The sequence below is a fragment of the Callospermophilus lateralis genome, chromosome 4 (assembly GCF_048772815.1).
Source record: "Callospermophilus lateralis isolate mCalLat2 chromosome 4, mCalLat2.hap1, whole genome shotgun sequence".
Lineage (NCBI taxonomy): Eukaryota > Metazoa > Chordata > Mammalia > Rodentia > Sciuridae > Callospermophilus > Callospermophilus lateralis.
In genome coordinates this window covers 97553591-97625679 of record NC_135308.1, presented here as the reverse complement: position 1 = coordinate 97625679, position 72089 = coordinate 97553591, and the positions used below count along the sequence as shown (strand labels likewise).

The 72089-nt window shown below is 41.1% G+C and overlaps 1 protein-coding gene across 12 annotated transcripts; it reads right to left on the bottom strand.

Annotated features, from left to right (window-relative positions):
* Positions 1–38175: 38175 nt before the first annotated feature.
* Positions 38176–63483, bottom strand: Resf1 (retroelement silencing factor 1). Of its 12 annotated transcripts, none has more exons than XM_076854279.1 (8): positions 63408–63472; positions 63016–63081; positions 62384–62414; positions 61798–61869; positions 60731–60821; positions 43281–47968; positions 41771–41854; positions 38176–38796 (listed from the first exon to the last, which is right to left on the bottom strand). In XM_076854279.1, exons 6-8 carry the CDS (start codon positions 47911–47913, stop codon positions 38645–38647), a joined length of 4869 nt encoding a protein of 1622 aa, XP_076710394.1. In that variant the 5' UTR covers positions 47914–47968; positions 60731–60821; positions 61798–61869; positions 62384–62414; positions 63016–63081; positions 63408–63472; the 3' UTR covers positions 38176–38644. The 12 variants fall into 12 exon arrangements, with proteins under 12 accessions (XP_076710394.1, XP_076710383.1, XP_076710393.1 ...); XM_076854268.1 differs by having other exon boundaries at positions 38708–41222; XM_076854278.1 differs by having other exon boundaries at positions 38708–41186.
* Positions 63484–72089: the final 8606 nt, after the last annotated feature.

Below are 72089 nucleotides of genomic sequence, written 5' to 3'. Positions count from 1 at the left end.
AATCATCATGTGAGCTGCTTCCCTTTACTACACTCTTCCGCCATGATGTTCAGCCTCACCTGGAGCCCCTAGGAATGGAGCATGAAGTCTATGGTTTGAGACTTCTGAAACCATGAGCCCACAAATAAAATTTTCCTTCTCTACCATTGTGTTCTGATCAGGATCTTTTAGTCACAGCAAAAAAAAAAAAAAAAAAAAAAAAAAAATCCTGACTAAAAATATTCATGGTAGAGCACATACATAGAAGATGCCCTGAGTTCAACCCCCAGCACCACAAAAAAACAAACAAAAACTGGTTCATTAACACTTCCTAATAATAAATATATTCTATCACTCTGAGGTAGAATAGAAGAAATAAAAAGACAGGTAGAAAGGAAGCAGGCTACAGGACAAGGAGACTACAATCTAAAAACCTTTGGCTGGGGCTGGGGTTGTGGCTCAGCGGTAGAGCTCTCGCCTAGCATGCGCAGGGCCCTGGGTTCGATCCTCAGCACCACATAAAACTAAATGTTTGGAATAAATGTATTGTGTTCAACTACAACAACAAAACAATAAATATCTTAATAAAATAAAAACCTTAGGCTAAAGCTTCTCACACCTTCACTCCCAAAGCAAAGACCCTTCCCAAGGCAGAGCTGTCTCCGGAATGGTCTCTCCCAAATTTCTGGGAAATCAGCAAATCTTCACTCACAATCTTAATGTTGGAAATTCACTCACCTATGAAAACTGCCCTGTGCCCTGTTACATAGCCCACAAATATATGTATGTTTAAAATAGATTGAGCAAAAGCACATACAAAACCAATAAGTGTTTTTCCAATGTTATCTCACCATCAAATAACAAGTGAAGACCTCAGCCTAAAGATTCTGAGAGCTGTGAGAAATAGAAGGTCCATTTTCAGAATACAGTATTTAGCTTTAAATGTAAAGTGATGGGGGAATACAAGAAAGGCAGCTGGCAGGGAGAGCAGAGTAAAAGTTAGACGCAGATAAATTGACAGCCCCTTGACACAGGAGGTGAGACTCAAGGGGCTCCACCTGACCAACAGGAACAAATGTTGTGTGTGCCAAAAGGCACTTGATCCAAGGGGACGGTCCCATCACAAGAGCAATGTTAGAGTCTGTAAACAAGTCAGGATGGCACCTGGCATTTTGCCAGAGAAATGTTAGAGTCTGTAAACAAGTCTGGATGGCGCCTGGCAAAATGCCAGAGGGAGTGGTTTGTGAAGTAACATCAGCGAGCCATTAAGTGTGGAGATTCCTTATTGGTTGACTGCTGTATGTATTTTATGCTAATTAAGATAAGCTGTGTAAAATGTATAAATATCCCTCAGATCCTACAATAAATGGCTTCCATTCCTGCTGCATCAACGTACACAAGTTATTCGTCACCCCCCGGCTATTTTGCTGCAGCCAGCCGGGCTGCGGCAGAGCACAAAGGGAAGTATAGGGTGGTGAGGACAACTAAAGGAATATTTCTTTAAATAATCCAATAGGAGACAGTAAAACCTAGGTGGCATTCCAAAAACTGTACCCCCCATAATACTCAACCAATGAGGAACTGAAGGAGGGACCTATACACTAGGGCATAAAACACTGGTTGAGCCCAATCCTTTGGTCCCTGATCACTAGGCATCCGACCTTGCAAGACCATCATTAAACTAAAGCCTTGTTTTTGCTGTATTTTGTATCTCTCAGTCCATTCTTTGGGCTTGGACAGGTGCCAGACCACCATAGTCTATTGAAGACTGATATCATTTGCCACATGCCTTCCCATACCCAACCCTCAACCAAATTTCCTTTAAAAGAAGAGCCCACGGAGCCAGATGTGCAGACCTTAGACCCAGCAACTTGGGAGGTTAAGGAAGGAGGATCATGAGTTCAAGGCCAGACTGGGCAAATTAGGGAGGCCTTGCCTCAAAACTTAAAAAAAAAAAAAAAAAAAAAAAAAAAGAGCTGGAAATGTAGCTCATGGTAGAGTGCCTGGGTCAATACCCAGTACCTACCCTCACCCCCACCCCCAAAAAGCCCAAGACCCCCAAGATGCATCTTAGAGATAGCCACATTCTCCCCTGATTCTGTACTCCTTTTTTCTAAATAAATCTCTGTTTCCAATGTCTGACACATCTAGAAATTTAATAGTATTTGTCAAGGACACTGTCATTCTGAGTTCAGTTCCCCCTCTCCTGGACCTCTTCAGACTCTATGCAATTATTTAACACTTTTCAATTAACACAAAACTAGAGGTAAATGACTACGATACAAATACTTAAAGGCAGAAGAAAAAGTCAAATAATGTGATGGAAGAATCTAACCTCTTTACATGGAGTGGAAGAAACTCAACAGGAAATCTACCATTATGGTAGACCAGAAGTGCTCACCAATAATGGAAAGAAAGCTGTTTTAGGAGCAGTTCTCAAATGTTTCATGCTCAGGACATAATTCTTACTCATCTTTGAGGACTCTACTTGTTCTTTACTTTTGGTATTGAAGCTTAAACCCAGAAGCACTTAACCACTGAATCACATCACCAGTCATTTTTATTTTTACTTTGTGACAGGGTCTTGCTAAATTGCTCATGGCCTTGATAAATTGCTCATGGCCTTGCTAAATTGCTGAGGCTGGCTTTGAATTTACAATCCTCTTGCCTCAGCCTCCCAAGCAGCTGGCATTACAAGTGTGTGCCACCTCGCCTGGCTGAACTTTTTCTAATAGTGCATATTTATGTACACTTACTATATTACATTAATATTAAAAAGTCTAAAATATTCCACATGGTAGCACATGCTTGTAATCCAGCTACTTGGGAAGCTGAGGCAGGAGGATCACTCCTAGCAGGCCAGCCTTAGCAACTTAGTACAATCTATCTCAAAGTGAAAGTTAGAGGGAGATGTACCTCCCTTGTAGAGTACCCAGAGTTCAACCCCCAATACAGGGGGGATGGAGAGGAGGGTGCTAAAATATTTGCAACTTCATTTTAAAAATAATGACAAGAGGGCTAGGGATGTGGCTTGGTGGTCTAATGCCCCTGAGTTCAATCCCCAGTACCAAAAACAAAAAAATTCATCTTCATTATTCGATTGGCATCCAGGACAAGGACTGAGCTTTTGACAACACAGGGAATTATAGCAGATAGGAATGAAGACGGGGAGAGATAGACTAATGAAGGGGAGGAATATTCACATACTTTCTGGGAATAGGGAGAGATCTTCCAGGAACTCTGGTGCCACCTCTTTTTGCTCCTTGTATGGTCTGGTGTTCCTGGTCACGGTGGCTGGCAGGTGTTCTAGCCCAGAGGTTAAGGCCACAGAGGAGACAGACATAATAAGAAGACAGCTGCCAAGTCTTTCCAGCCCACTTTTGTCAACATGGGACATCTGTAGGCCCAAGTGAAGACTCACTGTTTTCAGCAAAAGTGGCCTTCAAGTCCCTGAAAAGTAATCTAGACAACTGTTATCATTATAACTCATGTGGCCGGGGTGTTGTCACAGTGGTTCACTCCTTGCTTTGAATACAGTCCTATTTTTAAAGTAGACTTTTTTTTTTTTTTTTTTTTTTTTTTTTTGTCTTCTCCCTCTCTCCCTCCCACTCCTTGGCCTTACTCTCTTTCTCTAACCTGAGGGATGGTGGGGAAACAGGCAATCCCTGAGAAGGAGATATCCATCAATCCTAAAATGGTAGTCCCTGGGAAAAGGGCAATCATTGATCCTTTCCCAATAAGTCCTTTCCAGTGACAGTAGGATAGACTCTGGAGGGAAAGAGAGAAGTACCGAATGCTGAACTCTGGATCCTTCATCCTTGCCCAGTGAAAACATGTTTCAAATTCTCACAACCTGTTTCCTGATGCCCAAACTGACGCTTTCTATTAAAGAGATTAAATGATCTCTCAGTGTAGTGGAATAAAAATTCAGATCTTTTCTGCAACCCGGGGCCATTTTCTATCCAGAAAGCGAGCTCCTTTGATGCCTGTCTCCACTGTTGAATAAAAGGTACTACTGCCGACCTCAGTGCCCACGCCTGGAATCCCAGTGGCTTAGGAGGCTGAGGCAGGAGGATCTTGAGTTCAAAGCCAGCATCAGCAATGGAGAGGCGCTAGGCAACTCAGTGAGACCCTGTCTCTAAATAAAATAGAAAATAGGACTGGGGATGTTGATCAGTGGTTAGTGCCCCTGAGTTCAATCCCTGGTACCAAAAAAAAGAAAAAATGCACTGCTGACCCGTGAAGTCTGCTCCCATCCCAGTTATTTGTGCTTTTAGTATAACACCAGAGAAGCACCCAAGGCAAGTGTAGAATGGAAAGTGGAAGGCTTTATTAAAGGACAGCCGAATAGACTTCTCCCTGGAGGAAGAAGGAGACTCAAAAGGCAGAATCCGTAGAAGGGTGAGGTCTTCCCTTTTTTATCGCTAAGGTCTTCTTCTAGTCTTCCCACATTCCTGTCCTTTGTTTCCCTCTATCCTGGAGTGATAGAATGCAGCTGGGAGACAAAAGGTGGGAGACAGGTGCACTGGAGGAGTAATCTAGGCAGGAAGGACCTGGGGTGGTTTGATTAGCACCTCCCTGCTTGCTGGGAGCTGTTCATTAACAATTCCTTAGGATGGGCTCCAGGCCTTGGGGACATTAACATTTCAATTTACCCAAGTGCTGCTCTGGTTTCCGGGACTCCATTCTCCACAATGGCCTCCATTTTATTTACCTTACTTGATATTAGACCCGATTTACCTAACTACACTAACTACCTATCTTTAAATCTGGCTTCACTTTTATTATGGTGGCGAAAGTGTTTTGGTTATTTTTGCTTACACTAAGAAATCTCCCAAATTAACAAGTGAATTAAAACTCCCCCCACCCCATCTGCATAGTCAGGGCTCACATGGTATTATGGGGCCACCACTCAGAAAACACTCTAAGTCTGAATTTGAAACAAATTAGGGAGTCTTTATTATGTGGCCAGAGACTGTTCCCTACAGGGTCCAAGTGACCCTCTGGGAGAACAGCCCCAAACTGTCTGTGGCCAGAGTATTTAAGGAAGAAAACCACATCCTATGGAATCTGCAAGTTGCAAGCACACAGGATAGAAGGGCTGAGAAAGGAGTTAGCAGAAGAGAAACAGACAACCACATCCTGGGTTCGAGCACATGTGTGGGTCTACATCCTGGGTTCAAGTACTTTTGTGGGCATATGAAGCACAGAAAAACAATTTATTTTTCAACATCTTAAAAACAGCTTATATAACAAGTTTACATGGGAGTCATAAAAATGGAGTCACAGTGGGATAGGGAGGAGGAGCATGGGAGGAATAGAGGAACTCTAGATGGGGCAGGAGGTCAGCAAGGATGGTGGAATGTGATGACATCATTATCCAAAGTACATGTATGAAGACACAAATTGGTGTCAACATACAACCAGAGATATGAAAAAATGTGATGTATATGTGTAATAAGAATTGGAATGCATTCTGCTGTCATTGATTTCTTAAAAATCAATTTTAAAAAAGATGGGGACATTTAAAAAATAAAATAAAGGGGCTGGGGATGTGGCTCAAGCGGTAGCGCGCTCGCCTGGCATGCATGCGGCCAGGGTTCGATCCTCAGCACCACATACAAAGATGTTGTGTCCGCCGAGAACTAAAAAATAAATATTGAAAAATTCTCTCTCTCTCTCTTTCTCCCTCCCCCACTATCTCTCTCTCCCACTCTCTCTTTAAAAAAATAAAAAATAAAATAAAAATGGAGTCACTATGGCTATACTTACTTATACTGGTCTACGGCTATGCCTTGTACTTATATCTATTGTTCCATTAACCTATACTTATCTATAATGATATTAACTTATTGGCTTATACTTATCACCTTACGTTGTTCTATATCTTATTTCTAACAACTTAAATCTCATGCCTTACAATTACATGATTATGCTGTCTTACTATTACCTATGTTTACTTCTTCTGGCTTGTAACTAGGGCAGCTGTACTGATACAGTTAAAACAAAGTCCCATAAATTGACTTCCAGACCACTCATGTATAATCGAATCAAGCCTTTATTGAAGCACACCAGCTATGACTGACCGGGAACATAAAGTCTGTTCCGGATCAGCCCCGAACCATAGTAAGAGCTTTCCTTTTAAGCTTGAAAACCACAAAACGGACATTTGGGGGTTTAGCCAATGCAAACAAGCCAAGTTACAGAAGCTGGAGATTGCAGTCAGGTGGCGGGAAGCTTAGCCAATCACAATTAGCACGGTAATCACCCCAATTACAGAAACAGAACCCCCCCCCCTTAGATAGTTCTGTGTTCTTGAGGGTTTCTACAACAAAAGGAAAAACAACTTGCCCCAGTCATGACCTTTCTATTTGGCATGGCTGTTTTACAAAGTGGAGTTACTAAACAAAATGGAGTCACTTTGGCTTGACTATCACATAACATTATTTATTCTATAATAACTATAACATAATTGTATTGTCCTACTTATTAATATTTCACAACCTATAATCTATTGATTAACTATTGATTAAATTCAGACCATAAATTCAGACATAACAGTGTAATGTAGACTTTGGTTCACCTTTTTTTTTTTTTTTTTTTTGGGTGGGGGAGTATTGGGGATTGAACTCAGGGGCACTCAACCACTGAGCCATATACCCAGACCTATCTTGTATTTTATTTAGAGACAGGGTCTTACCAAGTTCCTTAGCACCCCTTTTTTTTTTTTTTTTTTTTTTTTTTTTTTTTGCTGAAGCTGGCTTTGAACGAACTCATGATCCTCCTGCCTCAGTCTCCCAAGCCACTGAGATTATAGGCGGGTGCCACTGTACCTAATTTAAATCACCTCTTTTTGGTTTTTTGGGTACTGGGGATTGAACTCAGGGGCACTCGACAACTGAGCCACATCCCCAGCCCTATTTTGTATTTTTTTTATTTAGAAACAGGGTCTCACTTCATTGCTTAGTGCTTTGCCATTGCTGAGACTGGCTTTGAACTTGTGATCCTCCTGTCTTAGTCTCCTGAGCTGCTGGGATTACAGGCATGAGCCACCGCACCTGGTCTTAAATCACCTCTTTAAAAGCCCCCTCTCCTCTCTGATGGGAGAATCACAGCCTCTAGGACAGGAGTTCCCTGTGTCTCCTTTACTAGCGAAAAAATTAAACTTCTTTTTCCATTTCCTCAAAATCATGTCCTCATTGGAATGAGGACAAGCACAGAGCTTTTGGTAACTATTTTCTACAGCAAAGCTAATGGGAGAATAAGAATGTATTGCATCGTAATGTGACCTCCAAAATGATTAACTTTTAAGTCAACTGAGCAAGTGAAGCTAGAGGATTCATTTAGGTTTTTCCTTGGTGACAAAAGGATCTTGGGTATCCCCAGGACCTCTAGCCTATACTGGAAGAATTGTCATATTAAAGAATATACATTGCTGGGCCTAGTAGGGCATACCTGTAACCCCAGAGACTTAGGATACTGAGGCAGGGGCAAGTTCAAGTCCAGCCACAACAACTTAGGGAGACCTTCAATAACATAGAGAGACCCAGTCTCCAAATAAAAAATAAAACGAACCAGGGATGTAGCTCAGTGGTAAAGACCCTGAGTTCAATCTCCAGTTCCAAAAATAAAATAAAAAATAAAAGATACATGTTCATGCTCCTCCCAGTTCTTGGCCTCTCATATCCTCCTAACCTAGGGAGCCATGCCATCATACCCTTGTATGGCAGTAACACTCTCCTGTTAATTGACAGGCCACCAGCACCTGTTGTTCATATTCTTCCCGTTGCTATTTATTGCCAGTGCTCATGCACACTGTAACCAAGAGTAGGAAATTTCCAGCTTCTGAGGCACAGAGGCCTGGGGTAAGATGGTAGGAGAGATGTCCCAGTAACCAGTAGGGAGCTTCTCAGAGGCCTGAGCGAGGTTTGGGGTCTCTGTATGTTGCCCGGGTGGCCCTGAAACTCCTGAGCTGAAGCGATCTTTCTTCCTCAGTGTCCCAAGTAGCTGGGACCACAAGTGTGTACCACCATGCCCAGCCAGAGCATGACAGAGTTTCACATGACTTAGGATTTCCCCTGAACCTTGATCATACAGTTGATTGCATTTCTTTGTTGGGATCATGGAGGGAGAGTCAAGCTTCTTATCAGGTCAAAGGTAAGACCTTGAGCTCAGCATTCATACAAAGCAATCATTTTAGATCCAGGGAGATTTTGTCTTCTCTACAAGGCATTCAATCTATTGTTCCCTCCTCTTTTTTCTGTTTGTGGTGCTGGGAATTAAACTCAGGTGCATAGTGCATGGAAGGGGAGCACTCTACCGCCAAGCTACATCCCCCCACTATTTTTTTTTTTTTTTTTCAGTTTTACTTTGAGATGGGATCTTACTAAATTGCTGAGGTTGGCCTCTGTTAGCATGAAAGGACTGGGCCGGACTCAAACTTCACAGTTTCATGCAGGAATAGTATGTGCACGAACAGGGTGACGCCTCTGGTGGACCCACTTTCCTGGTAGAAAATGAGCCACTGGCCAAAAGAGGAGTATGAGCTTATATAGGTTATACTGGGAGGTAACCTAATTATTGTCAGAGCGGGTCTAATGGAGGTTCCAGGTTCAGCGGTCAGTGGGCCAGTGGGGGATCCAGGGTCAGTGGTCAGTAATTATCTTTTTCCCTCTGAGGTCTCATTGTACTGTCACTGTGAAAGGACTTATTTTAAGAAGGGTCAATACTTTAGCTTCTTCCCAGAGACTGACAGTCTAGATTTGGACGGATACTTTCTCCCCAGGGCTTGTCTTGTCACTGGAAAAGGATCAATGTTATCAATGTATGACTTTCTTTTTTACTCCCTTTTCCCAGGCTGCACTATTGGGGGTTTTTTGTTTTGTTTTGTTTTGTTTTGTTTTTCATATCCAACAGCCTCAAACTGAAAAACCAGCCTCTACCTCAGAGCAAAGCCTGTCCAAGGAAGGGACATGACCTTTGTCCTTGAAAGACCAACAGAGCACTCCTAGGCACATTCCCACCCTGCTAAGTGGTTTATCTACAAATAACAGGAGAGATCTGCTGCCCCAGGTGTCCCTGACTCAGCCAGGCTAGGTGAGGATCCATAGCAGCCCCCTAGCAGCCACCAATCAGCATGAGACAGGGAAATACTGGGATGCCAGATGACCCTCCCAGTAGTTTATGGTGTTGGGAAACCATGTAGTTCAGCATGTACACCCCTCTTGACTTAAACCAATCAGTTCAAATGAATACCCCTTTTGTACTGACCAATCACCCCTACCCAATTTGTTCCCTCCAGTGAATGTGCTAATTATGTTTTAGAGTTGTTATTTGATTTTCCCCTGGTGTGTGAGATTTGCTAAGAGATGCTATGATGTATGTGGGGGTCCCTGCCTTCTCCAAAGAATGTATATAACTGCTGCAAACCCTGGGCTCGGGGCCTCTCAGCGTCACCAGTTGTTGTGTGTGTGCGGAGGATGGTGCTGAGTGTGTGTGGAGGACCGAGCTAGCTCTCAATAAACACCTCTTTGCTGTTTACATTGATCTTGGTCTCTGGTGGTCTTTTGGGGGTTCCCGAATTCGAGCATAACAAAACTTTGATTCTCCTATCTGAGCTTCCCTAGCAGCTGGGATTAAAGGTTTGCCCCAAGATGCTGGGTTTATTGTTCGCTTTTTAAACCAGCTTGGGGAAATAGGAAGTTATACTGTTTGTATTCTAAATTTTTCATTACAGAAAAGAGATATTTTCCTTTTTGTTTTTGCAGGGAATTGAACCCAGTGCTTTGTGCTTGCAAGGCAAGCACTCTATCAACTGAGCTGTATCCCCAGCCAAAGGGAGACATTTTCTTTCCTTTTTTTTTTTTTTTGTTTTTGTTTTTGTTTTTTGTTTTTAATGGTACCAGGGATTGAACTCAGGGACACTGGACCAGTGAACCACATCCCCAGCCCTATTTTCTTTTTTATTTAGAGACAGGGTCTTGCCGAGTTGCTTAGCACCTCGACATAGTGAACTCGTGATTCTCCTGTCTCAGTCTCCCAAGCTGTCTTGTTCACTGCTATTCTCCCTGCGCCATTATCATGATGGGTCTATAAAAGATGTCCTATAACTTTTTATTCCCTTTCTTTCCTTTTTGTTTTTTCCTCGCAATTCTGGGATTGAACCCTGGGCCTCACACATGATAGGCAAGTATTCTACCACTGAGCTACATTCCCAACCCGTGTTAAAATTTTATTTTGAGACAGGATCTTGCTAAATTACCTAGGCTGGCCTATAACTTGTAATCCTCCTGACTCAGCTATGTAGCTATGATTATAGGTGTGGGCCAGCTCCAATAATTGTCTTCATTGAATAAGTAAGGTACATGCGTAACCTCTGACACCACATCCAGAACATCAGCTATGACTTAGGATATAAGTGGGACTTGAGTAGGTGACATTGCAGGTCCTGCCTCTAGCCTTCTTTGCAAATGTACAGTTTATGCCTCTGAGCTGCAGCCTAAGTTTGGGAATGTGTATGTGGGATTCCCCTTTATCTCTGTTCCTTCTGATTGGTCCTTGATTCCTTCTTCAATGTTTCTGCTACTTATAATTGCTTTCTCCTTGGGCTGTATTTTTCTTCTATTTGCTTATTGAGAAAAATTATTACTTAATCCCAGGGTTGCAAAAGCCCTAGCAGATTGTTGACTGATTCCAAAAAAAAGAATTTGGAGGACTCAACAGAGAGGTTTCAGGCACCTTACTACTCAGGCGCTCCTTGGGTGGCAGCAGGAGGAAGAATATGTATGGAGGGCCACCCTGTACCTGAGCAGGAAGTCTATGGGCTGCCAGATGGGTCTTTTCAGATGTCTTAGGAACTGATGTCTTAGGTCCTCCTGCTTTAATTTCCACCTAAAGAGTACAGATAAGGTGGGGGGAGGGATATAGCTCTGTTGGTAGAGTGCTTGCCTCACAAGCAGGAGGCCCTGGGTTCAATCCCCAGCACCCAAAAAAAAAAAAAAAGGTACAGTCAAAAATCTTTTCCAAAGTTCATGTATGAAGACACAAATTGGTGTGAATATACAGAGATATGAAAAATTGTGCTCTATATGTCTAATATGAATAGTAATGCATTCCACTGTCATTTATTTTTAAATTAATTTTAAAAATTAAAAAAAAAAATGATTGGAGATAAGAGAAGTGGTCAGTTTTCCCTGCTTCTTACCCATGATTAACACATTCTTTGAAGTTCTTATTAGCTACCATTAGGAACAACAAGCCTTCCTAGGCACTGGTTGGTGTATAACCCCAACAACTAAATACTCCTTATTTCTATCTTAAAAGCAGGCAAATTGAGTATGATGAGGCACACCTGTAATCTCAGCTATTTGGGAGTCTGAGGCAGGAGGATCGAAAGTCCAAGGCCAGCCTCAGCAATTTAGCAAGGTTCTAAGCAATGTAGCAAGACCCTATGTCAAAATTAAAAATAAAAAGCGCTGGGGACATAGCTCAGTGGTAGAATACCAAAACAACAACAACAACAAAAGCCCCTGAAATTCAAAATACAAAAAACACTCATCTCTACTAAGTTGGTATTCTGTCTTACTTCAGGAAATCTATTAGACATAGGCCTACTTCATCAATTGGTCTTTCTGATAGGGGTGTGTGTGTGTGTGTGCACAAATGTGTTTTCAACAGTGTCTTTTTCATTCTTACTAATAATTGTCTAAATTTCACACATATATACATATATATATATATATATATATATATATATATATATTTTTTTTTTTTTTTTTTTTTTTTTTTTTCCAGCTACTGGAGATCAAACACAGGGCCTTGTTCATATTAGGCAAGAACTCTATCACTGAGTCACACCCCAGCCTTTTTTATTTTTTGAAACAGGATCTCACTAAATTGTCATGGCTGGACTTGAACTTTTGATCCTCCTGTCTCAGCCTCCCTAGTCACTCGAATTATAGGTGTGCACCACCATACCTGGCTCCTGTATGATCTTTTAAAAATGGCTTTATTAAGATATAACTCACATTGGGCCGGGGTTGTGGCTCAGCAGTAGAGCGCTCACCTCGCATGTACAAGATCCTGGGTTCGATCCTCAGCACCACATAAAAATAAATGAATAAAATAAAGGTATTGTGTCCAACTACAACTAAAAAATAAAATTTAAAAAAAGATATAACTCACATATTATTGAATTCACCATCTTAAAGTACATAACTCAGTGGTTTTAGTATATTCATAATGTCATACATTTCATAATGTCATACATTACAGTAAATTTTAGAACATCTTCATCACCACCAAAAGAAATCATGTACTCTTTAGCTGTCACCCCTCAATCCATCCTCCACCAGACACCAAGGTCTAGGAAACCACTAATTTAATTTCTACATATAAGGGTTGCCAATTCTGGAGATTTTATATAAATGGAATCAGTGCTCTGCTACTACTCCTTTCACTTCCCATAATGTTTACAAGGTTCCTCTAGCTGTATCAATACCGCATTTCTATTTCTTGCTGCTAATTTTCTATTGTGTGGATAGACCACATTTTGCTTATTTATTTACCAGTATATAAACTGGTATATGTACGTATATATACCTGTGGACTGTTCCTGTCTTCTGTAGCAAGACCTTTCAAGGCCTGGTCCTCTGCCTGCCATTTCTTTTCTTTTCTTTTTAAAGAGAGAGAGAGAATTTTTTAATATTTATTTTTTAGTTTTCGGCGGACACACATCTTTGTTTGTATGTGGTGCTGAGAATCGAACCCAGGCCTCACGCATGCCAGGCCAGCCAGCATGCTATTGCTTGAGCCACATCCCCAGCCCCTGACATTTATTTTCAATTCCCAGCGGTTTTTTGAAGTGGAGAGATGGAGACACTTTTTATCTTTTCAGAGCTGGTAATTGAACCCAGGGCCCCACACATACCAGACAAGTTCTCTTTTATTTTATTGTGAGACAGAGTTTCACTAAGTTGCCCAGGCTGGCCTTGAACTTACAATCCTCCTGTCTCTGCTTCCTGATTACAGTCTGTGCTGCCAAACACTTCCATAATTTTTATCACAGCTCCAAATTATTTCTTGGTTTTGTTGCCAAAAACTCAGTCCTTGTCCTTGATGCCAATCCAATAATAAGGTGACGGTTTTGAGAAAAAGGGAAAAGAAGGTTTATTGCTTTGCTAGCAAAGGAGAAACACAGGGGACTCCTGTCCCAAAGCCTGTGATTCTTCCCATTAGCAGGAATAGGGGGTTTTTATAGAGGTGCTTCAGAGAAAAAGAGATTAGGGAGCAGAGATCAAGAAGAAGATCAGGGAGGAGAGGATCAGGGAGGGGAAGGTTGGGGAAAAGGAAAAAACATGTAAGTTTTAAAGCCACAAGCGATATAGTCAATGCATACAAAACTGTAACCCCTGTTACAGTTTGTTCATGAGCAGTCCCTACTAAAATATTATGTTCTGGGCTGGGGATGTGGCTCAAGCGGTAGCGCGCTTGCCAGGCACGCGTGCGGCCTGGGTTTGATCCTCAGCACCACATACAAACAAAGATGTTGTGTCCGCCGAGAACTAAAAAATAAATATTAAAAAATTGTCTCTCTCACTCTCTCTTTAAAAAAAAAATAATAAGGACAATAATCATCATCATCATTTAAAATAAAATATTATGTTCTAAAAACTCATAGTAATATTAAAGAATTTTTGTTTGTTTGCAACTAGTTTATAATACCTCTTAGAAGTACTGAATCTTAGGTTCAGTTTCTCTCGCTCTCTTTTTTTTTTTCTTGGTTTTGAATTGAACCCAGGGGCACTTAACCACTGAACCACATCCCCAGCCCTTTTTTATAACTTATTTAGAGATAGGGTCTTACTGAGTTGCTTAGTGCCTCTCAGTTGCTGAGGCTGGCTTTGAACTCTCGATCCTCCTGCTGAAACCAGATCTACAGATAGGTAGTTAGTGTAGTTAGGTAAATCGGGTCTAATATCGAGTAAAATAAAGAAAATGGAGGCCATTTTTGAGAATGGAGTCCAGGAAAGCAGAGCAGCACTTGGGGAAATTGAAATGTTAATGTCCCCAAAGCCAGGAGCCCATCCTAAGGAAATGTTAATGAAGCAGTTTGAAGCAAACAGGGAGGTGCTAATCCAAAACCTCCCCAAGCCCTTCCTGCCCAGATTACCCCTCCAGTGCACCAGTCTCCCACCTTTCGGCCTTCCCACCTGCATTCTATCACTGCAAGATAAAGGAAAACTAAAAACAGAAATGTGGGAAAGCTGAAAGAAGATTTTAGCTATAAAAGAGGGAAGACCTCCCCCTTCCACGGATTCCGCCTTTTGGGTCCCCTTCTTCCTCGGGAGAAGTCTTTCCTGCTGTCCTTTAATAAGACTTCTACCTTCCACTCTACACTTGCCTCCGGTGCTTCTCTGGTGTTATACTTCAGCATTGGGGAAAAAAGGACTCATCACCGGTAAACAGCCGGAATACTGCCTCAGGCTCCCAAACCGCTGGGATTACAGGCATGGGCCACCAGGCCCAGCCAGTTTCTTTATCTTTTGTGAAGTTACTTTGTAGGGGATAAGAATATACAACCCTAACTCAGATGTGGTGGCTCAAGCCTGTAATCCCTGCTAATCAAAAAGCTGAGGCAGGAGGATCACAAGTTCTAGGGCCAGGCCCTAAGCAATTTAGTGAGACCCTGTCTCAAAATAAATAAAGGGCTGGGGATGTGGCCCTGTGGTTAAGCCCCCATGCATGTAATCCCTGGTACCAAGAGAGAGAGAGAGAGAGAGAGAGAGAGAGAGAGAGAGGGGGGGGGGGAGAACTTCTTCACAAGAAGGGAAAAAAATGTAATAATGGTTATAGTCAAAGGAAAAGAAACTTTCCTGAGAGACTTTTCAGGATAAGAGTGTGTGGAATTAGAATCTTATTATCCCTCTTTTGAGTTTGCTCCATTAAGGAAGTAAAGTGGGTAAAATGCCAGGTTTTTACATGTAAGTGAAGTCCTAGGCTACATATACTAATCAGCCTGGCTGATTTCACTTACATACTATCCTCTAGGTCCATTCTTGTTGCAAATGTTTTTATGGCTAAAAATATTCTATTCTCTCTCTCTCTCTCTCTCTCTCTCTCTCTCTCTCTCTCTCTCTCTCCTGTGTGTGTGTGTGTGTGTGTGTGTGTGTGTGTGTGTCTAGTATTTTCTTTATGCATTCATGGGCTGACAGACACTTGAAATACTGGAAGTTGCTTCTGTATCTTGGCTGTTGTGAATAGTGCTACAGTAAACACGGGGATGCAGGTGTCTCTTCAAGCTACTGGTTATATTTATTTTCTTTCCTTCTTTTTTTTTTTTTTTTTTTTTGGCTAGTGGGTTACATTTCTTTTACATATACAATCAATAGTGGAATTGCTGGATCCTATGATAGTTTCTGTTGTCGTTTGCAGTACTGGGGACTGAACCCCGAGGTTTGTGCATGCTAGGAAAGTGCTCTACCAGAGAACTGCATTCAGGGTCCTTTTTATTTTTTATTTGGAGACAAGTTCAAAAGTTGTTGAGGTTGACCTCAAACTTACAAATCTCTGGCCTCAGTGTACCAAACGGCTGGGATCACAGACATTTACCACCAATTCATATGGTAGTTTTAAATTTTAATTCTTTGAGGAACTTCCATATTGTCTTGCTGCACAAATCTATATTCCCACCAAAAATATTCCATTTTCTGTACATCCTTGCCAGCACATCTCTTGTCTTTGAGTGATACCCATTTACTAACAGGTGTGAAGATTATATCTCACTATAGGTTTTTTTTTTTTTTTTTTATACTAGTCCACTCAACTACCAAGCCACATCCCTGGCCCTATTTTGCATTTTGTTTAGAGACAGGGTATCACTGAGTTGCTTAGTGCCTCACCATTGCTGAGGCTGGCTTTAAACTCAAATCCTCCTGTCTCAGCCTACCAAGTGGCTGGGATTATAGGCATGTGCTGCTGGGCTGGCTCTCCTTTTGATTTGCATTTTCATAATTAGTAAGGTTCAGTACCATTTATATGCCTTCTTTGGGAAAATATTAATTCAGGTCCTTTGCCAACTTTTTAGTTGCATTATTTGTGTGTGTGTGTGGTTTTTTTTTTTTTTTTTTCTGCTATTGAGGTACAGGAGTGTAATATGAAACATGGAGTCCAGTGGGTTCTTTGTTTCATGAATTCTAACAATGAGATTCATGGACAGCAGAGAGTGAAAGCAAAGTATAAGAACTTATCAGAGCAAAGTGAAGCAAAGCTCCATGATTGGGAACAGAGAGGGGTGCCCATGAATGGCTATTGTCTGTTGGTTGATATGCATCTACAGGTTTAAGGAAGTCAGCACTCAGCCCAATCCTGGGTAAAGCACTCAGTGTCCATGAGGCATTTAGCCCAACAAAAATACTGATCAAGTGTTTTTCCTTCTTTGAAGAGACTGTGGACTCCAGATCACATATGTCCTGATTTTAAAAATAATCTTTTTGCAAGTTTCTCAGCAAAAGCCTGCAGTTGCTCTTTGTGGTCTGTTGCTCAGGAAATCACCAAGAGACCCATTATTCTATCTGCCTAGCCTTATCTCTTCCTCTTGACCTCAGGAGGAAAGGAAAAATTTCCCTACACCTCCTGAAAATTCACCAGGATAAACTGACCAAGATTACATAAGAGAAAGAGCATACAAATGTACTGACCTGGAGAAAACCACAGCATGGGGAGATATCACAGGAGTGTGATCACCCACTAACTTAACCATATCCAGAAATTTACATATCCCTTTTTCTATAGGGGAAAGGGAAATGAAGGATATAGACAATTTTGAGGTCCTGTAAATGATTTTAAGGGAAAGCGAATGGTTCTGGAGACAGTGTCTTTGTCTTGGAATCCAAGCATATGCAAAGGACAAAGCTTACCTTATCATGGGGAAATCTGTTCAGGTGAGGTCACTTTCTTCCTTTCTCTTTTGATGATGGGAGGCAATTGTATTCCCTGTAGCTTATCTGGTCTTAATGCAGATGAGAGAAATTCCAGAGAAAGCAATAAAGCTTTTAAGGGTTTTTAATTTTCTTTGGATCAAATAACTCAGCATGCTACAAACACCATAATTTGGAGGTGTTGGTCTCTGAGCCCCAACAGAGGTGTATGAGTTTCTGATGTATTTGGGATAGTAACCCTTTTATATTTTGAGATATATGGTTTGCAAATATTTCCCACCATTCCCCAGATCTCTTTTTCATTTCATCTATTATTTTCTTGGTGGTGTGGAGGCTTTTTAGTTTGGTATTATCCCAAGGAAAAAAAAAATGTAAACTTTTTTTTTTTTTTTTTTAAATCTTTCTATTTGATTCATGAACTAGAAAGAAGTCATCCCCCATAAAGGTCTGTGACTCCAGGTGTCAGTGGGAATACACCATACACTCTCAAAGAATACACCAGGATTCAAAGTCAGAGAGACTTCTTCCTGATCTGTGATATTGGGAAAAATTCACAGTGTTAAGTGTCTTTTTATGCTAATGGTGATTGAGGGCCCTCAGCCCCTTGGTAGCTTCCAAATGAGACAGGTCTCAGGAAAGACCTGGGCAAGGTTAGAGGTTGGGAACTTTACAGGGGGACAGGGGCTGGAGGTTAAGTTGATTCCCAGTGGCTAAAGCACATAAGTAGGTTAACTCACTCCTGGCACTAGCTAATCTGTTTTTCACAGTTTCTGTTTTGCCTCACTCCCCAAATAATTAACCAATGAAGTCAGCCTTGCCTGAAAAGAAGAATGAAGGAAAACATCAAGGAACAATACCTGACATATGACCTCCTAATCAGTAATCTTTAGATTTATAGGAACCAAGAACAATTGGGATGCCTAGTAACCTGGACAACATTGAAAACCATGTCAAGAGAACTGATTGCTACCCACATGAAAGAACATTCCTATACTCACCAGGCTATGGCTAAAGTTAGACTCCCACAGGAACCTCAAATAAACTTTTGCGCCTGTGAGCCCTGGCAAAATGGAATTTGGGTGGCAATCCTTGATCCTCTACCTGACAGCTTATTACCAATAAATTTGCTTCGTTCTGATCACTATCTCTCTGGCTTCATCAGGTGGCAGCAAACCTGGACTTTTGGGGGGTATGTGACCAATGATTTAAGGAATTGGTGCCTACCTAGGGAAATTTGCATTAACCCCCCCTCCAAGGATGCAGTTCAGGGAGCTTCCTGATAGCTGAACACCTGGGAGTTCCTGGAGGGTGGTGCACACAGAGGGTGGGGGAGCACTAAGTCTCTACCCACACCCTATGTGCTTTTTAGTCTCTATCCTTTGCAATGTTCTTTATAACAAACCAGGAAACATGTTTCCCTGAATTCTGTGAGCCACTTTGGCAAGTTAATTGAACCAAAGAAGGGGGTTTTGGGAAACCTGATTTATAGTTGGTTGGTCAGAAGTTTTGTGAGAGGGACTTAGAGAGAGGCTGCCTTCTCTAAAGGCAATGAATCTTAGGCCCGCAGAGGCCCCAGCGTTGTTGGTGCATGCCTGTTATCCCAGCCACACAGGAGGCTAAGGCAGGAGGATCACAGTTTCCAGAGGCCAGCTTCAGCAATATAACAGTGGTCTACTTTAGCTTTTGAATATAGTTATGAGGCTTATTTTTAAAAGGGACATATTTTCTTTTTCCTCTTCTCCCTCTCCCCCTCCCTAACTTGGGAGCAGAGAATAAGATTAGCAGGAGTCATCTGTGCTCCACAGGATCTAGGAAGTAAATATCTTCCAAATTAACTAGTGAATCCTAACATACCAGCAGGGCGCCCTGGGCCCCCCTACCAGAGCACACCTGGAATGCAACCCTTAAAAAATTCCTTTAAAATCCCCTGGTTCCTGCAGATGGGCGGATTCACAATTTCAGGGACCAGAGTCACCTGGGTTTCTCCTTTGCTAGCAAAGCAATAAAACAACATTTTCCTTTTCCTCAAAACCGTGTTGTCCTTATTAAATTGGCATTAATTGGCATTGGGGACAGGAACCGAGCTTTTGGCTACAGCAAGACCTTGTTTTAAAACAAAAATTTTAAAAGGTCTGTAGCTATAGCTCAGTAGTGGTAAAGCACCACAGGGTTCAATCTTCAGTTTTTACAAAATGTCATTTTATATCTATCTTTTTTATCACCTTAACTACTTTGGTCACATCCTGTTACTGGGCAACATTAATACCACTCAGGTGAGGGGCAGGGGGTGTGGAGAGGCTAGCCTAAACCATTTGCTGCTCCATCATATATATTTGGAATCAAATTGGTAGGAAAACAGGTTTTATTCAAGTCCACCTTTGAAGGAAGTTGGATGAATGTATTGTCTCAAAAGTTTCATTTTAGAAATATCTGAGGGCAAGCAAAGTGGTGTTTGTTTTTTTGTTTTTTTTGCACCAGGGACCAAATCTCAGTGGCTTAATCACTGAGTCACATCCCCAGTGGGGGGTGGTGGTCATGGTGGTGGTGGGTTTTTTTTGGGTTTTTTTGGTACTGGGGATTGAATTCAGTGGCACTCAACTACTGAGCCATGTCCCCAGTCCTATTTTGTATATTATTTAGAGACAAGGTCTCACTGAGTTGCTTAGCGCCCCGTAGTTGCTGAGGCTGGCTTTGAACTCTTTTTTAAAAATATTTTTTTTTCTAATTGTTGATTGACCCTTTTTTTTAAAGAATTTAATCTTTATTTTATTTGTTGTTGTTGTTGTTTATGTGGTGCTGAGGATCAAAGCAGGGCCTCACCAGCGCTAGGCAAGTGCTCTACCACTGAGCCACAACCCCAGCCCCAGCAGGACCCTTAGTTTATTTATTTATATGTGGTGCTGAGAATTGAACCCAGCGCCTTGCACATGCTAGGTAAGCCCTGGACCACTGAGGTACAACCCCAGCCCTGGCTTTGAACTCTTGATCCTCTGGCCTCAGTCTCTGGAGCTGCTGGGATTATAGGTGTTTGCAAAAGCACTTGGCCCAAGGTGTCACTAAATTCTTAGGGCCTTGTGGAGTTGCTGAGGCTGACCTGGAACTTGCCATGCCTTTTAAAGGAGATGAGCCTGGGAAGTGAGAGAACAGGAAATGTACACATGTGGATTTAGTTGGCCTGTGAAACACAGGTGGGTTGGGGGTGGTGAGAGTAGTAGATTTCCTCTCCCAGCCTCCTTGGTGCCCCTCCAGGTGGGTGGCTGCCATCCTTCAGCCTCTTCTCTCAGTATGAAAAAGTTGCTCTTAATTTCAGGGCCCCACCACTCCCAGTCTCTCTCAGGCCTACTCAGCTCTGTACATAGACACAGGCATATTAATTATTTAAGGAATATTGAACAAAACAAAAAATAAACAAACAAAAACTCGAAAAAAAAAAAAAGAAAAAAAAAACCATGGAAATTACTTTTCTAAAAAAAAAAAAAAAAAGGAATATTGATCTAAAAACTAGTGACACAGGGTTTATTAGCCCTAAATTTACCTAACCTATCTTGTCCCCTGTGAAGCCTGAGGCGAGATTTGTAGCATCCTCATTTAGACCCCAGGAATGGTGCCTGGAAGCAGGTATATAACCCAAGATGAGACTGCCCCCAAGCAAGAGCAAGGGTCTCCTGTGAACTGAATTGCCCCCTTCCAGGATCACAGGTCTGATGGATAAACATCCTGAGCAACAAATGGAAACTGCCCCCTCAAGCCATAAGGATTTCTCTGGAGCCACCTCGCAGAGCCAGAACTGAAATCAGGATAAATCAGACCACAGTTTGACCAAGATGATTTAATTATGTATATTTCCCCTTTTCCCAATTCTTCCTGGTTTTTTTTTTGTTGTTGTTGTTGTTTGTTTATTTGTTTGTTGTTGTTGTTCCACTTAGTTGTACATGACTGCAGAATGCATTTCAATTAATTCTTCCTCTGTTTAAACCCAAAACTCCTGTTAACACCCTAAAGACAGGGCTGAAATGCTGAATCTCACTTTGCCTTCCCAATATTTCCATGTAAATTAGAAAGCTTCCTTTCCTCACATTTGATTTCCTTTTCTGTGGTTTTGGGGAGAAGTGTTAAGACCTTGTTGGGACCTCCAGAGTCGAGCTTCTGGCCTAAGCCTCCCTTAATAGCTTCCAGGCTCAGATCTTGACCGGCATTTGAAGAAGAGATAGTCCTAGGGACTGAGCCCTCCATCTATGGAATCTATTTCCAGGTGGAAAGGGTCAAAAGTGTGCTGGGCATGGTGGCCTGTTCTACAAATACATAGTGAGGCGGATGCTGTGCTGTGCAGTATCCAAATTGGCTCAAAGAATTCAATACCCAGTAGAAAAGACAGTGTAGAGGAATCCTACTTGCTGAGGCAAGGGCAGCCTTCTAGCCTAGGAGGCTGAGGCAGGAGGATCCCAAGTTTGAGGCTAGCCTCAGCAATTTAGAGAGGCCTTAAACAAATCAGGGAGCACCTGTCTCAAAATAACATATACAAAAGGCTGGGATGTAGCTCAATGATAAAGTACCCCTGAGTTCAATTTACAATATGGAGAAAAGAAAACCTAGTCTGGAATACCTGGGAACAAATCCTAGGAAGTGCTATTGAAGCTGAAAACTAAATGATACAGGTGAGGAAGAGGAGAAGAATGCACAAGATAGGAAGAGGGAAGATGTTCCTAGAAAAGAGAACTGCAAAGTTTTTGTTTTGTTTTTGCCGATTGGGATGGAACCCAGATGACCTCCTGCATGCTAAGCAGTTGCTCTATCACTGAGCCACACCCTCAGCAAAAAATTGCAAATATGGTGCACACTCATAATCCCAGTGACTCAGGAGGCTGAAGCTGGAGGATCTCAAGTTTTAGGACAGCCTCAACAACTCAGGGATAAGCTGTTTCAAAATAATAATAATAATAATAATAATAATAATAATAATAATAATAAAGAACTGAGGTATAGCTTTGTGATAAAATACCCTGGGTTGGGTCACCAGTAACACTTCCTCCCCCAAAATGATGCAAACTGTTTTTTGTTGTGTGTGTTTGGGGGGTAGTTGGGATTGAACTCAGGGGCACTCAACCACTTAGCCTCATCCCCAGCCCTATTTTTTATATGTTATTTAGAAACAGGGTCTCATTGAGTTGCTTAGGCTCTCACTTTTTTTTTTTTAATTCAGTTATAGGTGGACACAATATCTTTATTTTATTTTTATGTAGTGCTCTGAGGATTGAACCCAGTGCCTCATACATGTGAGGCAAGCGCTCTCCCTCTGAGCCACAATCCCAGCCCCCAGGATCTCACTTTTGCAGAGGCTGGCTTTGAACTTGGGATATTCCTGCCTCAGCCTCCTAAACTGCTGGGATTACAGGCATGTGCCACAGCACCCAGATGCAACCTTAGTTAAACATTTTGTTTGTTTGTGTGTGTGTTTATGGTACTAGGGATTGAAACCAGGTGCACTTAACCACTAAGTCACATCCCCAGCCCTTTTTATTTTTTATTTTGAGACAAGGTCTTGCTAAATTGCTTAGGGCTTACTAAATTGCTGGTGCTGATCTCAAACTTGCAATCCTCCTTCCTTAGCCTCCAGAGACGCTGGATTATAGGCATGTGCTACCACACTTGGCTCAAATAATTTTATTAGCCTAAATTTGTGAAAAATGCCTACCTGATTTGCTTTCAAAATGTTGTCAAATTCCCATAAGATTATCAGAGCAAGGTGCTCAAGGTTGACTCATTAAGCTGACTTCAGCAGGGAGAAGGCCACCTTGACGAGGACAATTAAGTCTCAGAAGGGGCAGAGGGATGATTAGGGAAGTACTAAAGGTTTGGGGGTCTAGGTGCCAATGGCTAAAAGAAGATCCTTCAAGGCACTGACCCTGGTTAGAACTGGTAAAATTCATGACAACAAAGTGAGAATTTGGGAGAGAGTTTTTGATAAGCAAACTTGTCAGCAAGGCAAGCTCTTTGTTGAGGTGAGCAAGCTGTTATCTAAACAAGAGAATTGTTCCTGCAGATGATCTGCTCAGATACCCTGGCTGGCAACCACATCCTGAAGTAAACAGTTTTATCTTCCTGGACAAGAGTTGCCTGGTATGAAGGATGAAGATCAGCAATCTCATTTCCCACTTTCCCTTCAAAAATTCACCTTTTTAAATTCACTGTATGTGAGAGCCATGAAAAGTAGTTCAGAAAAATCAATCACAGAGAGTGCGACAAAATATTAAAATTCTTAATGCATTAAGAAACATATTACTACTATACCTACATATGCTGTAAGTCTTTATTTTATTTATTTTTATGTGGTACTGAGGATGGAACCCAGTGCCTCATGCGTACTAGGCAAGCACTCTACCACTGAGCTACATTCCCAGCTCTGCTATAAGTCTTTAAATGTGAAGGCTAAAGAAGTTTAGAATAAACACATCAGGGCTGGGTTGTGGCTCAGTGGAAGAGCACTTGCCTAGCATGTGTGAGGTGCTGGGTTTGATCCTCAGCACCACATAAAAAATAAATAAGTGAAGTAAAAGCATTGTATCCATCTACAACTAAAAAAAAAATATATTAAAAAAAGAATAAATGCATCAAAAATTGTCAGACCACACAAACATTGGCCAATGGAAAGAAAGCTGGAGTGTCTATATACCTCAGATAAGTAGATTTCAGGACAAGGAATACTAGCCGAAATAGAGATATGTTTCATGATGATAAAAGGCTCAATTCATCAAGAAGACATAACAATCCTAAATACATATGTATGCAGTTAATAATAGTTCAAAACAGTCTGTTGCATGAAAAAGGTGTTCGAACAGGGGTAAAACTGAGAAGGGACCTTGACTGTTTCTCAATTATTTATTTTTGGTCCTGGGGATTGAACTCAGGGGCACTCGACAACAGAGCCACATCCCCAGACCTATTTTTGTATTTTATTTAGAGTCAAGGTCTCACCGAGGTACTTAGAACCTCACTTTTGCTGAGGCTGGCTTTGAATTTGTGATCCTACTGCCTCAACCTTCCCAGCCTCTGGGATTACAGGTGTGGGCCACAGCGTCCAACAACTTCTCAATTATTTAATTGTTTCTTGGGACAGTGTCTCACTATATTGCCCAAGCTATCCTCTAACTCTGAGGCTCAAATGATCTTCCTGCCTTGATCTCCTGAGTACCTGGGACTATAGGCACATGTCACTGTGTCTTGTTTCTCAATTATTGTTGGTTATTTTCCCTTCCTCTCCCAATAACTAATAAAATAATAAATAGAACCAAAAATAGATGAATAACAGAAATTTTATTTTATTTATTTATTTTTAAACAATTTCTTTTAATATTTATTTTTTTTAGTTTTCGGTGGACACAACATCTTTGTTTGTATGTGGTGCTGAGGATCGAACCTGGGCCGCACGCATGCCAGGCGAGCGCGCTACCGCTTGAGCCACATCCCCAGCCCCAGAAATTTTATTGTTACCAAATTTATTATTATTACCAATCTATTATTACCTAAGAGTTTTTAATTTATAGAATAGAATAATATTTATAGAAATATAAATAGAACCAAAAAGGACACAGAAGAACTAAAGGAAGAGCCACTAAGTTGAGAGTCCTTCCTTGCCCTGAGTCTCTCCATCTTGTCAATCACAAATTGTCAGCAATAAAACTTCCTACATATTTCTCTCTCTCTCTCTCTTTTTTTTTTTTTTTTTTTTTGTGTGTGTGTATGGAGCTGGGATACCCAAGGCCTTGCATATCCTAGGTAAGGGCTTTACCATGGAGCCATATCCCGAGCCCTACACGTTTCCTAAATCTGTTCTCCATTTTCATAGTTTGCAGATGTAGACTGATCTTCCTCCCCTATTAACTAGCAGCTACCCAATTTCCCCTTGACAATCAAGATTAATCAGTTCAGTATAGTGACCTCCTTCCCTCTGCTTATTTCAGTGGCCTGAGGAACCCAAAATTATAAGGGAAAGTGTTTGCTCCCAAATTAGTAGAATTATGTCAGTGCTCAGAGGTGAAAATATCCTTTCCTTGGACCCTAGACCCTCAAATTTTTTCGGAAGTGGATTATTATGCTTAAAAGTGAAAGTCATGGCTGGGTGCCGGGGCTCATTCCTGTAATCCCAGCAACTCGGGAAGTGGAGGCAGGAGGATGGTGAGTTCAAAGCAGTCTCAGAAACTTAGTAAGGCCCTAAGCAACTCAGTGATACCCTGTCTCTAATAAAATACAAAATAGGGTTAGGGATGTGGCTCTGTGGTCCAGTGCCCCTGAGTTCAATTCCTGGTACACACCCACCCCCCGAAAAAAAGTGAAAGTCTTGGACCGAGGCTATGGCTCAGTGGTAGAGGGCTCACCTGGCATGCGTGAGGCACTGGGTTCGATCCTCAGCACCACATAAAAATAAAATAAAGGTATTGTGTCCACTTATAACTAAAAAATACATATTAAAAAAAGTGAAAGTCATACAATGATATGTTGTGGTGTGCATTGATCAATACAATCAATGAATTATAGGCATAGGTTATAGACTATAGGAGTAAGATTTTGATAAGTAAAATAAGATAATAGAAAAAAGCAACTGTAAGCCATAGGAAATAAGATATAAGATAATAAGTATAAGGTAGTGAGTTAAAACCAGTTACAGGGCTGGGGATGTGGCTCAAGTGGTAGCGCACTCGCCTGCCATGTGTGCAGCCCGCCGGGTTCGATCCTTAGCACCACATACAAAGATGTTGTGTCTGCCGAAAACTAAAAACTAACTAACTAAATAAATAAATAAAAACAGTTACAGATAAATATAAGTCAAGAAGTTAACACAGGCATAGATAACGTTAAATCAGTATAGCCACAGACAAGTGTATTGGCATGATCACATAGCTTTGCATCTAGACATAAGGTCTCTAAGAGATTAGTAATAAGATGATAAGTAAATGTGTGTGTAGGCCCAGAGGTGAACTATAGTCCAAGTGAGCATTAAAGAAGCTACTAAAACTAGTTGTATAAAGCAATTGTTTTTTTGTTTTTTGTTTTTTTGTTTTTTTTTTAAAGAGAGAGGGAGGGAGAGAGAGAGAGAGAGAGAGAGAGAGAGAGAGAGAGAGAGAGAGGGAATTTTTCTTAATATTTATTTTTTAGTTCTTGGCGGACACAACATCTTTGTTTGTATGTGGTGCTGAGGATCGAACCTGGGCCAGACGCATGCCAGGCAAGCGCGCCTACCACCTGAGCCACATCCCCAACCCCTATAAAGCAATTGTTATGGCAAAACTGCTTGGTCACTTGTAACAGTTTCCTTTTTTGCTGGAACATAGAAAATGGCGTCACTCTGGCTATCCATGAACAAACAGGTGTGACCGTGGAGACTCCATCTTAGCCTTTTCTGTTCCTGCTCCTGTGAAAAGGCTGCTGTATGACCTATTTCAGAGGAAACAAAATAAAACTTTTTTCTTATAAAAATTTGTTTTTCTGTACTTTGTACCCCGCAAGATGTGCCCACCCCAAAATACGTTGGTCCTGGTGGTCTGTATGGCTTTGAAGTAGATTCTCGCCCCGTTAACCACCTGCTCGAACCCAGGATAGGGTTGTCTATAACACCTGCTTAAACCCAAGATGCGGGTCTCTGAGCTGCTCTGCTAACTGCTGTTTTAGCTTCCGTGATTGGCTGGCTTGCTTGCATGATGCTAAGGAAAGTCACTGAGCTATAGTTTTCGTTGTTAAACTCCCAAGACACAGGCCAGAAAATTGCTGTTTTCCCACAGAGCATCAGTCTCTACGGGTGACAGTCCCTGGTCAGGTAAATAAAGCTCTCTCTTTTGTTTAAATTCTGACTTAGAGTTGTTTCTGAGTGGCTCCCTATAACTATATTATTCAGTATTAAGAGGAATGGCATGTAATCCCAGTGACCTGGGAGACTGAGGCAGGAGAATCACAAATTTGAAGCTAGCCTTAGCAAGTTAAGTGAGACCCTGTCTCAAAATTGAAAAAAGCTCTGGGGATGTAGCTCAGTGGTGAGAGCTTATGGGTTCAATCTCCAGTGTTGCAAAAAAGGGAAAGAAAAAAAAAAAAGAAATGAAGTACTGACAGATGCTACATCATAGATGAACTGTGAAAACATTAATATACTCAGTGAAAGGAGTCAAACGCAAAAGGCCACATACATATTATGATTTCATTCATTTTGAATGTCCTCAGTATGTAAATCCATAGAGACAGAAAGTAGATTAGTGGTTGTCAGGGCCTGGGTGTGAAATGTGGGTGAAGGGAGAGTAGATAGATAATGGACATGGAGTTTGGGAAGCCATGAAAATGTTCTGGAATTAGATAGTGCTGATAGGCTTATACTTTGTGAATATATTACAATAAGAAAATAATCAAGGAAGTGTACACTTAACTATTTTATTTATTTTTTTCCCTCTAATGCTGGGAATTGAACTCAGGGCCCCATACAATGCTAGGCAAGTTCTCAACCACTGGGCTACATAAGCAGCCTTGAATTATATACTTCATACTTTATGTGTATATATGAACTACATCTCAATTTTTTTAAAAAGGGAAGAAAAGTAAAAGAGGCCATTCCAAACTTTTAACTCGGGTGTGTGTGTGTGTGTGTGTGTATGCATGTTTTTGTACCCAGAATTGAATCCATGTTCTCACACACGTAATACTTGTGCTTTACCACTGAACCACACCTCCAGCTCAACCCTTGGTTCTTTGGCTCATGTATTTGGCTGTGAGGGAGATGACATCAAATATCAGCCACTGGGCCAAATTATATATTCATCCTATAAAGCATCTTCCCAATCCTGTAATCTTCCCTTGACTAGTAGTCACTGAGTTTGTAGCAGGGATTCCATCATTTTGTCAAACCAGATGCTTTGGGGTTGTTGGGTCTCGTGGCAATGCTAGTGAATTCTGTGAGCACCCATTCCATTCCATCAAGTCCTTCATTGTAAATAAGCTCCTTGTCTGAGGTGATTTGTATGGAATATACCTTCTGTTCAGTGCTGAGAAAATTTTAGGCAGGAAAGGCAAACCCATATCTGGAATATTTCTAATCCCAAGAGGACAAATCACTGTTCCTTCCATGATGGAAAAGGTCCAATATATCAAGTCTACCACCAAATGGTTCACGGGATCCCTGGAAAATGGTGGAGTATATCAGGGACCCACACAACTTTTGGTAAATAGGGAAAGTCCTTGCAGAGCCTCCTTCCCTGTTGCCATGCCATTTCATTTATTTATTAACTTATTTTGGAGGGTTATTGAGGGTTGAACCCAAGGTGATTTACCACTGAGCTACATCTCTAGCCACAGCTCCCCTTTTATTGTCATACTGAGAATGAACTCAGGGGCACTCTCATGAAGCCATGTCCCCAGACCTTTTTAGTTTTTTTATTTTAAGGCAGTATCCCACCAAGTTGTCCAAACTGACCTCAAACTTGTCATCCTTGTGCCTCAGCCTCAGTAGCTGGGATTATAGGTATGCACCAAGATGATCTACACCATATCCCTTTAATTGAGCACCAGAATATTTGGGGAAAGGCAGACTGCTATCCATAGAGTTGGAAATCTTGTCTGATTATTGAGAACCTGTTCTTCAGTGGATGCTAGATAGGGCATCTCAATTTATGTTCTGGAAGTTGTTTAATGCTGGATTTGCCCATCTGCCTTATGCCAGTGTGTTGATGCTGTAAAGATGAATTAATTGGTATCTTTCTTCTCATTTAGTTAGTCAGGAAATTACTGTTATAAAGACTGTGAAATATAGGGGGAAAAAAAAAAACAATGAAAAGGGGGATGGGCAACCAGGCCTGGTAGCTAACACCTATGATCCCAGCAGCACAGGAAAGCATCCCGAGGCAGGAGTATCCTAAGTTCAAAGCCAGCCTCAGCAAAAGCAAGGTGCTAAGCAACTCAGTGAGACATTTTCTCTAAATGAAATACAAAAAATAGGGTTGGGGATGCAACTCAGTGGTTGAGTATCTGTGAGTTCAGTGTCTGTGAGTGTGCAGTTCCCCACTGCACACTCACCCCCAAGAAAGGCAGGGGACAGGTTGGAGGAAGAGGGTGTAGCTCAGTGGTAGAGTATACACTTAGCATGAGGCCCCGTGTTCAATTCCAAGTACCACAAATCCAACCAAACAAACAAAAAGCTAGAGTTGTGGCATTTGGGGATGTTATTGTAGAGGTAAATCAAAAGCTATTTAAAAGAATTATTCTGCTCCGCCCCTGTTGGTAACATGATATAATGAAGTCGGCCTCATCACTGACTATGATCCCCTCTCAGTGGGGCTGTGTAGTGCTTCTGGCTGGAGTCAGTGTTGAACCACAACAAAGAAAAGACCATCGACTCCAATTTTAAATCAAATTAAGCAAGCTTATATAGTTTACACAAAGAAAGCTGGCCAGGACTGTCTCTTCCTAAGCCGGGCAGCTTAGGGAGACCAGTGCCCCCAGCTCTTCAGAAATCAGGTTTTAAAGCACAAAAAGTAGCAAAAGGGGTGTCTTGAGAACTTACAGCTAACAGGATTTTGACAAGCATAATAAAAAGGCAGATAGGTTAATGTTCTACATGGCTGAACATTTCAAGGTAGGGAATAAATTCAGATCCCAATATCAGAATTTATGAGGGACAGCTAAGGTTTTAGAGAGGGTTGTTATCTGGTCAGGGGGAGCCAGGATTTATGAGGCGCCACTAAGGTTTTAGAGAGGGTTGTTATCTGATCAGAGAAAGCCAGGCATGGGTGAGTTCAAGGCACAGACAGGAATTCCAAACAAGTTTAGAAATCTCAGTAATTTAGAGTAAAACAGAAATTAACTTTTCATGACTTTTTGACAAGATGGCTCCCAATCTTAAAATGGAATTAGACTGGGTTCATCATTCAGCATAAACCAGGACCTCACTTGCTCTTCTTCTGTTAACTACTGATGATACGTTTTTCAATAAAACCCAGTTTGTATGAAATGGCTGCCATCAGGCACAACAATATACACCTGTAATCCCAGTGGCTCAGGAGGCTAAGGTAGGCAGATCATGAGTTCAAGGCCAGCCTCAGCAATTTAGCCAGGTCCTAAGCAACTCAAGGAGACCCTGCCTCAAAATATAAAAAAGGGCTTGAGTTGTGGCTCAGTGGTTAAGCATCCCTGGGTTCAATTCCTGGTACAAAAAAAAAAAAAAAAAAAAAAAAGAACATGCTGCCGATGGCAGAAGGTACTGAGCAACTAAAGAAAGATGTAGAAATATTCAGAATTGCACAAAATGCAATTTATTAGGGACTTAAGAACAGAAGCATTTCTTCAGCAGCAGCAGAATGGGAGGATCCTCACACTCCAAGGCAGGCTGAAGGTGGTGACTCACAGCCAACCAGTATATACCTGGGCTTTCTCAAAAACTATTTTTTAAATTGTAGATGGACATGATGCTTTTATTTAATTAATTAATTTTTATGTGGTGCTGAGTATTGAACCCAGGGCTTCACACATGTAAGGTGAGTGCTCTACCCTTGAGCCACAACCCCATCTCAAAAACTATTAACATGTTAAACCTCAGTTAAATATTCCAGATGTCAGTGGGCAACACAAAATGCTTCACTGATTGTCTTAACAATTTTGTTTATGTTGGATATGGAAAGTGTCAAGCTGAAAATAATGTGGTCCAGGGACAGGGAATGAGGGAGAAGGCAAATTGATCCTTTTCCAATACATTCTTTCCCAATGACAAGACAGGCCCCAGGGAGGAGATATCCATCAAGTCTGAAATAACAGTTTCTAGAAAGAGGCCAAAGCATTGACGCCTCCCTAAACAAATTCTTTCACAGATACTGACCAGTGACCCCCAAACCTCCATCTGGCCCAGTAAAGATAGCCCAAACTGATGTGCTCATTAATTGACTCACCTCTCAGTGTAATCCCCAGAAGCATAAACTTGCCCTTTGGCTCAATTTCCACCATAAAAGTGAGTCCATCAGAAGTGTCACTCCATTCCGGAATAAAGGCTTTGCTGATTTGTGAAGTTTGCATCTGGCCTGGTCCTTTGGGGCTAACAGTTTATCCTATAGGGTCTGGAATGTGTGCCAGGGTCACCTACTGGCAAAGATATGGTTACAACCAAGATAGCTGTTGTCACACTAAGCTGGATCCTACAAAGGCATATGTGAGGACTGAGGGAAAGTCAGCAAAGCAGAAGGAATAAAGCAATAACTATCAGTCATTCCTGAGCTAGCTACTTGCTTATCTGTTTCAATTCTAACTTTAAGACCCGATTGGGCAATTCTCCTATATTCTATTTTTATTTAACAATGAAATACTGCTGTAAATAATAGTTTTATAATTTTTTTTTTCTTCTTAATGGAAACCCAGGGCCTCACCTATGTTAGGCAAAAACTCTATACGGAGTTACATTCTCAGTCCAAGTTGTAGAGTTTTGTGAAAATGACACTCCATTCACAATGGACAGTTCAGGATGCACGATTTTGTTTCCTAAGGACAAAGCCGGTGGAAAGCTATGAAGCTGCTTTTTATATGGTGAATACTGTACTGTCATCAGGGTTGGGGAGGGGTTGTGAGGATTGTCCCCAAAGCAGGTTTTCTTTTTTTTTTTTTTTTTTAAAGAAATATCTTTTTTTTTTAAAAGAGAGAGTGGAGGGAGAGAGAGAGAGAGAGAGAGAGAGAGAGAGAGAGAGAGAATGAATTTTTTTTAATATTTATTTTTTAGTTTTTCGGCAGGCACAACATCTTTGCTTGTATGTGGTGCTGAGGATCGAACCCGGGCCGCACGCATGCCAGGCGAGCACGCTACCGCTTGAGCCACATCCCCAGCCCCCCAAAGCAGGTTTTCAAGAGGCTTCTTGAAACAGATTCCGGAGGGCTCGGGCAGCTTGCACCACCGCTAAGGCCTGTTGTGTAGCCTTATCTTAACTTGCAGCCTCATAAAATGTGAGTCCTTGAGTTACCTGATAAATTAATTGCATAGGGCAGTATATCCACATGTGGCTTATGTTGCCTCCAAACTCTTCAGAGAGCATCAAATTTTGTGCCTCTTTCATTGTGGTGGATGTTGCAATACACACCAAACTACTGTCAGACCCTTAAAAACCTCAAGGATGTGGTTGGTCCTTGAATTTTTTACAACATTTTTTCTCATCCTCTGGCATGCATGTGTTTTATTAAGTTTCAAATAATGCCTATTCTGCTTGTCAAAGAAATAGACCAATGTTCTGTGGGACACCGCATTGCCAAATTTCACTTTATAACAGAAAACAGGATGCTCGAAGGCAGCTGTCTGAGCTCAAAGTAACCACAGCCAGATATGCTAATTGTTGGTTTATGCTCTAGAATTTGAAAGAATTATGATTAGGAAGTTAGATGGTAGCCAGGTGCAGTGAGCTCACAGAGAATCCAGATAAGGTCTCAGCCAGGCTTTCCCAGGGTCCTAATGATAGAATAACTCTCCTATCTGGGTGCAAGGCCTGTGGTGATCCCAAGGCTGAGACACAGTAGTGAAAATATTCCACCCATCCTACAAGGTTGTGTTACCCAATAAGGTTCATGTAGCCAAACACACAAAGCTTATTATTTAATATTAATTAAAATTTTTTAAAAATCTAAAATTCAGTTCCTTGAAACTCATATGTGCTAGCAGCTACAGAGCAGATAGTACATACAGACAATCTCAGAGCCCAGTGATAGTCACTTAAAGAGTGAATGGACAGGGCTGGGGTGGTGGCTCAGTGGCAGAGTGCTTGCTTAGCCCATGTGTGGCATTGGGTTGGATCCTCAGCACTACATAAATAATAAAATGAAACAAAGGTATTATGTTCATCTTCAATTGAAAAATTAAATTAAAAAAGAAGAAAAAAGAGTGAATGGACAGTAATAGGGAAAATGAAAAATCCAAGATAATGTAGCCTGAGAAAAGACAATGAAAAAGCACACTGAGAGCTTTCAACCCCCAATACAAATGTTTTTTTTCTTTTTAAGAGAATTTTTTAATATTTATTTTTTAGTTTTTAGCAGACACAACATCTTTTTTTGGTATGTGGCGCTGAGGATCGAACCCGGGCTGCACGCATGCCAGGTGAGCACGCTACTGCTTGAGCCACATCCCCAGCCCCCCCAATACAAATGTTTTCCTGATGCAAACTGCAGGCAGCAAGGAGGTGTTTCATCACACTTCAAGTGATAGCTTCTGGGGGCACTGACCTTCCTCAGAGTAAATCCTCTCCAGATTTGGAACACAAACCCCTGACCCAAGAGTTCAAATTCCTAAGCATTGACCCCTTCACTGATTGATAGAACAAACCCCAAATTCCTGGGTGCCCAAGAAAATTGATATTCCCACTAGACCACCTCTCAGGATAACCTATATAAGCCCAGGCCCTCTTTGTTCAGGAGCTCATTTTCCACTGGAAAGTGTGTCCCACCACAGCGTCGTTTCGTCCCTGTTTCCCCTGCTCCTGTGTGAAACTTCGTTCCTGAATAAAGTGCTGAGCTGATTCGTGAAGTTTGTGGTGTCCTGGTCTTTCTGTGCTAACACACAGGCTTCCTGAAGGCCTGTCAAACAAGACAGGGCATTTCCTACTCAGGTCATTTCCTGTTGGTTTTTGCTTGTCTGCACTCCACTCTACCAGTTTGTAGTTGTTGTAAAAGATGAATGGACCAGTACAAGGCTCTCTATCTCTGTTTCATATCTAATCACACCCAAAAATTTGCTCTTAAAAGGACTATGGGGTTGCAGTATAAGTAACTCAAAAAACAATTTAAGTGAATGATCCTCATTTGTGCCTGGTGGCAGAATATAAAGGTGGCTGCAATCTGAATCGGTGTTTTGTATTGTTTTGTTTTTTGTGGTGCGGGGGATCAAACCCAGGGCCTTGTGCATGTGAGGCAATCACTCTACCATGATATCTCAAGTGTATCTTAATGTTTATTTCTCAATCACTTCTAAATATTTTCTGGTATTTACTTATTAAAAATCTGCTTCACATTGGGGCTGGGGACGTGGTTCAAGCGGTAGCGGGCTTGCCTGGCATGCATGAGGCCCGGTTCGATCCTCAGCACCACATATAGACAAAGATGTTGTGTCTGCCAAAAAATAAAATATTAAAAAATTATCTTCTCTCACTCTTTCTTTAAAAAAAAAAATCTGCTTCACATAGCAAGGCATTCATGGTAGAACTTAATATCCTTATAAATATGCTGCTTACTATTAATTAACTTACCGATTCCTCCATCTGTTCACAGAGGGGGCATAGGTTGAGAGAATTCAAAAGAGCACTGGGTTTGAACCTTGTTCCGACACTCATTGGACAAGTTATTTAACCTTTAAATTTTTCTTTTTACTAAAAAACAAAACAAGGGCTGGGGATATAGCTCAGTTGGTAAAATACTTGCCTCCCATGCACAAGGCCCTGGGTTCAATCCCTAATACCACACACACACACAAAAAAAGCACTTCTTATATCCTAAGGATAGAGGAGTCTCATATAACACCTTTTTTTTTGAGAGAGAGATAATTTTTTTTAATATTTATTTTTTAGTTATCGGTGTTGGGGTTCGAGTGTGCAGAGTTTAGCTCCCTCAGGCCTGACACTTTGCAAGAGCTGTGGCTGTGATTTAGGTCAGCTGAGGCAAACCTCAGTTAGGAGGAGGAAACGTTCTCTTCCCCTTATCGCAAGTCACAAGTTCTGCATGGTTTGGCCAAGAGGAAGAAGCTTCCTGCATACTTGTCCTAGGAACAGTACATTCTAAAGAAACAAATGCATCCTCAGGGGAGTAGATAATGTCTACAAAGAACTTTAGGAGGGTACTTATCAAATAAGCAGGAACGATCTGAAGTTAGCTCTGTGTATCCGCTGAGGCATGTTATCTGGGCAATGTGGGCAAAGTGTTATTAAAGAATTGCTTGCTTTGTTAGAAGAAGAATATAAAAGGAACTTGCAAATAAACCTCAGCATGCAGTTGCAATTGCTGCCTTTGCTCTGCATCCCCTGTGTCCCGGTTATTTCGTGACCCTTACCCAGGGACCCGAACGCACTAGACGTTCACAATCGGCGGGCACAACATCTTTGTATGTGGTGCTGAGGATCAAACCCGGGCCGCACGCATGCCAGGCGCACGCATGCCAGGCGAGCACGCTACCGCTTCAGCCACATCCCCAGCCCTCATATAACACCTTTTATATGCTAGTCTATGTTATACAATGTAGTAGCCAGTAGCCAAAAATGTCTACTGAGCATTTGAAATGCTAATTAGGAAACACATAAAATATACATCATAACTCAAAGTCTCAGTATTGACAAAAAGAAAAAGTAATGTAAATGTCTTTTTTTGTACCAGGGATTGAACCAAGGTGTGCTTAACCACTGACACACATCCCCAGCCTTTTTTGTTTTGAGACAGGGTCTTGCTAAGTTACTGAGGTTGATCTTGAACTTGTGATTCTCCTGTGTCAAGCTCCCAAATCACTGGGATTATAGATATGAGCCACTTGGATATAAATGCACTTTTAAACTTGAATTCACCTACTTTTGTTTGCTGTTTTTAATGTGACCACTGGAAAATTTAGAATTACATATATGGCTCACATTTCATTTCTGTTGAACAGCACATGCTAGACAACAGGTACCGTGAATATGAATATAATTAAGCCAGCATGCCTGCCCTTAAGCTCCTAAATTGTCTAGATATTCAGAAGAAATATAATATTACCTGATAAGCATTCTTATAATATAAAAAAATCAACAAGGTGTGGCTGGGGTTGTGGCTCAGTGGTAGAGCGCTTGCCTAGCGTGTGTGAGGCCCTGGGTTTGATTCTCAGAACTGCAAATAAATAAAATGAAGGTCTATTGACAACTAAAAAAAAAAAAAAAATCAACAAGGTAATGAGAAAGAAAGAAACAAACAAAGCAAGCAAGCAAGCAAGCAAGCAAGCAAGCAAGTAACACTGGAGAGCGTGGCCTGGAGACCAGCATTAAAGGAAAATTCCTGTATGGGAAAACGGTGAATGAGGTTCTGTGCAACGGTGTGGGACTGTGCCCCTGCTGCTCGGAGGTGGTCCAAGGGTACTTGATACTCTTGGGATCTGTGCACTGTAGCTGTATCTGAAGTGCACAGAGTGGTGATAGGACTTCCCACCTGCAGCAATCACATGTTTGGGTCATTGAAATGTCTCCACAGGTTTTACTTAGGTGAGGTTGTCATACAAGTAAACTAAACAGTATGGCAGAAGAAAGCACAATCAGGCAGACAGGGAGAGCTGAGGCTTCACAGCACAGCCAGCTGGGCCCTTTGTCAGTCACACAGAACAGTTTGGAATATAAACTACCAACATAGCTGCAAAGTACTGTGGATTCAAGGGGTCCAAGCACGAATTTAATGAAGGGTGGGGTTTTTTTTGTTTTAACTTGTTAATGGACCTTTATTTATTTATATGTGGTGCTGAGAAGTGAACAGAGTGCCTCGCTTGTGCTAGGCAAGTACTAAACCACTGAGCTATAATCCCACCTCTTAGCTACAACTGGACTAGGTAACTGGTTAACTCAAAGGCACCTTTGAATATATTTCAGTATCCCATGTAGACAAATTAAGAGAGGCACCAATGCCTGCCATCACTGGCTAGCACAGTTCACATTGGGCTGCTACCAAGGCTTCTGATTCTTTTATCTAAGCACATCTGTGTGTAGGTCTGAAACACTTATCCTTGTCTTGGTCAAAGTAAGCACCAGGCTATTCCAGTCCAACAGAAAGATCATGCTCCCATTTCAGGTCTTCCACTGTCATTCTAAGATGGATCAATTTAGGGGTGAATTTAGGAAAGGATGAGGTTGGTAGCTTCTAGGATGGTGCAATTAATCCTATGCACCATAAATAATAATAAAGTCCTTGAGTAGCCAGCTTACTTTGAATGAGTTGGAATGTTGTGGCTCAATTTCAGTATTTTGGTGCTGGAGATTAAACCCATGGCCTAGTACATGTCACATACCTGCCTTCCAGCCCCTCTTTTTTTTTTTTGGTGTGTGTGTGTGTTTGGTACTGAGAATTGAATCCAAAGGCACTCTCCCACTGAGCTACATTCTCGGCCCTTTTTTATTCTTGAGATAGGGTCTAAGTTTCTGAGGCTGACCTCCAACATGGGATCCTCCTGCTTCATTCAGCCCCCTCAGTTGCTGGGATTACAGCAGGCAATAATTTTTTGAAGACTCTCAAAGTATAGGAAGCAAAAGCAAACATTGACAAAAGGGGTGCACTGCATTAGAAACAACCGAGGGAGGAGACAACCCACAGACTGGGAGAGAATGTATCTGCTACACACCCTAAAACGGATCAATACCCAGGAGACATATGGAATTCAAAGAGTAAAATATCAAAATCAGGAATAAAATATTAATAGAAAACAATTTTTAAAAGAAATTATTTGAAGATATTTCTCCAAAGAAATACGAATGGTAGGGCTGGGGATATGGCTCAAACGGTAGTGTGCTCGCCTGCCATAAGCACAGCGCTGGGTTCGATGCTCAGCACCACATACAATAAAGAAGATGTGTCCGTGGGAAAAAATAATAAATATTAAAAATTCTATTAAAAAAATACAAAGGCGTGAAAAAATGCTCGCTTATCTATCAAAAAAATGTAAATCAAAACTACAGTGAGATACAATAGCGAAATTATGGAACCAACCCAGACGCCCTTCAGTAGATGGATAGGAAAGCTTTGGTATATATACACAGTAGAACATTGAGTATTTGCAGGTAAATGGATGGAGTTGGAGAATATAATGCTAAGTAAAGCAAGCCAATCCCAAAAAACCAAAGGCCGAATTTTTCTTTGATATGAGGATGCTTGTTTCTGAAACACTATTATATAACCCCTGAAGAATTTTCCTTTTGATATCAGTTACTGAACTCAAGGGCTCTACCACTTGGGAAGTGCTCTACCACCAGAGCTACATCTCCAGTCCCTGTCATTATTTTTTGAGACAGGGTGAACAAGTTGTGGAGGACCTAATTTGCTGAGGCTGGCCTCAAACTTACAATCCTCCTGTCTCAGCCTCCCAAATCACAGGGATTACAGGTGTGTCACTAGCCCTGGTGTAGCATTTTAAATTTTAAAAACCTTCCCAAAACATGTCTTTCTGTGAGGTTAAGAAACAAAGTAACAAAACTATGGTGATTTTTTTTTAAAAAATAAATGTTTATTTCAAGTATGAAAAGTAACATTAAGACATTATGCAAAAATTATGGTCAGCTTTAACCAGTATAAAACAAGAAATGAAAAGTTTACAATTTGGTATAAAATACTTAAGAATATATTGACATTCACAGTGTTTTTGAAAAATAAGTTTTGCTAATGTAGCTTAGAAACAGAAATATGTACAGTCCAAGTTAAATAAACAAGCCCTCAGCTGAGGAACAGTCATCCCTCAGGATGGACAGGTAGCACTTGTACAAGCCTTCTTAAATAATGTGGTTCAACAATGTCTAGGATCAAACACCTTATAGCTTCACTGACAAGTATCATCCATTTCTTATGTCTCTTAACTCACAAAGTTGTCAAGCCATTTTAATTAAGCAGTATAAATGAAACATATAACTGGTAACCAAACTCTCCGGATGAGAAATCTTTATTGTGGAAGCAATCCTGAGTTATATCCAGCAAGATGCTGAACAGAAAGTAACAGAACTTTCTAGTGGCAATTATAAAACCACATCTTGGGATTACTTTACAGGGCTGCTACCAAGGCTTCTGCTTCTTTTCTCCAGGTACATCTGTTTGTAGGTCTGAAACACTGAATCTTTTATAGGGTTTGGTACTTTCTCAAATCCATCTGCACTGAAGCTTCTCTTGCAAAGTCTTAAATTAGTCTCATCTAAAGAAACAGAAATGTTACTTTATTTTCTTTGTTACTCTTCATACATGACCAATGTACAATCAAAAAATTGAAGAAAATTATACATTTATCAACGGGACAAAAATGTTAGGAAAAGAGTTAATGAAGCGTATACACATGAGCTCTTGCCTTTCGTGTTTCCTCCTGTCAACCCCATTTTCATGGCCCAGGGCTGGGTTCCCTTACCTTTACCCTGGCTTAATAAAGTCATTCAGCTGGGCACTGTGGCACACAACAGCAGCTCAGGAGGCTGAGGCAGGAGGATCATGAGTTCAAAGCCAGCCACAGCAACAGTGAGATTCTATGCAACTCAGTTAGACCCCATCTCTAAATAAAATACAAAAAAGGGCTGGTCGAGTGCCCCCAAGTTCAATCTCTAGTACCAAAGAACAACAAAAAACCCCAAAAGATCCACATCCAAGGTACATTTTGTATGGATGTGACTTTTTATTGTGTGTGTGTGTGTGTATGCAGGAGTGCATTTAATCTCAGCCCTTTTTATTTTGAGACAGGGTCTTGCCAAGTCCTTGAGGGTGGCCGGGAACCTGGGATCTTCCTGCCTTGGTCTCCTGTGTTGATGGGACAACAGGTGCTTGTATATGCTAGGCAAGTCCTTCACCACTGAGCTACAGCCTGAGCCAGTAATGGCTCATGTTTCTTTGTCAGCAAGGTGAGCTAGATTAAGTTTATTTTTTAAAAAAGTAAACTGACTTCTCTCTTTAGAACAATAAAATCTCTGGTCTCTTAGGGTCACTTCAGCTGCTTCTTCTTAATATAGCTTTTTTTTGGAATGATGGAAGTGGCTCCAGGGAGCCCAGCCAAACACGTGAACTTGGAAAAAGAGACCCACAGATGGTGCTTCTCGTCCAGGTAAAGATTGTGCAGGTTGATGAGCGCGTGCACTGCCTCCTCCACGGAGCCCATCTGGATCAGCGCCAGCTTACGGTTCTTTTTGAAGAACTGGAACCTTCTGACCACGCCCCCAGTGCTGGAGAACAGGACTTTGAGGTTTTCCTCTGTTCGGGAAGGTGGGATGTTGGAGAGGAACAGGGTGGCGGAGGGCGGGAAGATGTTCTGGAGGGATCTGGAGTCGGGCTTCTTAAAGCGGTGCAGTGGAGAGTTGCTGAAGTCCTTGGTGAGGCCCTGGCCCTCCTGTACCTCGTGGGGCAGATCTAAGCTCTGATGCTTGGACAGTATGATGTGGATGGGCTTCCTATGCAGTTTTAACCCATTCAGGTGCTTCATAGCCAGCAGGGCCTGGTTCCCATCTGTCATCTGCACAAGTGCGTTCTCCTTGTTGAAGAACATCTTTATCCGCTGCACATCACCATAGAGGCCGAAAAGAATAAAGAGGTTTTGGAGTGTGACTTTTTTGGGATTGAGGTTGCTGACCAGCAGAATGGAGTTCCCAGGCACTGCCAGGCTTGGGGTGGGCAACAGGGCTGGGGCTCTATGCACATTAGGATTAGAAAGAACCACGGCTTGAGGAATTGTAAAGGTTGGAGGGAACCCAGCTCCTGCATACAGAGAGGTTGTGGCCATGGTCTGTTCCTGTGGAGGGTGGCTGTCCCCAGAGGGCAGGTCTGGGCGTGTGTAGTCATGACTTTTGTCGTTGTTGTACTTGACCTTGAGGTTGGTGATTTTGGAGAAGTAGATGCGTAGTGTGCAGTAGCCATCAAGGATGTTCTGCCTGTTCAGTGACAGCTTGGCTTGCTGGGCGCTCACAGGATCTGCATACTGCAGTAATGCCTGGGATTGGTTGTTGCTGATGAACTTGATGATTTTCAGGACTGTGCCAAACTTGGAGAAAGTCTGGTGCAGTACATCCAGGGTCACAGGGAAGAAGACGTTCTCTATGATGATCCTGAGAACAGGGCTGTGCCCAGCTATTGTCATGCCTGCATCCACAGCTGTGGCCGAGGTCAGGTTCGCTGAATGGACAGAGTTCCCAGCCTGCAGGGCCAATTCAGCTTGTGCTGGGTCTGGGGAGAGTACCTCGCCCTTGGTAACTTCACTGGGCAGCTTGTTGATGTGGATCACAGGGGACTGGACAGTGGCACTCTTGCTGTCACCTTTGAACTTCTTGCTATCATTTCCGTTTGCTGCAGAGGTAGAGCTGCTGCTCATTATAAAGGGTCCTTCAGTGACACACGTAGAGAAAAGCTCGTCAGAACCCTGATTCGCGCAGGTCAGGTTCGCCGAATGGACAGAGTTTCCAGCCTGCAGGGCCACTTCAGCTTGTGCTGGGTTTGGGGAGAATACCTCGCCCTTGGTGACTTCACTGGGTAGCTCGTTGATGTGAATCACAGGGGACTGGACACTGGCACTCTTGCTGTCACCTTTGAACTTCTTGCTATCATTTCCGTTTGCTGCAGAGGTAGAGTTGCTGCTCATTATAAAGGGTCCTTCAGTGACACATGTAGAGAAAAGCTCGTCAGATCCCCGATTCGCGCTAACTGCTATGTCTGGGTCAATGCAGTCCATGGCACCAAAATGATGTCTCATCTTTAAAATGGAAATATCCTAGCCTCTTTGAGGATTAAAATAACTAACTTGTAAATTGCCTAAGAGGAGGGAAACTCTGACCTGAGGGCAAGTCCAGCCTGCTGTCTATTTTGGTAAAAAGTTTACTAAGAACTTAGTCTCCACTAATTAATTGAGCAGTTAGGCTAAAAACCTGAGATATCTAAAACGTTTACTATATGGCCTCATATAGGAAAAATATGAAAACCCCTTAGCTAACTCAAAGTGATGAGATTTACTTTTTTTAAAAGGAAATAATAGACCCCAGCTTCCTAGCCCATATGGCATGACAGAAAAGTGGAGAATGCCCTCTTACCACTCATAAAAACATTGAATGACTAAAAGGATATGGATAAAATCATTTCTTAAGCATTAAAATCATAATCTAATTTACATGGTTTCAAATAATATAATTAATAGACAATTTTACCTGTTTCTTGGATGGTTTCCTGTTTCCTTTTCTTCACAGTTACACATTTTATCCAATCTTCTTTTGTACTTTTTATTCCTGAAACTATTTAAATATTTATTTTCAGATCTCTACATATTGTTATTCATCTCTTTTTGTAATATAATGAAGAAATATCACATTAAGTTGAAAATAGATTTTGGAATACACCAAGATACGTTAGGGCCTGGAAAAATGATGTATGAAGTGCTTGAATACCTCCAATGAAAAATTAGCTATTTTTAATAAAAGTTTCTCTTCACATTCTGTATTCGTTTCCCTACGGGGGCTGAAACACAGACACACCTGGGGTATTCAAAGAAATGAGAGGGCAAGCCAGTCCTATGGCCCATCTACTTTATGTGGCTACACCCAAGGCCTCAGGTTCTAAGGACCCAAATGAAATGGATTATTGAATCATCCACATTTAACAAATTGAATTCTGTATTCTCATCACACATTCCTCTCACCTTCCATGAAAACGTACCCTGTTTATGCTGAAGCTTTTTACACCCCAACAGAGAGTCAGAAAAACACAGCAGAGACAGATTTTTACTCAAAATCCTTTAGGTTTCCAATCTGGATTTCTAAGCACAGTGCTTTATGTTAATAATCACAACTCCTGAATGTTCAAACATAAATGAGTACAACAACTAGCCAGTCATTTTCTCCTTTATTCCTGCTCTGCTCATGGCTGCCACTCTGTCTTTAGTGACATAAGTCACTACTGGATGACACTGCTTTCTGGTCCCCATTTCATGTGCAGATTAGATGTTACCATCTGCACTTTACGGAAATAGTCATTGACAGTTTCAAAGATGAAAATAAATTGATCAATTTCTATATGAACAAAAGGAACTTCCTACTAACCATTACATGTCTCCCAATATTTAGAATAAAATTTCAATTTACAGGACTGCTTTTAAATTATAAGTCAAAAAATATTTTCGATAATATTATCATTTCTTAATTTTGGCAATGGGGATTGAATCCAGGGGCAATTTATCACTAAGCTACATCCCCAGCCCTTTCATTTTTTATTTTGACAGGACCTTGCCAAGTTGCTGAGACTGGCCTCCAACTTGTTATCCCAAGTGGCTGGGATTACAGGCGTGCACCACTGCACCTGTTTTTTTTGGTGGTGCTGGGGATTAAACCCAGGGCCTCATGCAAGTGAGGCAAGCACTCTACCAACTGAGCTATATCTCCAGACCTCACAATATAACTTGATAGTAAATGACATATCTGTATTTGGCAAATTTTATGATTTTATGTAACTCTTGTCATTACTATGAATTTACTATAATTTACAATAAGGGAGCCACAAATCTAAAACAAACATTGCTCAAGGAAACATTATCCGACAATAAGAAACAGTAACTGTGAAACACATTAACATGGTTCCCAGCCACCTAGAAAGCACAAGGTACCAGCTCTTTTATCACCTACACCACTTCATCATGCTGTATACATCAAGAAAATTATACTTCACCTTGCATGGGGGCTTGCTCTTGCTCCTTAGAATGAGGCTTCTGATCATTCCCTTTTTTGACAGAGTTTTCATTCTTTAACAGTACATCTGGACATAATTTAAACTCTAACATGTTTGGTTTTACTGTGGTGTCTTTCACAGGAGAAGAGTTCTGAGGGTTCTTTTCCTGCTCTTTGTCTTTCTGAAGCTTTTGGGGTGGTGAACTGTCATACTGGGTGAGACAAATGCTTTTCTGTTCCGTGCACTTAAACGCAACTCTGTTCAGATACAATTTTCTTTCTTTGTTTGCTTGGGGAAGCATTTGGTGGAATTCAACTTCACTACTTGTATTGGTGGATTTTTGGTCGGCTTTGGTTTTATCAGTACACATTTTGTCAGGCAGCATGTGCTCAGCTCTTCGTTTAACATTCCTTGAATTGTCATTCTTAGACTTCTCAGAATGGTGGAGTTTGAGGCTTTTAACATTGCTGGTCAACACATTTGCTGGTTCTTTAGAAGCCTCTGTACTGCTGCCTGGTTTCTCATTTGGTTTCCCAGAGTTCCCCATCTGCACAGGAAGCTGACTGGGCCTCCCATCAGAATCATGTGGTACATTGTTAACACATGTCTTCTCTGATGTTTTGTTGGCCATCCATTCTTTATGCTTCTGCCTTTGTAAATATTCCTGTGGTGTTATGATTTTCTTAGATGAATTACACTTCAAGTTTGAGGACTTTGTGTTTTCTTTAACAGTGTCTCTCTTGTTAGGGTTTGACAAAATATTACAGAATTTGAGTGCACCTCCCACATTTTTCTTCTGTTCCTGTTTATCAGATTTTTCCTTGTTTATCTCCCCATCAAGTATGTTCCCTTGGTCTAACTTTCTTTCTTCTGTATGTCTTTGTTTGGAGCTACCTACCCTAAACTTAAATTTTTTCTTTTCTGGTGAAAATGAATGTCCCAAAGAACCATTCCTCCTATGTAGCTCTTTAGTTTTCACTTGGAGTGGACGAGAGTTCTGTGGTATATGTTTCTCCTGCTGGTTTACCTGGGAAGCTTCTTCACAAACCATTGTCATTTTATTAGTCAAGTGAAAAGACACTTCATGAAATTTCAATTTTCTTTTTCTGGTATTACTTTGCAAGTCATCTTGTTTGTTGCCTTTTGGTGCAAATTGACAATTCAATTCTTTTTCTTTTAGGGAGCTGTCCTGTTTCGCTTTAGATGTGTCCTTTTTATCGCCATCACATTTAGAGAACTGATCAGGTAATTCCTGTTCTGTCCTTAGGGAGCAGTTCTTTGTTTCACATGTGTTTTTTATACTCTCACCACATATTTCAGGAAAATTTTTTTTCTCAGCCACCAGAGTAAGAGTTGTCTTTGGATTATCTGAAACATTAAATTCAAGGATAGTGATATCACTCTCTGAGGTTGTCTCTCCTTGTTTACAACTCTTGGTCTCCAAAGGAGAACAGTGATCCTTCCCTTTCTCTTCCTCTGTGGTGGAACTCTTGATGAAATTACACTGGCATTGAGGCACTCCTTCATAGACCGTTGTGAGCCAACCCAATGCACAGCAATGGATTTTGTCTTTTTCTGGGTCCCATGTTACAGAATCACAACTGGCTTCTGAGGTAGTTGCTTGTGGGTCAGACAGGCTCCTTTCTGCTATAGGCTTCTCTGTCTGAGATTCTGCCAACCTATCTACCTCACAGGCTTCCTCTGTGTCTACATCACAGGGTTCACCATCTTCGGGAAATAATTCTTTCATTTGTTCTGAGCTTAATATGGTAATTTGTATTTGGTTTGTGGAGTTCTTAGAATCACAAATGGTTTTATCGCCAGTTTGATCTTTTGAGATTTGACCTGTCACTTTTTGGCCCCCAGACTTTTCACATAAGTTCACAGCTTCAATGCCATAGGGAAACTCTTTTAGAAGTTCTGAGAGCTGGTCATGTAGATAAAACATGGGTGTGTCATCATCATGAATCTCCTTTCTTGCAGGATCTTGGGTAGTGACATCACTGGCTGCCTTGATTTCTTGAGGGTAAATACTCCGCTGAATCTTGGGGGGTGGACAACATACATCTTCACCTGTGCTTTCCTTTTCAATGGTTTGTTCTAAATTGCTTTCCTCTGGAATTTCTCTGTTTGTTTCAATATACTTAAAAGATAACGACCCTGGAGGTTCCAGTGACTCGGAATGATCAACTGTTTCATGAGGAACATCTGTGCACTGCACACATTCATCTCTTTGAAAACCAAGGTCCTTATTTGTAGTGGTATTATCTACTTGTTCTTTTTGTTGACTGCTATTAATCACTTGCTGATAGGATGAAGAGAGTTTTTGTGGGTCGATCTTTTCCAAAGGGGAAGAGTTGAATATCTTTGCTATTTGAGAATTATAAGTTACATCGCCTTCAACAAGAGAACAAATATTTTCAATCAGTAATATATCACTCTCAACAGAAATGCTGTTTGATTTATATGAGGTTTGCTGATCACCCAGAGGACAGTGCTTTCCTTGACTGGTATTAGGCATGTGTTCTGAATTACCACTAGTTGACTCATTCTGCTTTTCCTTCAGAGTTAGTGGAAAAGCATTGGTTGATATTGTAGTATTGGCTACTGGACTGTTAACATTGACGTTCACTGAAGCATCCACTATTTTATTTTTTTCCATTTGACTTTGTAAGCTACAAATACTACCTTCTTTGATAACTGGAAACACCAGTTCAGGTAAAGCTTCAGGTGTCATTCTTTTGTGAGGCAATGATCTGACATTTGAAAGAATCAAGGGTGACACAATAGCAATCTGAAGTTCTGTCCCCTTGGTTACATTTGCACCAGAAGAGTCATAATTTTGTGTTATCATTGTCAAGGTTGTTTCCTGGGATGACTCGGCCCTTTTATTCTGAGAATTTCCTTCAACTGAAGAAAACCCCTTCTCATCACCCTCTGTAGTCATTGAAATTCCATGCGCAGTTGTGTTTGTTTTTAATTCATTACACTGTTTTTCCTTTGAAGGTTTTGAAGCTTCTTCTGTTGCTGTTGTTGGTGTCTTCTTCCAAAGATTAAGACATGTTGTTAGCAATTCCATGGAACAGTGACTGTCACTTTTAGCAGATATTCCTTGGGTTGAGAATTCAGAAGGCTGAGCTGGTTCACTACAAGAGCTATTTGCTGTTTTCCTATAACCCATTAGAAGATTTTTATTAATTCTAATTTTCCTTGAAAGTTCTGAAAACTTCTTTTTAATTTCTACCAATGATTTAATATCTCTCACTAACTTTTCTTTTGTGTCTAGTACCGGATTTGAAGCTGGATTGCAGGAATCCATTCTTTTCTCTTGATTATTTTGAGCAGGAGTCTGAACACTATCCACAGAAGATCTAACTGGTTCATTAAAAGGCTGTGCGATATTAGTCTGTACTTTCAAATCACAGAAATTTCCAATTGTGTGAAAATTTTCACTTATGTTTGGCCAGAGCTGATGAAAGCCTTTAGTTGAGTCTTTTAGTTCAGATGAGTACACTTCAGGACTCTGAGGAACTTCCATAGGCAAGTTTTTTATAACATGTTGAGAATTTGGCAAAGGCTGGCTTCCATTTCCGGAAGGGTAAGGAAGAAGAGGAGGGGGTCTTTTGTTTGTTTGTGTAGGGTATTGACATGAGGACACAGGCAGAGTCTGTGATGACTGTAAAACGTGCGTTAAGGTTGGAAGCTGACAATTTTTAACTTGAGATGATGTAGATAGCATGTTTTGTTTCTGAACAGTTGGCTCTTGTAAATAGCTTTGTGGTGCAATGTTTTGTTTCTGAACAGCTGGCTCTTGCAAAAAGCTTTGTGGCTTAATGTTTTGTTTCTGAACAGCTGGCTCTTGCAAAAATCTTTGTGGCCCAATGTTTTGTTTCTGAACAGCTGGCTCTTGTAAAAATCTTTGCGGTGAATAAGAGTATTGCTTTGGAGGTCGTCTATAATCATGATAAGTCTGTTCATTTGATGTATACTGTTGCATCCAATCAACCTGTCTATCTGATAGTGATTGGCTAAGTCCCTGATCTCCTTGAAAAGTTACAGGAGCTCTTATAGAATTTGAAGTGTTCATTTGTAGTTGCAAAGAATACTTATCTGATGATACAAGTTGACTCTGTAGTGAATGAGCATTAGACATATTAGTTCCAACATCAGCCTGATGACATACAGTTGCCTCTATATGAGAAGGCATGGAATTCCTCATTGATGAATTCAACCATACATTTTGCGAAACTCCTGAAGACACTTGCAAATTATGATTTGGTTGTCTGGGTCCAGTATATTGTGTGCATGTTATTCTTTCTATTGATGTTTGTGAGGCCATCACTGTCCTGTTTTGCGTATTAGAAACAGGAATTTGAGGAGTATTATAATTTCTGGTATTTTTCACTGGTTGTAAAACTGGATTTGAATTACTGGGATACTGTGAAACTGGATTTGAATTACTGGAATACATGCATGCTTCATTATTTCCAAGATAGCTGAAAGAACTTGGAGATGTTGTATTAAGCTGGTTTATAAAAAACTGGTGCAGAACAGATGACTGGCTTTTATTATATGGTGGTGGTGGTGGTGGTGGTGGTAACATATCACCTTCTGGCTTTGCATTCCAACTCATGACTGGTGTGATATGGTAGCAGTGGAATAAAATGTTGTTTTTGAATATCAGGAACCTGCAAGAAATAAAGATTTGCTATTAAATTGATCTTCTGCATAGACAGGATTTCTAAAAAAATTAGTAGCTGGGACTGGGGTTGTGGCTCAATGTAGAGCACTTGCTTAGCATGTGTGAGGCACGAGGTTTGATCCTCAGCATATGTGAATAAAATGGAAGTACTGTTTTCATCTACAACTAAAAACATTTGTTTAAAATTAGTAGCTAACTATGTCTATCATAATTACTGAAATTTGAGACTAAAAACCACTATAATCTTGGAAAAGGAATAGCAACAAAAGCTGCAATAAGAAGACAACAATTAAATGTATAGAATGTATAAGAGGCATTATTTACATGACATGGTTATTACTGTTATTTAAGTGGCTATCACTTTATGTTCTACTTGTTATTTTTGGACAGTGCTAGGGAATCGAACCAATGGCCTCCTTCAAGCTGAACATGTGACATACCTGAGCTATGTCCTTAACCCTGCTTTTGCTTGTTTTCATAAGCTTCTTATTCTAACTAATCTGTGCTAGTTTCAAGCAAAAAAAACAAAACAAAGAAAACAACAATAACAACAAAAAAACAGAGTACATTACTTTATTCTAGACATAGCCTGGAAGGGTGAAGCATGCCTGTAATCCTAACCAATTTGTGATGACAAATGAGGCAGGAGGATTAGTTGGAGGTCATCATGTAACTGAGTACAAAGGACTCTTGTATTCAATTCCCTAAACAAACACTGGTTCATGCATAAAATCACATTCCTATAATCCCAGCCACTTGGGAGGTGAAGTAGGAGGATCCCAAGATCAACATCAGCCTTGGGCAACAAAGACAGACCTCAAATTCTCAGAAAACCAAAGCATCTTGTATGAATCTTAAAAAAGAAGGGACATCCAATACCATGTGCTGGAAATGTCTCTCAAGCAAAGTCAAGGGGACAAGAAAAGCAGGCCTGAGTTGGAAGCAGTGGTGCAATCCAGGAATCCCAGCAATGTAGGAGATTGAGGCAGAAGGATCATAAGCTTAAGGACAGTTTCAGTAGCTTAGAAAAACTTAGTAACTTGCCAATTTAGGAAGATCTGTCTCAAAATTTAAAAATCAAAAAGACTGAGGATATAAACTGCCCCTGGGTTCAATCCCCAACCCCCATACAAAAAACAAAGAAAAAGAAAGTGGTTTTTCTCCCAAAACTAAACATCTCGTATGTGCTTTTACATTTGTGCTGAATGTTTCTAGAAATGCCTATATGTAAAATCAATGTGTCAAGATACACATAAAAATAATTTTGATAAAGTGACAAACTATTTCAAAAAGGTTAAAATAGTTGGCACTCTCACCAACAGTCCATTGATAAATCTAGAAATGGACAAATGCCAGTGTTGAATCCCTGTAACCTCACCAACTTGGGAGGCTGAAAGCAGGAAGATGTCAAGTTCAAGGTCACTGTCAGAAATTTTGGGAAGCCCTAAGCAACTTAAGGAGAACCTGTCTCAAAATAAAAAATAAGACCTGGGGATGCAGCTCAGTACTTCAAAGGGCCTCTGGGATAAATCCTCAGTACAAAAAATTAAATAAAATGAATTTAATTGTAATATCCCCAGTTGGAGTCTATTAGGTAGCTGGTTGTTGATGGGGAGTGATGCACAGAGGTGCCAGAGGGTAAGTGGTGAGCAATGTGAGAACATTTGGTCTGGAGTTTTCTCTCAAACACAGTCCGAGCAAACTAATACAGAGCCTACTGTAAACTGGGTTTTCCCCCACTCCCTTCTCCTTTTTTGCTAGCACAGAACTATAAACTAGAGCATATATAAGCACTCTGAAAACTCAAATTAGAAGAAGGGAGTTGTCATGATAGTTAAAACTTTTCTCAAGAATGCCTAAAGAAAGGGCTGGGGACTAGCTCAGTGGCAAAGTACTAGCCTACTGTGTGTTAGTTAGGGCCTGGATTCAGTCCCCAGTACCCACCACAAAAACCTGTTTTAGTCAGCTTTTTCACTAGTGTGTGTGGTAGAAGGACAAGGCGAGAAAAGTACTTCGGGACATAAAAATCAGGAAGCAGAGAGAGCTCCACTCATCAGGGAAAAATAGATATTGCAAAGGCATGCCCTAGAGCAACCTACCTCGTCCCAAGTACTCCACCTGCTTAGACCATTCTAATAGATCAACCACCAGTTAATCCATCCAAGTGGATTAATGCACTGATTAGGTTAAGGCAGGAGTTGAGCCCAACCTCAGCAACTTAGCAAAAACCCTGTCTCAAAATGAAAAAAAAGGGCTGGGGATAGAGCTCAGAGTTAGAGCCATCCTGGGTTTAATCTCCATATCAGAAATCAATCAATAAAAATAACTTATGTTTCCATAAAACTAAAATATATAATGAAAATATCATTAAAGAAATTAAGATACTAAATTAAGCAATATTCTTTTAGCTGGGCATGGTAAAGCCTATGGTAAAGCCTGTAATCCCAGCGATTTTTAAAAAATAAATGGTTGGGGATGTTAAGTCAGTGGTAGAGTACCCCTAGGTTCATTATCCAATACCATAAAAAAATTCATCCAATGAAAAACAATAGTGTTATAAAACTCAGAAAATGGCAGATATGAACCCAATTATATCAAAATAACATTAATCAATCTAAAAGACAGAGATACCAGATTGGATAAAACTACCCAACTCTACGTAGTTTGTAGGAGACACACACCTTAGATTTAAAGAGACAGATTAACAGAATGGAAGAAAATCATCATGCAAACAGCAGCCACAAGAAATCTCCTATTTTATTTCTATAACTGAATACCACACCTTGGGTAGTTTATAAAGAATAAATATTTATTTGGCTTATGGTTCTGAAGGCTGGAAAGATCAAGACCAGGCAGCTGAATATAGTGAGTTTTTTCCTGTTGGTGGGGACTTGATGGCATCTTAAGTCAGCAGAAGGCATCCCATGGCAAGATGTAGACCAAGCATCCAAGCTCAGATTGTTCCTCTAAACCTTAATTACCTCCCAAAGGTCCCACCTTCAAACATGGTAGTTTCTACTGACTGACTGAACACCTCACATGGGGATTTAATTTCAACATGATGTTTAGACGGGGGCATTCAATCGATAGCAGCTGGAATGGCTACACTACTACACAGACAAAATCGATTAAGACACAGGATCTCAATTCCCTACTTGCAATGATGAATAGAAAAATGGCCAAAAATCAGTAAGAAAACAGAAGCCTTGAACATACACACCCACATCCTTTCCCCATTAAAAAAAAAAAACAAAAAACTGAAGTACCTAAGTTATAGGAGAGGGACTAATTGTCTGCTAGTTGTAGGTAGGACCTGTCTCTAGTCTTTGACAGTTACTGTGGATTGGACCCAGGTGTCCAAATACTCATGAAGTTACAGTCAGCACACAGGCCTGTAATAGCAAGCAGGTGCCATCAACACACTGACTTCTTTTTCTTTATATTTACTTTTTGGTGGTACTGCAGTTTACACTCTACCACTAAGCCACATCTCCAGCCCTTTCTTTTTTTCATTTTGAGACAGGGTTTTACTATGCTGCACAGGCTGTTCTTTATCTCCTGCCTTAGCTTCCCGAGTTGCCAGGATGACAGGAGTATACTACAGTGCCTGGTATCATTATAGTCATTTTAAAATTGAGATATAATTATTAAATATATTTATGGTGATATATAATTCATGATAATTCAAAACATGTATACTATGAAAAGCAGAAGAGCCCCATGTCATCAACTGATTTTGCAGTGTTGGCAAAAGCCAACATGGGAAACATTCCTTGCCAAAAGGCAAGGATGTTAACAGCACTGACACTAGGATCTGACACTTAACAGTTACCCAATATTTCAGTACAATGGGCTTCCTGGGTGCAGCAGGATAACTGATGTCCCTAGCACTGTAACAGTAGGATAGCTACAAAAATGTTTCTAGCTCTATACCTTTTTAATACACAAAAGAAGCCTCTTGATAATTCATATGCCTTGAACAATTTACAAAGTCCCTGTACTTTAACTTCCTGATTATGAGACCCTATATCATAAATTTGCAGAGCTAGTTCTGGGTCACTGTCCTCCATCAGAGGGCAGTGTCCCATCTGGCCCCAGCTTTGCTTAAAATTGTCTATTTTCTTTATTTCTGTATTTTTCTCCATCTCCAGTAGCCTCTTCTCAAGATAGTCTGTGATGCTGTGTGGGTCATGGCAGTATACAATGAATAATGATCAGAGTACATGCATGTCCTTAAAGGCAATCATTTTAATATTTTGGAAGCTTTTCTCCTCTTGTTTTTTGAAATAAGGCATAGACTGATGGATTGTACAATCAAAAGAATGGGAAGTTAGTTGATATCAATATACACTCTACTGTCATTTTATATCTAAAATGAACAAATAAAAATTTTTAAAAGAAGAAATAAGGCATAGATTATTGTTAACAAGTTACCCTAATATGCAATAGAAAACCAGAAATAATTTTCTCTGTTCCCCACGCCCCCCCCCCCCCGACTTTCTGGTACTGAGATTAAACCTGCAGCCTTCCACATGCCAGGCAAATGCTCTACCAATTAGGTAATTCCCAGTCTTTTTATTTTGAGACAAAGTCTACCTGCGTAGACTGGCCTTGAACATTTGGACTTTATATCTGTAACAGGTGTGGGCCACTAAACCAAGCCTCTGTTTTTGTGCCCCTTTCTTAACATCCTCTGTCCCTTCATGCCTCTTTCCTACCTGCCCTTTCCAGTATATAGTGACAACTATTTCATTCCATTCTTCTATGAAATCAACTTTATACTTGTCTTTCTGTACCTGTCTTATTTCACTTAAGATAAGGACCTCCACTTACCCAAGTTGCTGGAAATCATTTTTCTTTGGGGTTAACAATATTCCATCACATATACCACATTTTCATTATCTATCTGTTGATGAATATTCCAGTTTATTCAGCATCTTGGCTATTAAAGGGACTAAATTCTTAGACTCTGTTGTGGGGAACTGTCCTAGGATACCCTTCATAAGATACGGTGTAGGTAAATGAGCAAACCTGAAACTCTGACTGGAAATATGGGATAGTCTTCCCTTATTCGTGGATTTGCTTTTCAAGACCTAAAAAGATTTAGTGGAAAACTCCAGAAGTAAACAATTCACAGGTTTATTATTATGTACCTTTTTGAGTAATATGATGAAATCTCACAGCTTTCTGCCCACAATATGAATCATCCCTTTGTCCAGCACGTGAATGTATCTACTCTGTACATGCTATCTACCTGCTAGTCACTTGGTAGGCATCTCAGATAGATGGTTTTCAGTGCTTACATTCAACTAATCTTTATTTTACTTAAAAATGGCCTGAAAGCACAATACAGAGCAATCGTGATGGTAATTCAAGTATGAAAAAAAAAATTCTGTAAAAGTGCTTCCTTTAAGTGAGAAGGTGAAAGTTTATCATAATGTACGCACAGTAAAAATATAGTATCCAGTACAGCCAGGCATACACCTATAATTCCAGCAGCTTGAGAGGATAAGGCAGGAGGATCACAAGTTCAAAGCCAGCCTCAGCAACAGTGAGGCACGAAGCAACAGTGAGACCCTGCCTCTAAATAAAATACAAAATAGGGCGGGAGATGTGGCTCAGTGGTTGAGTGTTCCTGAGTTCACTCCCTGACACCAAAAAGGAAAAAAAAGAGAGAAAAGAAAAAAAATATCCAACACTACTCAGTTTCCATCTGGGAGTCTTGAATATATCTCCCCCACCAATAAACTGGAACTACTATAGTTAGCATAATTTGGCCCTAATAATCCCAATCATCCGCCAACAAGTTTTACCATTTGCAAGATGGACAATTCTAATGTGCTAATGCTGATAAGTTGTGCTGGCCCTAACTTCGAGACAAGCAGTCCTTTTTGAGGTTGATAAAGTGCCATAGCCCAAATTTAAGAATTCAGGGTCATAATTCACACATTCCTACTTTATATAGAATCTGGAGACTTTCTGTATGTCATAATGATAATATTACTCAGCATCTTTTACTTATAAACCATGGTGGTCGATTTTCTGGTAGAGAAGAAAGCTAAATCTAAGGTTAAATTTTACTGTCTAGAATTTTAAAATTTGGTGCTGGAGATGTAGCTCAGTTGAAGAGATTATACCATGTTTAATTTGCTCAGGGTAGTGATGCATGCCTTTGATCCCAGGTACTTGGGAGTCTGAGCAGGAACATGGCAAGTTCAAGCTCAGCCTGGGAAACTTGAAAAGAGACTAAAAAAAAATAAAATTCTGGGGATGTAACAAGGTCCTGCATTCAACCTCTTGTACCATAAAAAAAGAATAATGATTAATTCATTTTAGAAGTCCAGCTGTGGGCTGGGCACAGTGGCACATGCCTGTAATCCCAAAGACTTGGGAGGCTGAAGTAGGAGGATAGCAAGTTCAAAGCCAAACTGAGCAACTTGGGGAGACCATGTCTCAAAATAAAAAAAAACACAAAGGGCTAGGGATGTGGCTCAGTGGTTCGGCACCCCTATGTTCAATTCCAGGTGCCCCCCCGCCTCCCCAAAAAAAACCTGGTTGTGGTACAATGAGCCTATATTCCCAGTGAAAAAAAAGAACCTCCAAACCCTGCCTCCTGTAAACAGACAATGTCTATCATTAGATTTGACAACTGGGGGATTTAAATCTTAGATGGCATTACTACTGCTACTATTTCCTGTGAGAAAACTGGAAAGACAGCTAGTTGCTTCAAATTCAAAGTGTAGGAAATTGTGAATAGCAAGCTGTGAGTTGCAAAAGTCATTTGTGATAAAGGAAAAAAAAGGGATATGAGTTTCTATAAATAAGTGGTAAATATAATTACTATGGATGTGAACTTACATTAAAAATTTATCAAAGATCTTGCTGGGTGGGAGGTAAATGCCTATAATCCCAGTGATTCTAGAGGCTGAGGCAGGCCTCAGCAACTTAATGAGGCCATAAGTAACTCAAGACCTTATTTTAAAAAATAAAGGGCAGGGGATGTGACTCAGTGGAGGAATACCTTTAGGTTCAATTCCTGGTATCAAAAAGAAAAAATTCTTTTTTTCTTTTTTTTTTTTTTGAGAATTTATTTATTTATTTTTTTTAGTTCTCAGCGGACACAACATCTTTGTTTGTATGTGGTGCTGAGGATCGAACCCGGGCCGCACACATACCAGGCGAGCGCGCTACGGCTTGAGCCACATGTCCAGCGAAGAAAAAAAATTTTTTTTTTTAAGAAAAAATTCTTAAAGATCTCACTAAGGTTAAGAAAATTCTTGTGGGGCTGGGATGTAGCTCAGCAGTAGAATCTGTTTAGTATACTCGAACAATCCACTTTTATACAATATTTTTCTTACAAGAGAGCTTGCTAACCTGTCTATACAAGCTAAACAAATTCACTAACAATCAATGCAACCCCTCTCCCCATGTGACTTTTGTCTTTAAAACCTCTTTGAAATCGCTACAGAAGCACATTTTCAATTTTGCTTAAATTTGTATTACTGCAGAATGCAACAGTGATCAGCCTAAAATAACTCATTTCTTAATTTATACCTGTTTCTAAGAGTTGACAACTCCAATATTACAAAAAGCAACATTTCTTGTAGACTATTCACTGATGTTAAAGCCAGGATTTCTCACTGAAAAAAACTGATCTGTAATAAAAGTATGTGGAAAAAAAAAATCATACATAATATTAAAACAAACAAACAAAAAAATCAACAAAATCACAGATGCCAACACTTTGGGGTTAAGTCACTTTTCAGGAATTTCAGAAGTGTCATGATTTAGTCAACCTATAGTAGCTCCTTTTCTATTCTTAGTTAAGAAATTACACTATCAGGGCTGGGGATGTGGCTCAAGCGGTAGCTCGCTTGCCTGGCATGCATGCGGCCCGAGTTCGATCCTCAGTACCACAAAGATGTTGTGTCGGCCGAAAACTAAAAATGTTAAAATTCTTTCTCAAAAAAAAAAAAATTACACTATCAGTCCTTGAAATTGGACTTCTAGAATCAATTGTTCTAAATTTTATATTATTTATTTCAAAATTCTAGCTAGTATTAAAAAAATAAATAAAAATTAAAATGTAACAGTTAACATATCAAGAACAGCACAAGGCCAGGCGTGGTGGTGCATGCCTATAATCCCAGTGACTCCCTAGCTGAGGCAGGAGGATTGGAAATTTGAGACTAGCTTCAGCAATTTAGTGAAGCCCTAAACACTTGAGACCCTGTCTCAAAATTCAAAAAGGGCCAGGAATTGGCTCAGTGGTAAAGCACTCTTGAATTAAATCCCTGGTACCAAAAAAGAACTGTGCTGAATGCTTTGATTACAAAATCTCATTTAAGTGTCCTAACAAATGAGTTCAACAATCCTCCCTTGGGTGTAGCAGTGGTTCGTAAGGGCAGACAACTCTATACAATTCCAAAGACACAGGCCAAAAACACAGATCAGGCTGGCATGATGGTGCATGCTTATAATCCCAGCCACTTGGGTGGCTGAGGCAGGAGGATCTGAAGTTTGAGGCTAAGCTCAGTACCTAGGTCCTCCACAATTCAGTGAGAACCTGTCCTAAACTAAAAAATAAAATTGGCCAAATTTTATTGTTATAGTGTACATGTATATCGAATATGTAACAAACCCATCATTATGTACAACTATCATTATTGATTATATATATATATTGTGTATGTATACTGAATATGTAACAACAAATTCCATCATCATGTATTAATAATATGAAAAAAAACTAGACTAAAAAAAACAAGTAAAAAAATAAAAAGGACTACAGATATAGCTCAATGATAAAGTACACCTGGGTTGAATTCCAAGTATTAAAAACAAAAAAAAAAAAGACAAGATTATATTGACTCATGGTTTCCTTCCTTCCAATACTAGGGATTGAACCCAGGGGTGCTGTGCTGTACCACTGAGCAACATTTCTAGACCTTTTTATTTTGAGGTAGGATCTAACTTGCTAAGGGTCTCACTAAATCACTGAGGCTGTCCTCAAACTTGTAATCCTCTGTCCCAGCCTCCAAAATCATGAGGATTACACAACCATGTCAGGCTTGGCTCCTGGCTTTAGAGGTTTCAGTCCATGTTCATTTGGCCCCATCACTGTGATAATGCAGAACATGATGGAGCACATCTGCTCACCTCATTTCTGGGAAGCAGAGAGGAAGAAAGAGGGATAAGGGACTAGATATAGTTCCAAAGCCATGTCCCCAAGAACCCGCTCCCTTCAACTTGGTTCTACCTCCTAAAGTTCCCAATAATCCATTCAGCCGTGTTTCCCTCAATGCATCCCACAGATGAGCTCAGAACCCTCATGATTCCCAAAAGTCCCACTTCTGTATCGCTATATTGGGAACCAAGCCTTCAATAGATGGCTGGGAATCGGGAATCGTTCCTGATACCAATAACAATGGTGAAAGAATGACTGCTTTCCCTGTAAAAGATCAGGAGTAACATGAGGATTCCACCTTGCCACTTCTATTCAATATTTTACTAGAGGTTCTAGCCATTGCAGTTACACCCCCAAAGTATCCAGATTGGAACTGAACTAAAACTACCCTGTCATTTGCAGATACATAATATATAGAAAATCCTATTAAATCCACTAAAAAACTAATAGAATTAAGAAACTTGTGCTGGGGATGTGGCTCAAGCTGTAGCGCGCTCGCCTGGCATGCGTGCGGCCCGGGTTCGATCCTCAGCACCACATACAAAGATGTTGTATCCGCCGAGAACTAAAAAATAAATAAAAAATTCTCTCTCTCTCTCCTTCCTCCACTCTCTCTCTAAAAAGAAAAGAAAAAAGAAACTAGTTTGACTGGGTTACAGAATAAAAATTGAGGATTTGGGGCTAGAATCATGGCTCAGTGGTACAGTGCTTGCCTAGTGAATGTAAGGCACTGGGTTTGATCATCAGGACCACATAAAAATAGTTATATCCATCTACAACTAAAAATATATTTTTTTAGAAATTAAGGATTTTACAGAAATTGAAGATTTCATCCTAAAATTCATATGAAGAGAGTGACATGAGAAGATTCAAAACAATCTTAAAAAGGCAAACTTGGAAAACTTATACTTGAAATTTGAAACTTAGTACAAAACAGTAAACAAGAACACTGGGGTATTCATGTAAGATAGGCTTTGGTCAATAGAAAGCCAGAACCCATAAATAAACCCTCACATTTATGATCACTAATAAGGAATAAGTACATTTAAAAACAACCTAGCTGGGGCCGGAGTTATGGCTCACTGGTAGAGTGCTTGCCTAGCATGCATGAGGCACTGGGTTCGATCCCCGGCACCAGATACAAAATAAATAAAATGAAGGTATTGTGTGCATCTATAACTAAAAAAATTTTAAAAATAAAAAACTAGCCATATGTACATGAAAACATTTTTAACTTAACTAAGCATCAGGAAACTGCCTTTAATCTCAAGGGTTGGGGCAGGAGGATCACAAGTTCAAAATCAGTCTAAGCAACATAGCAAGGCCCTAAGCAACTCAGTAAAACCCCATTTCTAAATAAAATATTAAAAAGGGCTAGAGATGTAGCTTAGTCATCAAGCGCCCTGGTACCAAAAAGGAAAACAAAAATAGCAATCTGCTTATGGTTTCTGTTTAAGAAATCACCCCATCCAATTAAGTTTTAACAGTGATATTTTCATCTCAAGACTCTACAAAAGAAGCCTTGTAATTTGATACATCTCAAGAGAATCTCAAGTCATTGTCATTAAATCTTGGCAACTATTTTTTATAACTTTGAGCACAAAAGGTACAGCTCTAATCTCATTGGAGAAATTTGCTTCAACAGGCCACTCTCCCAGTTTCCCTCATGTACAAGTACACTTGGGGCATCAAGAACTTAAGCACTGCATAGCTGCCTTCCTACATGCACTTAGAATTCTTCAAGGTCTATAAGATTACCTTTTTCTCTAAAGGCCTCCTGTTGGGGTTTGAGTGTGCAGAGTTTAGCTCCCTCAGGCCTGACATTTTGCAAGAGCTGTGGCTATGATTTAGGTCAGCTGAGGCAAACCTCAGTTAGGAGGAGGAAAAGTTCTCTTCCCCTTATCGCAAGTCACAAGTTCTGCATGGTTTGGCCAAGAGGAAGAAGCTTCCTGCATACTTGTCCTGGGAACAGTACATTCTAAAGAAACAAATGCATCCTCAGGAGATTAGATAATGTCTACAAAGAACTTTAAGAGGGTACTTATCAAATAAACAGGAACGATCTGAATTTAGCTCTGTGTATCCGCTGAGGCATGAAATTTGGGCAATGTGGGTAAAGTGTTATTGAAGAATTGCTTGCTTTGTTAGAAGAAGAATATAAAAGGAACTTGCAAATAAACCTCAGCATGCAGTTGCAATTGCTGCCTTTGCTCTGCATCCCCTGTGTCCTGGTTATTTCGCGACCCTTACCCAGGGACCCTTACCCAGGGACCCGAAGGCTCTAGACGTTCACAGCCTCCCCCTAATGCCCCCCACAAAGTCTTGCTAAGTTGCTGAGACTGGCCTCAAACTTGTGATCCTCCTGCACCAGCCTCCTAAGTAGTTGGGGTTACAGGTATGCCCTACCACACACAACTAAAGGCTTCTTTCAAAATCAACTTATATTTCAATAGCCAGGGTTGATAAACTATTCTTGCTTTATCTCAAACTGAATGCTTTCTATGTCAGGTTTACACAGCAGAGTATGTCTCCAATGAAAAGGAAGCGAGGTCTGCTTAGACAAAATAAGGATTCAACTAAGTTGAAATAAGTTCAACTCCATAAATACATTTTAAACAACATTAGACCAATTCCCTAAGGATTTAAGCCCCTATTATATCCAAGACACTGATAATCTAGAAGGGAAGAAAGATTCCCATACAATCAAAGGTAACAGGAAAGAACAAAGCTTTGGGGCAGGATGCCCTGGCCAAGATATTTATTAGAGGTAATTTTGACTTTAAATAAGCCTGTAGAGGGGCTGGGGATGTGGCTCAAGTGGTAGCGCGCTCGCCTGGCATGCGTGCGGCCCAGGTTCGATCCTCAGCACCACATACAAACAAAGATGTTGTGTCCGCCGATAACTAAAAAATAAATATTAAAAATTCTCTCTCTCCCCCTCCCTCTCTCACTCTCTTTTAAATAAATAAATAAATAAATAAATAAGCCTGTAGGTAAGACCAGATGTGGCTCAATAGTGACTGGTACTATCTAACAAAATGAAAATCATGGGGATCTACAGGGATGGGTTTAAAATGACACAAATCTCCATAAATTTACTTAGAGCTTAAAAAAAGCAAAATGAATTTCTGTAAGACAATGTTAAACGCATTAGGTCACAAAACACTTCCTCTAACATGACAATAGCTAATATGTACTATCATATGCCCGTAGCTGTTCTATGAGTATTCCATGTATGAAACTCATAACTGATCACAATAATCCCATGAGGTATGCATTTTTTGTTATTCCATTTCACAGATAAGAAAACTGAAACAGAACACTGCTGTGAAGTTACATAGTCAGCAACAGAGCTGAGACCTTAAACAAAGTAGTGTGGTATGACTGTGGGGAACAACAGCCTTCATCATTACATAAGGCTTCCTAATACAAGTTGTGTGGTTACTAGAGATAAGCCTCACAGATAATTGCTTTGGCTTTATAGGACTAGTTCTCCCAGAATGGTGCTCTCCCATGACCACCCATGCTAAAAACATTCAATATAGGCATAGTGGTGCACACCTGTAATTCCAGCAACTCTGGAGACTGAGGCAGAAGGATCCCAATTCAAAGCCAGCCTGAGCAACTGAGACCCTCAATAACTTGGTAAGATCTATATGCAGAAAAAAAAAAAAAAGAAAAGGAAAAGGATGTTGATGATATAGATCAGTGGTGAATCACCTATAAGTTCAATCTCTATTACAAAAATAAATAAATATAAACAATCTCTTCCTGAGCTAAGGGTGTAGCTCAGTGGTAGAGTGCTTGCTCAGTGGGCACCAGGCCCTGGGTTGGAGGGGAAAAAACAAAAAGTGGGTACGTGTTACATATGGGAAATAACAAACCCCAAAATAGTGTGGCCTATGAAGAGGAAGAAGGCAACACATTGATCCTTTCCCAATACATTCTTTCCCAGTGTCAAAGAATGTATTGGGAAAGGAGATATCCATCAAGCCTAGAAAGACAGTTTCTGGAGGAGACCAAAGCATTGATCCTTCCCAAAATAAACCCTTTCCCAGATACTGATCACTCACCCCAGACCCTCCATCTAGCCTGAAAGAACGACCAGACAAGGCTCGTTGTCGGAGAAGTGCCCATTTATTGAGGAACAGCTCTGCATATTTATAGAGCCAGGGTGGTTTGACAGTTATGACAGTTTAACAGTTTGACAGTTGGCACAGGGCACTTTCTGATTGGTGGGTAAGGATCATGTGAGTCAGCAAGGCTAGTATGATTGGTGGGTAAGGATCATGAGTCAGCAGGGCTCACCACTTGGTGGCTCTTCTGGGGGGGATGGGGAAGTTAGTAGTCTGGTGGGTAAGGATCATGTGAGTCATGTGTGTCAGCAGGGCTCACCACTGGAGGGCTCTTGTGGGGGGGGGAGTTAGTCTTGGGGGGGGGGGAGGACTCCCAACATAGCTCAGTAAAAACAGTTCTCAATTTCCTGAGTGCCCAAACTGACAAACTCATTATCCAATGCTGATCGATTGAATTAACATTTTATTCCATAACAGAGAAGTTATTCTACAGTGTGAATAATTACCTGGTTAAATCAAGGTCGGTGACATAATTACTTTTAAATGACTTACTCTTTAAATACTGTGTTTACATGTCCTTTCACAGGTCAATCCCTTCCACCCAGAGCTTTTGTTTCTTCGGTTCTAGGGACAGCAAAAAAAACATTTTGATCAATAAAAAGCACATTGCTGTGGATAGTGAATTCCTTAAGACTGCACTGAAGGTACAATAAGTTCACTGAATTCTTATTAAGCATGCTAAAAACGGAAACATTAAACTGGGTCTGTCCACAAAATACCAGTAGGTTGGTTCGAATTCATGTGCTCCTCCAGGCCCACTATTGTCCTATCATTCCAAAACAATAATACTTTAGCAATTAAAAAAAAAAAAAAAACTTTCATAGTAAATGTGAATTCGACTGTACAGGAATGAAAAAAAAAACACTAACACCTCAATATAGGTGCACAGTTAACACTGAAATCAAACGGGCCAAGTGCAGGGGTGCTTCAGAGGAGGAGGATTTGAACCAGAAGTTGGTTCAAAACCAGCCTGGGCAATTTAGTGAGATCCCAAGCAACTCTGCCAGATCCTGTCTCAAAATAAAATATTAAAAGGGCTAGGGGACTGGGGATATTGCTCAGTTGGTAGAGTGCTTACCTCTCATGCACAAGGCCCTGGTTTCAATCCCCTGCATCACAAAGAATAAAATAAAATAAAAGGGATAAGGATGTGGCTCAATGGTTAAATATCCCTGGGTTCAACCCCCGTACCAAACAACAACAACAAAAACAAACATGATTTGATACAAAAACGACAATCACTAAACAAACTCTGAGGCTGGTCCATTAAAATGCACCTCAAGCTCATATTCGTCATTTGCCTTTATTTTCAAGGTAGGTATTCAAAGTACTACTAATAAACTCTTGGCACAGAAATGATTCCCCGAAAGCTTGCTGCCAAACTCTGGACGCTAAGGACCTTTGCTTAGAGAATCCCGCGTCCCTGGAGACCACCTAAAGTGGGTATGCATTTTAAAATGCCTCGAGGAACTAACTATTAGCAAGGAATAATAGAGCATCTTCTGCACACACGCCTTCATAGGCCAACTGTAGGTGCGTGCAGAGAAATTCTGTTCCAGGACGCATTTGCTTAATAGGGCCGAGAAGGAGGGAAACCTAAATAGTAAAAACAAACAAACATACAACAACAAAAAAAAAAACAACCACAAAGGTTCTTCTTATCACTCCAACCACGGGACAGAATTAAAAGACATAATAAGCAGCACTTACAAACCCGCCTGACCAACCGCCTCACAGTTGAACAAAACGCGTTCACGTCCTCGCCGGCCGCGACCTCTAAGGTTAAGCACATCGAAATTTAAGGAAAGCAAACACCGAGGCGGGGCCCTCCCGACGCCGGGCTGGGCCTGGGCTGCAGGGCAGGGCCGACCCACAGCAGCGGGCAACACCGAGGGCGCGGCGCAGCCCCGGGTGGCGGCCCGAGGGGCGCGCGCCTGGACGCCTAGGTACCGAGCGGTCCGACGGTCGGACCTCGCGCAGAACAAAAGCGCTGGGCCGCGGCGCACAGCTCAGCCCGCCAGCGCCTCGGGCTCCCCCTGACCCCGCCCCGCCTGGGATCCCCGAAGAGGAGCCCGGGGCCGGGGTCCCGACCTCACACTTACCGAGAAGCGCTGAGGACGGCGTTCAAACCAAACCCTGAGAAGCGGGAGAACGCCCCCGGCCTCCTGGGACCCGGAGTTTAAGTCAAGTCGGGCCCGCCCCTAGGGGTGGGGCGAGGAGCGAGACTCAGGCTCCCAACAGTTGAGCCCCGCCCGGGCTGGCGGCAGCGCGTGCCCCGCCGCGGTCCTAGTGCCCGGTAGATGAGCCTCCGCTACGCAAAGCTCAGCCAATAGCCTTAGGTTTGCAAAGCTCTTTCATTTGTTTGTTGGGATAACTCGAGCAGTCGGATAACTTTAATTTGTGTCCGAATTGTTATAGAGGAATCGCGTGGAGCTGAAGCGACCATGTGATCCCCTGTGTGTACCAGCAGGAAAGATTGCAAACCAGACGCACAGAATAGCAAGCAAGAGTTTATTAGCGGAAGCCTGCTATGGTGGTGATATGCCTTTAATCCCGACAACTCCAGAGACTGAGTGTCTCATTGGGCAAAGGTGCGACTTATGCAGTTGAGGGGGAGAAATTAAAAAAAGGTCCACCTGCTTCAGCGCTTTTCAATGTTTTATTCACTCACATTACTCAAAACAATTTCACTCTATAGGTTCTTAACCAAGAAAATGGCAATCCTTCATGCTGGGCACTACAAACACTGCAATAGGCACAATTAATTCAAAGCAAACAATTCTAACTCTAAGGAATGCAAACACACTTAATCATAACAGACCTATTACAGATATTTCTTCTGCATGCTAAGCTTAAGTGGTCCTTGCTTAGCATCTGGATGGCCATTTTAAGGAAAAAATTTCGCTTTCTTACCCAGGGGTGTTTTTGAGAAAGGCTCACCACTCATACCAACCCAAGCCCTAACCTCACATTAGTACCTGCCCAGCTCTAATTCCTGAGCCTGCCCCATAAAAGTCCCAGAACCCAAGCTTGTTTTGCCTCTCTCTTTGCTATAGACAGACGGCCTTTATTTGTCAACTCTGACAAATACACGCTCATGTGTATCTCTGCCTGGTCTCCATCTTTCATTTCTCACTTACCCATCTCTCCTTCCTCACTTTCCCTTCAAGTGCTAAAGTCTTAAGGCTTAAGTCCAGCAGATGCACACTCACTCAGACGGCAGTGATCAAGTCTGGAACCGAATGAGGCTTCTCCTTGTGTGGAGTTGAAGACTGGTTGAGGAGATGGTGGTAAAGGGATGTGGCCCTTCTCTCCACAGTCAAGAGGCTGCTGTAGAGTTTGACAGCAGTGAGGACAGATGGAGAGGATAAGGCAGATGAAGAGAGGAGTTGAGATGTCAGTCCAGGTCCTCATCAGGTTCTCAGGCCTGTGTGCATCAGTATCTGCTAGCTTAAATGTCTGTTCATTTGCTCCATTATTTATGCTGAATTTGGGAGCATCTGCACACCCCTTTGGTCCCTATTAGCTGTTACCAGGTTTCTTAGTGACATCTTACATCTTAGAGTCAGTACATAAGGTCTGGTTGTTTCCACCCAGATATTACCCTTCTGACTCCTTATCAGGTTTAAGGCAAATGGCATGTTTATGTAAAGTGACTTCACTCTGATTCTTATCAGGGTTGTGGAAAGTGACTTGATTTATCAGGCTATGCCTGATGACATTGGAGGGCTCTGTAGGCTTGTGCCTGGTGAGACTGCAGGTTTATTTTAAAATGGAGTTGCTTAGGCTAAGGCTAGCCCTACACTGAGGCAGGAGAATTCCAAGTCCAATGCCACCCTCCGCAATTTAGCAAGGCCCTAACTCAAAATTAAAAATAAAAAAGATTTGGGATGTGGCTCAGTGGTTAAGCACCCATGAAGGAAGGAAGGAAGGAAGGAAGGAAGGAAGAAATCAAAGTGAAAAGTAAGCACACCATAGGCCCTGAGCAGAAAAAGGCATGGCTCTTTAACTGTAGGTTTCCACAGAGTCTGTTTCCTCATACCTCACTGATCAACAAGTTATTTATTGTCATTCTGTACAGGGCCTTAGCAATTCTTTTTCTTTTCTCCCTCTCTCTCTCTCTCTCTCTCTCTCTCTCTCTCTTTGTGTGTGTGTGTGTGTGTGTGTGTGTGTGTGTGTGCGCGCGCACGCGCTGGGGATTGAACCTATAGGAGTCTATCACTGACCTTCCAACCACTTTTCAATTTTTTGAGACAGGGTCTGACCTTGAGTTTGCAATCCTCCTGTTTAAGCCTCCTAAATTGCTGGTATTACAGGTGTGTGCCTTTAGGCTAGGCAACAAGTTTTCTGTTATCGTGGTAATGACTGGATCATAGGAGATAGTTCTGATATGGTTTTAAAATAATAGTTCCTTTAAGGGGCTATAATTAACTATGGCCTAGGGTGGTTTGAAACACCAGTTCCCTTTTTTTGTTGTTTTTTTTTTGGGGTTTTTTTTTTTTGGTTTTTTTTTTTTGGTGAATTTTAAGTGAACAGATGCTTGTCTTTTTGTTCCAATTTCCTGTTTTAATCAGTCCTGGGCTGGGGATGTGGCTCAAGTGGTAGCGCGCTCGCCTGGCATGCGTGCGGCCCGGGTTCGATTCTCAGCACCACGTACAAAGATGTTGTGTCCGCCGATAACTAAAAAATAAATATTAAAAAAAAAATTCTCTCTCTCTCTCTCTCTCTCTCTCTCTCTCTCTCTCTCTCTCTCTCCTCTCTCACTCTCTTTAAAAAAAAAAAAAAATCAGTCCTGTTATCTATGTACTTGGTCTCTGATGTACACACTTGATATCTTCCATAAAAGTTTTTTCCTTATTGTCCCTCTTGCCACTGGCTCATAACTAACTACCTACTTAATAAAGAATTAACATGAATTATTTGGAGAAGAGATGAAGGGCCAGGCATAATGGTGCACACCTGTAATCCCTATCAGCTCTGGAGGCTGAGGCAGGAGGATCCTGAAGTTCAAAGTCAGCCTCAGCAACTTAGTAAGGGCCTAAGCAACTCAGCAAGATCCTGTCTCTAAATAAAATATTTAAAAAAAAAAAAAAATCTTTACTCCTCACACTTCAGACAGAGCCCTAATATCCAGAATATACAAAGAACTAAAAAAATTAGACAATAAGATAACAAATAATCCAATCAACAAATGGGCCAAGGACCTGAACAGAAATTTCTCAGAGGAGGACATACAATCAATCAACAAGTATATGAAAAAATGCTCACCATCTCTAGCAGTCAGAGAAATGCAAATCAAAACCACCCTAAGATACCATCTCACTCCAGTAAGATTGGCAGCCATTAGGAAGTCAAACAACAACAAGTGCTGGCCTGGCGAGGATGTGGGGAAAAGGGTACTCTTGTACATTGCTGGTGGGAATGCAAATTGGTGCGGCCAATTTGGAAAGTAGTATGGAGATTTCTTGGAAAGCTCAGAATGGAACCACCATTTGATCCAGCTATTCCCCTACTCGGTCTATTCCCTAAAGACCTAAAAAGAGCACACTATAGGGACACTGCTACATCCATGTTCATAGCAGCACAATTCACAATAGCAAGACTGTGGAACCAACCTAGATGCCCTTCAATAGACGAATGGATAAAAAAAATGTGGCATTTATACACAATGGAGTATTACTCTGCATTAAAAATGACAAAATCATAGAATTTGGAGGGAAATGGATGGCATTAGAGCAGATTATGCTAAGTGAAGCTAGCCAATCCCTTAAAAACAAATGCCAGATGTCTTCTTTGATATAAGGAGAGTAACTAAGAACAGAGTAGGGACGAAGAGCATGAGAAGAAGATTAACATTAAACAGGGATGAGAGGTGGGAGGGAAAGGGAGAGAGAAGGGAAATTGCAAGTAAATGGAATTTACATGTAAATACCCTCAGGGGTATACAAAATTACATACAAGAGGAAGTGAGGGGAAAGGAGGAAAAATATAAGGGGGAGAAATGAATTACAGTAGAGGGGGTAGAGAGAGAAGAGGGGAGGGGAAGGGGGAGGGGGGATAGTAGAGGATAGGAAAGGCAGCAGAATACAACAGACACCAGAATGGCAATATGTAAATCAATGGTTGTGCAACTGATGTGATTCTGCAATCTGTATATGGGGTAAAAATGGGAGTTCATATCCCACTTGAATCAAAGTGTGAAATATGATATATCAAGAACTATGTAATGTTTTGAACAACATACAATAAAAATTAATTTAAAAAAAAAAAAAGGCTGAGGATGTGGCTCAGTGGTTAAGTGCCCTTGAATTCAATCAATCCTTCACACACACACACACACACACACACACACAAAAAGATATGAAGGGTTGAGCATACCACCAACTGGAGAAGCTGAGGAAGGAAGAGCTCAATTTCAAGGCTGGCTTTGGTAACTTAGTGAGACTCTGGCTCCAAAAATAAAAAGGGCTGGGAATATAGGTCAGTGATAAAGCACTCTGGGTTCAATTCCCTGGTAAAGAAAAAAAAAAAAAAATGGGGGAGAGAATTGAAGTAGGCCATCTGCAAAATCACTGACTCAGTAGATTTGGAGTAGGGCTGAAGATTTTTATTTATAACAAGTTGCATTTCTGACAGTTGCAATTCTATAAAGAGGAATAGTTGCTGCTGGCCTCAGAACTGTTGATCTAGAGTAGGAAACAGCTAGCATTTTCTATAAAGTATGTGAAAGAAAGTATACAAAGACATACATAAGGGGACAGTATTAGATATGGAAAATGACAAACCCACAAATAGTGAGGCCTGGGAAAAGTGAGTGAAAAAGAAAGCCATACATTAATAGCTTTCATCTCTCCTAAAATAAATCCTTTCCAGATGCTGGCCACAAGCAGGGAGAAGGTGTTTCATCAAACCTAAAAATGATATTCTCTGGGAAGCATTAATCACTCCTAAAATAAATCCTTTCAAGATGCTGATCACAGACCCCCCCCAATCCAAAAATTCAAATTTCTGAGTGCTCAAACGGACACATTCATTAATTGATAAAAACAGATCCCAAATTCCCAAGTGCCCAAACTGACAAGCTCACTAAATCACCTCTCAGTCCCCTCCTTTGTTCAGTGGCTCATTCCACCAGGAGAGTGGGTCCAACAGCATCACCTCATCCCTGCTATTAGATATGGAAAATGATAAACCCCAGAAGTAGTGAGGGGGGCGGGGAGTGAGAAGAGAAGCCATAGATTGAGAGCAGTGATCCTTTCCCAATACATTCTTTCCTGGTGGTAAAACAAACCCTGAGGAAGAGGTTTCCATCAAACCTGGAAAGGCAGGGAAGAGGCCAAAGCATTAATCCTTCTGGAAACAAATCCTTTCCAGATACCAACCACTGACCCCAGGCTCTCCATCAGATCCAGTAAGATAAATCCCAGAAACTGACCACTGACCCTAGACTCCCTCCCATTTTGCCCCATAAAACAGACCCCAAATTCCTAAGCACTAAAACTGACCCCTTCACTGATTGATAGAACCAACTCCAAATTCCCGAGTGCCCAAAGAAAATTGATGTGCTCACTAGACCACCTCTCAGAATAACCTATATAATCTCAGGGCCTTTCTTTGTTCAGGAGCTCATTTTTCCACCAGGAAAGTGAGTTCCACTATGATGTCTTTTCGTCCCTGTATCCCCTGCTCCTGTGTGAAACTTCATTCTAATAAAAAGCTGAACTGATTCGTGAAGTGTGCGTCCAGCCTGGTCTTTTTTGTTCTAAGAGGGGTTTTGGGTTTTTGTTTTTTTAGGCTATTACTGTAGGGAGAACATCCATTATACAGGGGAATCTTGAAGAAAATTGACCTGGGATTTTTATAAAGGAAGTAATCAGAATCCTGTTTAAGGAAGGAGAGCAACAGAAGTCTTTAGTTCTTGTCTCTGCAACGCTGTAACTAAACAAACTGGGGATCTTGTGGGGGGAGACCGTCATTTCATCTCACTGTTTACTTTTCTCATCTATAAAGTGGGGTTAACAAGCCTCAGGATTTTTAGATATTTATATGAATTAATATGCAATCCTCATTTAGATCAGCTCCTCTAAGGGTGCCACACTTAGCTTAGATATGGGATTTCTAGGGCCTAACCACACAAGTCAACAAGTAAAAACAAACTTTAAGGGAAAGTGTTATTGCCAGAAAAATCTGGTACACACCCCATACAGCCTAAGGAATGCTAAAGGCCCAGCAAAGTTCAATACCTGGGAGTTACAACTTCTTTGGGGCCTAGGTTGCTGCTCTCCCTGCCATGTGTCCTTGACAGACTCCCAGTGAAACTGGGACTCTTCTGAAATTGAGAACAACTTCCTTGCACTGAGAGTAAAGGCTGAAGAACTGCCCCAACCTGCCCTGGGAGATGCCCAGGAAACTAAGAATGTAAATTGACCCCCTCCCTCGCACCAAGCCAGGCTAACTAAATCTGCATATGTATATCACCTGGCTTTTTTTTGTTGTTGTTGTTGTCGTTTTAAATATTTTTTAGTTGTAGTTGGACACAATACCTTTATTATTTTTTAAACATAGAATTTTTTAAAATCTTTTTTTGTTTGTTTGTTTTTAGTTGTAGTTGGATGCGATACTTTTATTTTATTTATTTATTTTTATGTGGTGCTGAGGATTGAACCCAAGGTCTTGCACATGCTAGGCAAGGGCTCTACTGCTGAGCCACAACCCCAGCCCCATAAACCTTTATTTTACTTATTTTTATGTGGTGCTGAGTGTTAGGTTGGTGATGGAGACTTGGTGGTGACTTATTGGCAACTTAGAACAAAGCAGACCGAGCCAGAAAAGAACATCAATCAGATGCCAGCAGAAACGCCTGTCAATCAGCCAGATCTCTTGACTAACGCCTGTCAATCAGCAGGACCCCCTGGCCAATCCTGGAGTTCAGCCAACTCCCCTGACCAACTCCAAGGGGGCAAGGGGCCCTAGAAACACCTTTTCCTGTCCCCAGCCCTTCCCTTCCTGCTGTAAGCCCCATAAACGTCCAGTCCGGTCGAGCTTCCACGTGGTTTCTCCTCAGACCCTTCCCCTGTCCCCTCTGTGGGTCTGAGTTCCGCCCAGGAGTGATATCTCAATAAAGCCTGTTCAGCAGCCCTTTTAAATCTGCCTCCTTTGGTCACTGCCTGCCTCACCTGATCTGACACTGAGAACTGAATCCAGGGCCGTGCACAGGCTAGGTGAGTGCTCTACCACTGAGCCACAATCCCAGGCCCCTGGCTTTGTTTTTATAAATTCTTTTTATTTCTATAGGACCCACCAGAGAAGCAACTTATCTGCTTCTCCCCAGTTTAATCAACTGCATGAAATACATTTTTCCTTTTCCCATCTTTTGATCATTATGTGGGGCAGGTGGCCAAATCCAGTCAGAAAGATTTGCTCCTGTTAACAGGCACCTGTGGTGACATTCCTCTTTTCTTCAGCTAAGTAAAGTTTGATTTCCAAGTGTTTGGTCTTTGCACCATTCCTGAAGTGTAAGGGACATTCACCAATATAAAAGCTCTACAGGATCACCAGCTAGGAGACAAAAAGGAAGGACACAGCTTGGCCTGGTGGTGCATGCCCTGATCCCAGCAGCTCAGGAGGATCACAGATTCAAAACCAGACTCAGTGATTTAGCAAGGCCCAGAGCAACTAAGCAAGACCCTGTTTGTTTAAAAAACAAACAAACAAACAAACAAAGAGCTGGGGATGTGGCTCAGTGGCTAATGGCTCCTCTTTTCAATCCCTCAGTACCAAAAAAAAAAAAAAAAAAAAAGGAAGAAAGAAAGAAAAAAAAGAAAGGAAGAAGTAATCTCTTTTCTTTTTTTCTTTTTTTTATTGGTTGTTCAAAACATTACAAAGCTCTTGACATATGGAAGAAGTAATCTCATGAACCAGAAAGTATATTTACTGAAGGAATGTGTTTACATTGTTGTCACTCGAGGAGATTTACAACCCAGTGTGTCATAGAAAACTTTGTCATCCAACTGGATAGGTTGAGAAAAGACCACCCACCACCGTTCCCCCAAAACAGAGATTAGATTATGCTAGACTATATCTGATTTTATAAATTATTGGCATCAGAGCCACCCTTTTAGGTCGGGAGCCATTTTATGTAGAGGCTCCAAAATTGTGATTCTAAGGCAATGCCACTTAACTTCCCGTAAGAACATGTGCCAGCTAAATAATCAATTTATGTTGCTTATGATGCCACTCCTAAGCAGCTCATGAAATTCCTCTTGCGGCACATAAAGCTGCTCTGTGCTCGCTCAGACACACTGCTGCTCTTCTCAGAAGAACAGCCTTGTCGATTTACTTTGTGCTACTGAAAAGAAATCTCTTTCGTGAGATTCCAGTGTATGGCGTGGACTTTGGACTTGGCGTGGACTCTGCAAGTGTCCTTTCATAAATTACAGACCCTGTCCCTGTATTTCCCAAACTTTAAAAGCCAGGTGGTACATGCCTATAATCCCAGAAACTCAGGAGGCTGAGGCAGGATTGAAAGGCCAAGGCCAGCCTCAGCAATTTACTGAGACACAGTCTCAAATATAAAAAGGACTGGAAGGTAGCTCAGTGGTAAAGTACCCAGGATTGAATCCATAGCACCACCGCCCCCCTAAAAAGGCAAAGGTGCCTTTTTATTTTTTAGTATCTTTATTATTTCTTTCTTTAATGTGGTGCTGAGGATCAAACCTGTTAGGGTCGGGCGAACGTCGGAGGAAGAGACCACCAAAGAGACTGTCTCATGCAAAAGCAAAGGG

Excerpts from the sequence above, each read along its gene's own strand:
- Resf1 (XM_076854272.1), bottom strand. The coding sequence starts at position 47,913 with ATGAGTTGGAATGCAAAGCCAGAAGGTGATATGTTACCACCACCACCA. Across the intron at positions 41,855-43,280 it reads AGAGCAAGCCCCCATGCAAG|TTTCAGGAATAAAAAGTACA; the intron begins GTGAAGTATAAT and ends ATATTTAAATAG. Across the intron at positions 41,223-41,770 it reads GGAAACCATCCAAGAAACAG|GACCCTTTATAATGAGCAGC; the intron begins GTAAAATTGTCT and ends GTGTCACTGAAG.